Source organism: Phocoena phocoena, chromosome 17, assembly GCF_963924675.1.
Source record: "Phocoena phocoena chromosome 17, mPhoPho1.1, whole genome shotgun sequence".
Taxonomy (NCBI): domain Eukaryota; kingdom Metazoa; phylum Chordata; class Mammalia; order Artiodactyla; family Phocoenidae; genus Phocoena; species Phocoena phocoena.
The window spans coordinates 61366887-61438975 of NC_089235.1; the positions used below are offsets into that span (position 1 = coordinate 61366887).

At 40.9% G+C, this 72089-nt stretch overlaps 1 protein-coding gene across 1 annotated transcript; it reads right to left on the reverse strand.

Moving 5' to 3' along the window:
• Positions 1-20208: 20208 nt before the first annotated feature.
• Positions 20209-49149, reverse strand: TNFRSF11B (TNF receptor superfamily member 11b). Its single transcript, XM_065895524.1, has 5 exons — positions 48923-49149; positions 30004-30373; positions 25191-25382; positions 23278-23502; positions 20209-21424 (listed from the first exon to the last, which is right to left on the reverse strand). The coding sequence occupies exons 1-5, from the start codon at positions 48950-48952 to the stop codon at positions 21036-21038; spliced, it is 1206 nt and encodes a 401-aa protein (XP_065751596.1). The 5' UTR covers positions 48953-49149; the 3' UTR covers positions 20209-21035.
• Between the last annotated feature and the right edge of the window lie 22940 nt (positions 49150-72089).

Sequence of the window (72089 nt, forward strand, 5' to 3'; positions counted from 1 at the left end):
TTGCTGCCTTGGTGTCGCTCATTACTATGAACAGGTGCTTGGCCTTCATTTTTAAGGCCCCTGACCTTTCTACTGGCTCTCAGAGAAGGCCCAGGCCTCCTCCCCACTCATCCCCAGTGTTTATGTGGGTTGTTGCCTGCACTTCCATCACTCAGCAATGGACCCCAATGGCTGCTCCATCTCAGAGAGCTCCCCACGCCGCCGCCAGTCTCCTTCTGGTCCACTCCATGCTGGATGTGGCCATTGCACGCTTGGACTGAAGCCTCCGCTCCCCTTGTGAGCCTCAGCTTGGAGGTATCCAGGGTAGCAGCAAAGACAGTGTCTCTGGAGACAGAACCCCACATCTCAGATGTGTAATTTGGGCAAGTTATTTGACCACACTAAACCTCAGATTTCTTACCTGTAAAATGAGAATAACTAGAGTTCTGTAATCTCAAGATTGTTGAGAAAATAAGGTAATCCACTTAAGCTCCTAACACTTCATTCTTGGCACATAGAAAATTCTCAATACATGTTAACCATTATTCTCGCTGCTTCTCTCTTTATCATTATAATCCCTGCCTGGACAAGCTTCATTTTTATTTCACCACAGCACAGCTGAGTTGATAAGGTTTCTGTGACATGGCTGATGTCTCAGGGATAACAGAAGGGGATTAAGATTAGGGGAAGTACAACTGCTATTTAATACAAAGACTCAGACATAATACATCTTCTTCTGGGCGTATTATGCATACTTCTTCTAGGGTCCCTTCCAGGGGCTTCCTTGCATCCCTACTGGTGACAGAAGACATCCTCCCTGCACATCAAAAGAGTGTCATTGATCTTATCTAGACTCCTTTGAGTCCAGACTCAGAGATAAATTTTGCCATTCTGCGGTTCATTTTCTTTTCCACTCCCTTGAAAGGGAGCCTTTATCCTACTCAGTGTGTCACCTTACCTCTGGATGAAGACCAGTGTCTCTTTCCCTTCCCAGTCTTGCTCCAGGATTCACTCCCTTTCCTTTGTGCAGAGGATAACTGAACTCTGGACCCAATCATTACTCAGTCTCTCTCTCAGGTTCATGTGGAGATAACCTCTTATAATAATAACAACAACAACAATTAATTTTTCTCATGTTTTCCTTGCCCTTCTGCCTCTAAAAGGCTGTTTTTAAAAGATGTTTCTTATTTCACTCTGCTTCAAACTAGCTGTTGACCCCCACTCCTGGCGCTTAGGAAGCCAAATTCATATTAGCATATAAGGCTCTTTATAGGCATGGGTCCTCTTCTGAAATGCCCTCTGCTCTTTTGTTTTCTCAGAAAATGTCCATTCAGCCTTCATGGCCCAGCTTAAATCTGACTTCCTCTCTGGATTCTTTCTAGAACCTCTGACACCCCATGTCCCCAGACATCAGCCAGTCTCCCTCCTCCAGGCCCCCATGACAGTGTACATTCCTTCACCACGTTACACCATATAATACTTCACTTCCAGTTCTGCCTCCCCCTTTTTAAAGGGAGCTCTGTGAAAGCACAGTCTCTAGTCATATGAGTGGCCAGTGAATTTACCCTTACTTTATCGAGTTATTTTCCATCTACTCTTTTCTCTGATCCTTACTAAAGGTCTGTGAGATAAGTAGAGCAAGTATTACGTGATCTCTATTTTATATATGAGAAAAGGAGGTTCCCACAACTAGGTGGCTAGTCCATAGTCATCCCATCCATGTGATGGAAAAGGGAAGTAAACATAGCCTGAGTTCTTTGGACTTTAATTCCATGGCCCCTTTTCACTACTCTTTATTGCTTCCTTTTAACAGAAACTAACCCTGGTAGGAAAAGGATAAGCTCTCAAGGAAGACAAGACCTGGGCCCAGGAAGACTGAGGGGAGATGGCAACACACAGAGAAACCACAGCTGCAGAATTACGAGGACTCGAAGGTAAAGTTGTTGAGTGTGATGAGAACCCTGGGGTGGACTGTTTGTTGACTGACTTTCGGACTTGAGGGAAGATGCTCTTTGACTAAAACAAGGTGGACGGGAGTGGGAGTGGGGAGACATCACAGCCGATTACGCTTAAAATCTGGTCTCAAGCACCACCTTGCAGAGTGTCCATCATTCCTTTTCAGCCACCCTCAGGACTGCTCTAAGTGAGAAGTAATTTTATAAGAGCCTTGAACTGCTGCTGAGAGTCCTTTTTAGAGCTGAAAGCAAAACAAACAAACATGAAGCCCTACAGAGCTGAGAATAAGCTCCGGAGAGAGTGAGAGCAGTGGAAATAGTTACTGGGATGAGGAAGGAGATCGCAGTGTACCTTGTCTCAAACCCCATGAGCTTGTCTCCTCAGCCACTTGCAAGTCCTGCGGGCAGTCTGAGCTCGGTGGCAGTCAGGGCGGGGGAGCGGGTGCAGGAGAGATGCCAGGACAGGAGGGCTCAGAGCTATTTCAGACTCAAGGCCAACAGCCACAGAGACTTCGAGTTACATCACCACTACTGTCTGGACTTTAGGCCCCTTAAGCCAAATGCGGTTTCCAGAAAAAGGATCTGCCGCACATTTGGAAGCCCATCAACCAAATGTTGTCTCATCACGTTCGTGCATGAGATCTTTTCATTTGTGAAGAGCATATTATTTTGCTTAATTATGGGCTTTGAGGAGATGGCATAGAGCAGTGGAAAAAGCATGAGCTCGGAGTCAGAGACCTGGGTCTGAATCATGGCTCCGCCATCCACCAGCTGTGGGGCACTGCCTGGGGGCACCTCAGTCTCCTCATATGTGAACTGAGAACAGTCTTGTAATAATTACCCATCCTGTAGGGCAGTCGTTAGGATTAGGTGGTTAATGTGTGTCAAGAATCTTGTATTGTGCTGCTATTCAGGTATTTAATGATCAGCAGCTATGATGAAACAAGTGTCTGACTTCTAACACAATGACCTTTGGCAAATGAGATTTCATTTTCACTCCAATGTGTATGGTGGTAGGTTTTCCATATATATATATATATATATATATATATATATATATATATATATGACTTTCTTCTGCTTACTTTCTTCTGTTTATTGAAATTCTTCTGTTTATTGAAATTCCATTTCCCAGTGGAAATTGCTGTTATTCGGTGTCAAAATACCTCTCCAAATTCACATTTCCTAGGAAGTTTTCTTAAATGGAGTCTTACTGGTGCCCTCCTAATGCTTATTTTTTAGCACCTTGATAATTCATTTTTAAATACTTATAGTTTATTTTGTAATCATCTATGCCATGACTAATTATCCTTTTCTTTAAAAAAAAGGGTGCCTCCAGGGCTTCCCTGGTGGCGCAGTGGTTGAGAGTCCGCCCGCCGACGCAGGGGACACGGGTTTGTGCCCCGGTCCGGGAAGATCCCACATGCCGCGGAGCGGCTGGGCCAGTGAGCCATGGCCGCTGAGCCTGTGCATCCGGAGCCTGTGCTCCACAATGGGAGAGGCCACAGCAGTGAGAGGCCCGCATACCGCAAAAAATAAAAAAAACAGGGTGCATCCAGAAAGCAAATAAGATCAGAAGCCTTTACCTCTATCATTCAATCACTTAACTGCCTCAGACTGGGCTCTTTATCTCAAGTATGGGGATAATATTTGACCTATGTATCTTACAAAGGTTTTTTTTTCTTCCTGAAAAAAAATAACAAGTGAACTCATAAATGGGAAAGAATTTTATAAGTTATAAAAGATATGAAAATTTAATTTATGATGTGATTTTTGCTACAGACCCCTTTGCAGCAGATAGGAAACTTCTTTGTGCTGGGACCACCTGCTTGATGCGGTTGATGTTCCATGCCTGGAAGTCACCTTGAGGTTACTTAGAGCCTCTCTCTGCCACCAGATGTTAGGAGATAGAGCACCTTTTTTGAGTAATTGTCTCCTCTGACTCACATTCCTTGCAGGCCCCTTAGTGATCTGTAAGCCACCCAGGGTGAGCAAGGAATTTCCTCTCTAGAGTTGTTTAAGGACTAGCCCCAAACTTTCAACTTAGTCTGTTTTCACACCTCTTCCAATACTACCTACCTGAGTTGCCACAGAAGAAATCTGTGCAGTGGCTGGATTCAGGCTTGCTGATATGAGTACATGCTCTGGGAAGGACACAGAAACTCCAGTCCTCTAATGAGATCCTCCTTAAAGAGAGATCCTCATGTCTCCTTAAGGACCTAATTGGGACGGAAGAGCACAGTTAATAACTGGCATAAGTGTCAATAAATGATCAGGAGGTACCTTCTAGGTGTACTTCACAGTCTCCTTTTCCTTACTTTCTCTCCTTCTGGTTTTTCCTGTTTTTAAATCCCTTCTCTTATTTTCCCTTTACTAAACTCTCTCCCAATCAATAGACTCACCATGGCATTCTCAGGCATACATCGCTAGCTTCATTAGAAGTACAGTCAGCCTCGGTATAGAGGTTCTACATCCACTGATTCAACCAGCTGCGATTTCAGTCCATGGTTGGCTGAATCCACTGTTGGTTGAATCCATGGATGCAGAACCCGCAGATACGGAGGGCAGAATGAACTATGCCATCTTATATAAGGGACTCGAGTATCCTCGGACTTTGATATCTGTGGGGGTCCTGGAATCCATCCCCCGTGGATACTGAGGGACGACTGTACCCAGAGCGCAGCAGTTGTAGAAATTTAGTCCAGGTCAGAGAGTCTCATACCTTGCTGTGTATTGCAGTTACCTGGAGACCTAAAAAACACTGATGCCTGGGGCCCACCTGAATTAATATCTCTGCGGGGATAATCTCTGGGCCTAATATTTTTAAAAAGCTTCCAAAATGATTCTAACGTGCATCCAGATTACACTGGTTAAACATACTTGGAAAGCAAAGATACGACAAAGCTATACTAAAACTAAAATAAGATTTATGGCTCAAAGAGCTGCAATCATGTGGTTTGGCTACACTTGCTTGTTTCCTATCCATCAAATAACAAGTGTTTTTTGAGAACCACAGAAAGAGGGGCTGATTATGCCCAGGCAAAGCTTGTAGGTGAGTTTCAAAGATAAAGTGAATGGCCGTGAAACATTCTTAGAGCTAGTATTGGTTGGGAGCACATTCTGAGCTTGTGCTACACTGGACACTTTTCGTGCATTATATCATTCAGTGTTCTTCACAACTCTGTGGGGCATTATTCTTCTTCCCAGTTTACAAATAAAGAAACATAGATACCAAGTGATTGCTTAAATAGCTCAAGATCTGACCACTAGTTAGTAGTGGAGCCAAAAAATGTGACTACAGGTAATTTGACTGCAGTCTTGTTTTTAATCAGCCTGTAATACCTCCTCTGTACATTGACAGATAAGATGAAAATACAAAAATTCCCCAAAATTCAGTGTCTCCCAATTTTGGCTGCATATTGGAATCATTGGGGGAGTTTTGTAAAAAAAAAAAAAAAAAAAAATCCTTTGCTCAGGTAACACCTTGGACCAATTTAATCCACATTTCTCAAGAATGGGACCCAATCGTTTTTGAAGTGCCACAGGTGATGCCCGTGTGCAGACAAGATTGAACACTACTGGGTTAGAGGAAAGAGACCAATGCAGGTGAGAACCCTCAGGGAAAGCTTCATAGGGAATGGGTTACCTGAACTCAGCATGAGACAGAATAATGCCCTCCCCTGGCCAAAGATGCCTATATCCTAATCTCTGGGACATCCGAATATGTTACTTTATATGACAAAGCGGAAGTAAGGATGCAGGTGGAATTAAGGTTGTTAATCAGATGACTTTAAACTGGAGAATCAGCTTGGATTATCCAGTTGGACCCAGTGTAGTCACATGGGCCCTTAACTGTGGAAGAAGGAGGCAAAAGAAGGAGAACCAGAGAGACGACACCATAAGGACTCAGCCTACAGTTGCTAGCTTTGGAGGTGGAGAAAGGACTCAAGGAAGGCAGATGGCCTTCAGAAGCTGGGAAAGACAAGGAAACAGGTTCTGTACCAGGCATCCAGAATGAACACAGCCTTGCCAACACCTTCATTTTATCCCAGTGGAATTCTGACCTCCAGAACTGAAAGAAAATTAATTGGTACCACTGTTCACGTAATTTGTTTCAGCAGCGATACAAAGTTAATACAGTACCTTAAAAAGGAAGGGTTTAGAGAAATGAGAGTGAAAAACACCCACTTAACTGCAGATTAGATTTTCTGTGTTAAATAACCTAGGTACTGAGCACCTTACATCTCTCCCCTATACAGTGCCTCTACAATGTAGGCATCTGTACCTTGCAGTTGAGTCAGGATTCAAACCTAATCCTTCTGGACTCTGGATCAGTGCTCATTCCAGTTACCATCCTGTGTGCTTTTCCTTAAGACCATTTAGAACTCTGGTTGCTTTTCTGATCTTTCTTGAGCAAAAAGCAAGGAAGGGTGACATCACAGGGGACCTTATGGTACAGAGAAAAGGATTCTCATACAGGTTGCTCAGAGGAACAAATTACTGCTAATTACTGGGATGTTTAATGAAGATTGATCTGATAGTTTTGTGCAAGAAGGATTGAAGTAGATGAAGCTGGGGCCAGGCAGATCAGTCAGGAAATTGGACAACAACTTAGGCTCCTATGGGTTTGAATTCTGAATGGCAGTGGTAATCGTGGTAGTAGAAGTGGAGAGGAGAGGATGAACCCAGGAAACCTGGAGAAGAAAATCAACCCAAGGGAAATTAACCTACCTAAGAAGAGCAGAGAAAAGGTGAAGACAACTTCTGGTTTTTAGTGTGGCAGGCCTAAAGGGTGGTTGATGGTGCCCATGACAGAACTGAGATGCTAGGAAAGAGAACAAGTTTGGAGAGTGGGATGGGGTAGGGTGGTGGTATATAATAAAGAATTTTACTGGCCTTTGTTCCTGCGAGACTCTAAATCCTTAAACTATCCCAACTGATGAAGAGTGTCTTTTTTACGCTTATATAATTATGAATGGTAGACTCCTAGATAGTTTTAGTGTAGGGTGTGGTCATAAGATAAACCAACCATGTTGTCTAGTGTTGCAACTTTGAGTTATTTTGACTTCTGGGGTGTGGGTGTAGAAGAGGGCTAGAAATTGAGTTCAATCAATCATGCTCATGTAATAACACCCCAATAAAAACTCTGGACAGTGGACCTGCCTTGTTGGTAAACACATTATTCATGTGCTGGCAGGGTGATGCATCTGATTCCAAAGGGGAAAGCCATGGATCCTCCCAGGACCCTCCCAGATCTTGTCACTAGGAGTATCCTTTATAGTAAACTACAGTCATAAGTATAGCGCTTCCCTGGGTTCTGTGAGTTATTCTGGCAAATTATCAAACCTGAGGGGGTTGTAGGAACCCCTTCTTTGTAGCCAGTCAGAAGTATGGGTGGCCTGGGGACCCCCTGAAGCTTGTGGCTGGTGGCTGGGCAGGCTTGTGGAGGACTTTTCCCCTTAATCTATGAGGTCTGTGCTAACTCTGGCTAGTTAGTATCAGAATAGAATTTCTGCTCACCCACTCGGGGTGAAAACAGAATAGGTGGACACTAACGCGACGTTAACTATCTGTGGGCAAAAGTCAGAGTTGTGTGAAATCAGTTACCCCTCCACACTAGGACAAATGCACAGAAAGAAAATGCGGAGAACATTAAATACCACTTTTAAATGCCCACTTCTTGATGCTTAATTTACTGCTGTCTGACTTCCCCACTGCCTTTGGACCAGTGTGTTACAATGAAATATCAAGAGTTTTAAAGATAAAATGGAGTTCAAAATCTATCTCTGTTACTTCCTTGCTATGAAATAGTGGGCACATAATTTATTCTCTTTGGGCCATAGCCCTTTATCTTTAAAATGGTAATATCAAGGCCTAATGTGTAAAGCTGTTAAGAGAACGAACATAAGAAGATCTTGGCACATGACGGATACTCACTGATTGCTATTTTCTCCTGTCCTTTAAGGTGATTTCCAATTGGAATGGTTCTTTGAGAGAGATTTTGTTTTATCCAGATTCATCAAAAGGAAGTCAAAGTGATTGATGTGGCTTCACTGAACACTCAAAGAACTGTCCAACTTTGGGGGGATAGATTAACTCAGCTTCTCAGATGTCAGTGACTGTTAGACTTTTGTCTTAAAGAGGGTCTTCCCTTAATTGAAAACTTCACCGTCTCTGCTAAGAACGCGAACAGAGAACATCTCTGCAAGGTCTGCATCTGCTCCCTTCGTGGTGCCTGCGATTGCTTTCGGTGATGCATTTGTACAAACCATCTGAGCTGCGGGCGCACTGCGTCCACACTCCGCATAGCACCATTGTCATAGGCACTCCAAAGCTTCAGTGGGGCCCAGAATGAAAGCCAGGCCTGTGGAAACCTCCTTGTCTCCTTAAGTGCCTTCTCTTGACTTGCCTCTCTTCCCATTTTGGGGTGAAGTGGTTCCAACTCTGAACCAAATAACGAGCATAGTTTTCTGGAGGAATGCCCCGTTCTTTTTTCCCTTAAAATGACCACACAGGATAGCTGGGAACCATCCTTTTTATGAAGTTTTAAAAAGCACTTGTTTATATGCCATGTAATGTGTTAGAAACTTACATGGGATGTCCAGATAAGCTTCTGAGATTTTAGTCTGTGGATTATGCGGACAGAGAGGCTGAGCCCCAAAGGAATCGTGTTGTTTAGGGGAAGAGACAGGATTTTAAAATCAGGTGTGTCTCACTTTAAAGCCCTTTCCTTTACTAAAGGTTTATTAACTCACGAGGACCTGCTCCTGAGAAAGATAGCTACTTATTTCTAAGTGGAATCTGCCCTTATTTTTTAATTCCCACACCCCATCTAATTTTATTTTTTCTAGAAACTTTACTGTGAAATTCTCTATTCTTTAAATGTGGCTTAATCAACAGAGGCTATTTTCAAATAATCGGGAAAAGGTATAGTGCCAGTTATACCCAGGTGTGAGTCTGCAGGCTTTACGTTTTTTTAATACCCAGTTTCAACTTCACGGTTTGGGTTTAAACAGAAATTTATTCTGGAGACTCTAGCAAAGCCGCTTCTTTTGCCATCTCCTCTTAGTAAGCAAATCCTGGATGTGTTCCTTGCCACGAGTGCTTAATGGCAGAATGCATCACGCCACCATCCAAGGCAGATTTTTTTGAGTGGCATATTCTCCTGGCTGGAGGGGAAAATCTGATCCAGGTGCCACAAAAAGCAGATGGAACTTTCCATACAAAGCCATGACTCTTGGGTTCCTGGCTAGTGGATTTTGTTTTTCAAAAATGTGACTTTTTCCTCTCTTGCCTCTTACTGTCATCCTATTTCAGGAGTGATGTTTGTCATCTTGAGCTAAAATCCAAAGGATAGATCATTGGTAGGAAGTATAAGATTTGGGATAGCTGTGACTAGTTTGGGCAAATATTGTACCCAGTCCACGCAGCAGATAATAATAGAGGTCTAATTAAAAAAAAAAAAAATAGTGGATGTCAGGAGAAATCAGCTGGTAGGGCTGTAAGGATTTAGTGAAATAATGACATAACAAGTGGGTTAGGGAGAGTTAACGAATTGGGTTGTTGAGATTTAATGAGATGATGTCTATTAATGGGCTGAAGTGCAGGATTATGTTCCTAGCACGTTTCTAAAGGGCATTTACTGTGAGTTCCGAGGTCAGTGTAGAAGCAATGGCGAGTTGGAAGATGAATCAGGGACTTCCTGGCTTTTGTCTTTATAGAACACTGTGTTCTTATTTTATTTTATTTTTATTTTTAATTAATTTTTATTGGAGTATGGTTGCTTTACAGTGTTGCAATAGTTTCTGCTGTACAGCAAGTGAATCAGTTATATGTATACATATATCCACTCTTTTTAAAATTTTCTTCCCATTTAGGTCACCGCAGAGCACTGAGTAGAGTTCCTTGTGCTATACAGTAGGTTCGCAATAGTTATCTATTTTATACACAGTGTATATATGTCATATATATATACATATATGTATATATATGTAGTGTATATATGTCAATCCCAATCTCCCAGTTCATGCCATGCCTCCTTCCCCTCTTGATAACCATAAGTTTGTTCTCTACATCTGTGACTCTATTTCTGCTTTGCAAATAAGTTCAGCTGTACCATTTGTCTAGATTCCACATATGGCAACATGATACGATATTTGTTTTTCTCTTCCTGACTTACTTCAGTTACAAAACACTGTTTTCTAAGAACCTAAATGGACCCAAATCTGGGGATAACAGGAAAGCATGTAATAAAGGATAGCAATTATTATTATTGCTGTTGTTATTATTACCATTAGCATCAGTATCAAGAGACAGTTAGACTGTCAGTTGATAAGTGCAATGGTATTGAATAGATACATCCACAGTGTGATTAAGTGCACCCAAGGAGGGAAAGCTAGTTGTTTCCCATCTTCATTGAGAGAAGCACAAAGTTAAACAAGAGTCTTAGTAGAGTTCTGAGTCTTAGGAGCTCTGAGTTCTTCCAGGTCTGCAATTTAATGTCTCACAGCCTCATTTGGATCCTTAAGGATTAGATACAATTATTTCCAAAATTGCCCAGCAAGAATTCTAGCATCCTGCTCCTAACCCATGGAATCAAAGTCATTCTGGAAGGGTACTGGGAATGTGCATTTTGATAAATATGCTTATGATTAGGTTATGTCTGATAAACACTGGGTTAGAACAATCTAGAAAGGCCCACCTGCTCTAAAATTCCAAGTAAGAATTTCTATTAAAGAAACCATTTTTCCCGGTTTCAATTTCAGAGTGAGAGCAATTAAGTCCTGGAATTCAGTTCCATTGGCTGTGTGTGTCCATGGGTGTATGTCGTGGGGGAATCACTAAGCAAAAAGATACTTTTAAAATTATTAAATCTGAGGTCATCCCTCTCCAGGATGGTTTAGGAATGGTTGGACCAGGGCATGAGAGATGAACGGGTGACCTCACGTGGTCTCTTAGAAACCTGTGATTCCATCAGGATGACACGGGTTTTATGCATGATCTGCCCTGTTTACCTCCTCTTTTCTGAAATCAGTGAGTCATAAAAAACCAAAATTGCTATAGAAATGTCAGTTTGGAAGACGTCTTTGTTTTAGTTAGAAGGATTTTTGTGGAAAGATGACTTAAGCTTTTATGTCTCAAAAGATGAGGTGGATTTCCCTGGGAAAAGACTCAAGAAACCCAAGGAAATGGGAGATTTATTTGTATTAAATACTTGGAAAAAGACGGAATCCCAATCCATTAGTCATAACCAAATGTCCAGTGACGGTGCTCCTCCTTTGATGACTCTTTTGGAAAGATTAAGGATTCTTTAAAGTGATCTTTCTCTTCCGCTCTGGGCTCCCACCCCCAGTCTGAGTTGTCTATTTACTTCATGGCTGAACTGTTCTCATAGTCAACTCTTCTGCTTTAACTGTCTCTAGGCTATTTCTGCTCCAGTCCATTCTATACACTCCTGCCAGGACAAGCTTCTTGAAGTGCTGCCTTGCAAACTTCAATACCTTTCTTAAGACCTCCATGGCTCCTATTGTGTTTAGCTGTAAATGTTATAAAACTAAAGATTCTCAGGTGGATAGGACCTCACAGTCATCACAGTTAGCTCCTCAAACCCAAACATCTTTGGCATTTAGGGACTTCTTATTTACTCCACATGTTAGTCAGGACTCTTGTTTATGAATGACAGAAACTGGCTTGAGTGAGAAGGAAAAGTCAGTGGTTCACAAAAAGAAATAACAGGAAGAAAAAGTATGGCTGGAACCAGAGGCTTGAACATCATTAAGATCCTTTGCCTCTCTCCCCTTCTTAGTTCTCTCTGTTAGCTCCCTTTCTCTGTGGGCTCTAATGGCTTTAGGTTCACATTTTTATAGTTTTTCATTGAACAAAAAAAGAAAATTCAAGTAATTCCAAATGCACAAATCCTAAAGAAGGTATCTCATTGAATACCTTGGAATAGCAATGGGGAAGGGTTGAGGCTGGCAGAAAGAGAGGCTATTAGTATCAGCTCCCATTGGAACTACGTGTTGAGTTTGGGGTGGAATGGGAGAGAGTAGTTCCTTAAAAGGAGGAGGTGCTTACCAGACTAAAAGGAAGAGTTTTGGGTAAATCAAGCAATTTTATCTATAACTATGTGGGTTGAAATAAACTTCTACAAGCTTAGTTAATAGTACTCTTTGAATTTTTATATAAACTGCATGAGTCTAGACAATGTTTCTTCAACATGTTACGTACATTTTTAGCCTCTGTGACTTTTCCAATACAATTTCTTTTTTTTTTTTAACATCTTTATTGGGGTATAATTGCTTTACAATGCTGTGTTAGTTTCTGCTTTATAACAAAGTGAATCAGTTATACATATACATATGTTCCCATATCTCTTCCCTCTTGCGTCTCCCTCCCTCCCACACTCTCTATCCCACCCCTCCAGGCGGTCACAAAGCACCGAGCTGATCTCCCTGTGCTATGCGGCTGCTTCCCACTAGCTATCTACCTTACGTTTGGTAGTGTATATATGTCCATACCTCTCTCTCGCTTTGTCACAGCTCACCCTTCCCCCTCCCCATATCCTCAAGTCCGTCCTCTAGTAGGTCTGTGTCTTTATTCCTGTCTTACCCCTAGGTTCTTCATGACATTTTTTTTTTCTTAAATTCCATATATATGTGTCAGCATATGGTATTTGTCTTTCTTTTTCTGACTTACTTCACTCTGTATGACAGACTCTAGGTCTATCCACCTCATTACAAATAGCTCAATTTCGTTTCTTTTTATGGCTGAGTAATATTCCATTGTATCTATGTGCCACATCTTCTTTATCCATTCATCCGATGATGGGCACTTAGGTTGTTTCCACCTCCGGGCTCCAATACAATTTCTTATGTCTAAAATATCCTACATGTTCTCTCTGCCTAGGTGTGTCTACAAGACCTAATTGAACTTACTGCTTCTTGGCCTTTCCTGAGCTTAAAAGATGACATTTGATGACTGTGCCATGTTTATACAAATCAATTGGCACTAAGTATATCCTGTTTGATGTTAGCAATTGCTCTTTCACATGTATATCCTGTCTTCCCAAATGGAGTATAACCATCCTCAGAATAGATGTATTTAAACTCAGTTACAGAGATGATTGCTGCTGGCTATTATTATTGTTAAATCCCTATTTTATGGTTTACTAGATTTGAAGAGAGAGAGAAATTTGGCAAACAACAACAAGAAAGTCAAAGAATTAGAATATAGTTGTATTCGATATCAACAGTCATAAATATAATAATTGAAGTGATAACAGCCACTGTTGTGAACTTTGATCAAGGGAAAAAGAATAGTAAAAGTTTATCAGAGAGTTTGGCTATCAATTTAGGAAAATCTTCAGAGGTGCTAAGTATTTTGAAAAGAGCTACTTCCAGAGCTATCTCTGCATTGGTAAAGGAGTATAGAGTTCTCTGTTTTTCAAGTCCTTTCTTTCACACTCATCTCTACACCTGAGCATAAATACCTTTGTGTTTGACAGGGATGGTTTCACAATTAGCAAATTAAAATAACCTAAGACTACACTCTTGAGAGCAATGATGGTTTGCCACTGTGTCTCTTGTTTAAAACTGGGTATAAAGTACATTGTATTGAATACTCTAATTTGGCACTCAAATATTTTTTCAATAAATTAACAAATTAGATTTTCATCATATGAATAAAATACTGAAGATAGTCTATTGAATAAGATGCTTAGTAAAATAGGTAGAATAAGAAAGCATGGATATATAAATTAAAACTTCATAGAATATTTTTCATCACAGGTCTAGAATAAGGATTTCAAAATTGTTTCTTGGTCTGAATCCTTTTTTTCCATAATACTAATTCATTAAAAATACTTAACAACTTGTGTAGGTCTCTGGACGGACCAGAAGAGATAGTGGGTCTGAACTCATGTGGATAGTTTTAACTCCCATCCAATCTTTCACATCAAGTCTTTAAACAACAAAATTGACTAAGTTTTGGCTTCCTCCTGGGAAGAACGTGCAGAGCTGGAGGATGTAGAGAGCTGGAATGAGTGATGTTCTCAAACTTCTGACAAAAAAGAACAGAACTAAATTCAAATCCATGACTTTTAAAAAACCCATTAGATGTACACCACCAATAGTGAACTCCAAGGTAAATGATGGACTTTAGGTGATACTGATGTGTCAGTGTAGGTTCAATTGTAACAAACCTACTACTCTGTTCTGCTCTGGTGGGGGGACGTTGATAATGAGGGAGGCCATGCATGTGTGTGGGCAGGGAATAAATGGGAAATCTCTGCACCTTCCTCAATTTTCTGTGAACCTAAAACTGTTCTTATACAATAATCTTAATTTAAAACAGGCAAACACTCATTGGAGACCTGAGGTCACACAACAAATAACAGACCCGAAATCTAAGAAGAGCTAGTGATTCCAGGGAGAGAGGACATACAAATATGTGTTTACCTGGAGTAGATGTAACTGGACACTAGTAAGAAGAGCTCTTAGTAGTTGGAGAATTGATGAAGGCTGTGTGTGGGCTGGTGGAACAGTGTGAGACTCCTGGGTGCTGCAGAAACTGGGGGAGTCTGCACCATTTTGTTGGTTTGCAACCTCAGGAGTTTCCTGGGTGAAATCTGAAATTGGCCCCCATACATGGAAGGCAAGGAGAGACCAAAGAAAGAGGAAGAAAGATCACTCCAAATTGGTAGGTGGCAGGTTTAAGAAGCAAGGGAACTCATATACAAGTCTTGTCTTGGGTGACTGCAAGATGAGTAGAGCTCTGGTCCCACCCACAAGAATCTTAAAAGCTTATGCAGAGGACTTAACAGGATTTAGTCACATATTCAGTCCAGATGGTCTCAATGACACGTTGCCTTTTTAAGCCTGAGTCCTTGAAAACAGTCCCACTCTGAGAATGGTGGGCAGAGCGTATGTTCCAAGGACAGGCTGAGTGAGAAGCCTCTGATTGCCCAGGTCCAGCTCTTAGGTCAACTGGGGGTCACATCCTTTGGGCCATGTCCTCTAACACTTTTGCAGGCTCTTTCTCCATGAACCCCACTGAGCATTCTCAGAATAGATCAGAAAGAACTGTAAGATCTTGGAGGGAGGGGCAGTAGCCCTACAGGGAGAACAAGACACCTCACCCAAAAGAACAAAAGCATTAATCTGGGGAAAGGGTAGAACTGCTGGCTTTAGGATATCAGGAAGCACTCCTTGCAGCTGAGGAAAGGGAACAGGAGGGGGGATAAATCTATTCTGGGGAGAAAGCGCAGAATTAAGTGCTGAACCCAGAACTGCAGCCAGGGGAGGGGCAGGAAAACTGAGAACGCCACACACCCCAGGGACACAGGCGTGCTCAAGGGCATTAATCAGAACGGCGGTGACTGCACTTCTCACCCCCCGACCATGAAGCTGAGAAACTCCAAATGACAACAGCAAAATACCGCTGGGTGAGGGTTGGGAGAGGAATGAGACTGTGCAAAGAGAACCAGTGTGAGGCACAACTCAACATCAACCACCTGAGAAACAAGCATCTGTAGGGATTGGAAACCTGTGATGCACTGCGTATAGCCGTAGCAGCAACGGCAGCAACAAGTCACAAAACTAGTCCAGTCGCTAACTGGATTAATGGAAAGGCTTCCTTTACAATTCTAGCAGAAGGAAAGGCATGCCCATATCCAGGTATAAAAACTATTTACCTCAGCTCCAATGACCTACCCAATATATTTGGCTGTAACAAAAAATCATGAGACAGACAAACAAGCAAGAAAAATATTAGCACATTCTCAAGTGACAGAGTAATCATCAGAAAAGACAAAGTCAGTGGTTAAGACAGTATGAAACAGGATAGTACTGGCACAGAAACAGACACGCAAACCAAAGGAGCAAAGCAGAGAGCCCAGAAATGAATTAACACTTACGTGGTCAATAAATTCAGAGGCAAGAATATACAGTGGGGAAAAGACAGCCACTTCAATGCATGGTGTTGGGAAAACTTGACAACTGCATGCAAAAGGATGAAACTGGACTATTTTCTCACACCATAGACAAAAATAAACTCAAAATGGGTTAAAGACTTAAATGTGAGACCTGAAACCACAACACTCCTAGAAGAAAACATAGGCAGTATGACCTTTGACATCAGTCTTAGCAATATTTGGGGGGATATGTATCCTCAGGCAAGGGAAACAAAAGCAAGAATAAACAAATGGGACTATGTCAAACTACAAAGTTTTTTTGCACAGCAAAAGAAACTATCAACAAAGGAAAAGGTCACCTACTGAATGGGAGAAGATGTTTGCAAATGATGTATCCGTTAGGGGGTAAATATCCCAAATATGCAAAGGACTCACACAACTCAAAGTAAAGAAAAACAAACAATCCAATTAAAAAATGGACAGAGGACCTGAATAGACATTTTCCCAAATAAGACATACAGATGCCCAACAGACACATGAAAAGATGCTCAACATCAATAATCATCAGGGAGCGCTTCCCTGGTGGCGCAGTGGTTGAGAGTCTGCCTGCCGATGCAGGGGACGCGAGTTCGTGCCCCGGTCCGGGAAGATCCCACATGCCGTGGAGCGGCTGGGCCCGTGAGCCATGGCCGCTGAGCCTGCGCATCCGGAGCCTGTGCTCCGCAATGGGAGAGGCCACAACAGTGAGAGGCCCGTGTTCCGCAAAAAATAAAAATAAAAAATAATCATCAGGGAAATGCAAATCAAAACCTCAATGAGGTATCACTTCACAGCAGTCTAGCATCAACATATATACACTACTGAATGTAAAATAGTTGGCTGGTGGGAAGCAGCAACATAGCACGGGGAGATCAGCTCCGTGCTTTGCAATGACCTAGCGGGGTGGGATAGGGAGGGTGGGAGGGAGGCTTAAGAGGGAGGGGATATGGGAATATATGTATGCATATGGCTGATTCACTTTGTTGTACAACAGAAACTAACACAGTATTGTGAAGCAATTATACTCCAATAAAGATCTATTAAAATAAAAAAATAGTTGATCTAAGGAAAAAAAACCAAAAAACAACAAGTGTTGAGGATGTGGAGAAAAGGGAATCCTTGTGCACTGCTGGTGGGAATGCAAGTTGGTGCAGCCATTATGCAAAGAAGTTTGCCGGTGCCTCAAAAAATTAAAAGTAGGACTACCGTACAATTCAGCAATCCCACTTCTGGATATTTTTCTGAAGAAAACAAAAACACTAAGTTGAAAAGGTACATGTACCCATATGTTTATTGCAGCAGTGTTTACAATAGCCAAGATATGGAAGCAACCTAACTGCTATCAGTAGATGAATGGATCAAGGGGATGCGGTATATATACAGTTGAATATTATTCAGCTATAAAGAAGAATGAAATCATACCATTTGTGACAACATGGGTGGACCTAGAGGATAATATTCTAAGTGAAATAAGACAGAGAAAGACAAATGGCATATGATTTCACTTATATATGTTATCTAAAAAACAAAACAAATGAGCAAACATAAAAAAACAAAAGCAGAGTCAGTCAGATACAGGGAACAAACGGGTGGTTGCCAGAGGGAGGAGGATTTGGGGAAGTATGGGGATGAATGGAATAGGTGAGGGGGATTAAGGGGTACAAATTTCCAGTTACAAAATGAATGAGTCACAGGGATGAAATGTACAGCATGGGGGATATAATCACTAATAATGTAATATCTTTGTATGGTGATAGGTGGTAACTAGACTTATCGTGGTGGTCATTTTGTAATGTATAGAAATATCAACTCATTATGTTGTACACCTGGAGCTAATATCATGTTGTAGGTCAACTATACTTCAAAACAAACTCAGAAATTCATAGGAAATGAGTTGTGGCTACCAGACACCAGGGTGGGGGTGGGTAGAGGGAGGGGGAATTGGACGAATGTGGTCAAAAGGTGCAAACTTGCAGTTATAAAATAAATAAGTACTAGGGATGTCATGTACAACATGATTAACATAATTAACACTGCCATATATTACACATGAAAGTTGTTAAGAGTAACTCCTAAGAGTTCTCATCGCAAGAAAAACTATCTTTTTCCTTTATTTTGTATCTATATGAGATGATGCATGTTCACTAAAGGTATTGTGATAATCATTTCATGATGTATAAGTCAAATCATTATGCTTTGCACCCTAAACTTATACAGTGCTGTGTGTTGATTGTATCTCAAGAAAACTAGAAGCAAAAAAAGACTGTGTGGTACTGGTGAAAAGATAGACTTACAGATAAATGGAACAGAATAGAGAGTCCAGAAATATACCCACAGAAATATAATCAACTGATTTTTGACAAAGACGCAAAGGCAATTAAAGAAGCAATGCTCGTCTTTTCAACCAATCCTATGGGAACAAGTGGATGACCATATGTAAAAAAAATAAAAAACCAAAAGAGGACTTCAATACATATCTCACATCTTATGTAAAAATTCACTCAGTTATCAAGGTTAATATCAACAGTACTTAGTCATGCTGATGTCATCTGCACCTGGTATGATGTGAGAAGGGCCATTACCTATGTGATATTCTCTCTCCAAATCCATAACATCATCTGTTCACGAGAAAACAGACAGACTGAAATTGAGGCATATTTTACAAAATAGCTCACTAGGGATGTTATATATTGGCTTTTCAATGATTCTGTTAAGTCTAAAACTATTTCACAATTAAAAGTTTTGAAAAAGAGAAACTGACATGAATTTACATATTCTATTTCCCTTGGAGGGGAAGCTTGAGGCAGACTGAACCCAAAGGAGCAGCAGGTAAGCCAATCAAACTAACATTTGAAGGATTTATATCTGATACCGTTAACTACCAAACTTTTCTTAAACTTAGCTGATATATGAGGCCATTTCATTTTCTGTGCACAAGAACTTTGGTGGAAGACCTGGAACTTCTGAAGGGAACATGATGGCTGTTAGTTAACCCCTGTCCTCCGACTTAACGACTTCAGCACTTAATTTCCACAGTATTTTCCACTCCCCGTATTGCAGCCTTGGGACTGATTCTCCAGGTTTGTGCCTCTTGACTTTACCTCTGCGTTTTATTTCCCCAGATTTATGAGTTCGTGTGACATTTACCTGGATCTACCCTTCTGTCAAAGCGGCCATAATGATCTGGTTTCACAAAGGTAAGGTTGATCTGTGTTACATTCTAAATCACAGAAAAGTGAGAGAAAAGAGAAACACACACTGTGAAAGGATGGGGTGTAATGGACCCTGTTCCCAGTCATATCCTGTTCTCGGGAACTGCAGCTGATGAAGAGAGACCCTCACTAGCCATGTATTGAATATTTACACCAGTCCTCACCTAGGACAACCAGAGCCTCTCTGCTAGGAATTTGACATTTTGAACTAAAAGATACAGAAATATAAGACTAGGAGAAAGTGTAGGAACTTCTGCCATCAAGGAGCCCAGCGTTATCTTAATTCTACCGTTTCTGAGGCTTGGATACAACCTGTATTATTACCTGTAGCTGTTCTGGCAAATTACCACAAACTGGGTGGTTTAAAAGAACGGATATTAATTCTCTCATAGTCCTGGAGGGCAGGTCCAAAATCAAGATATCAGTAGGGCTGCACTCCCTACAGAGGCTCTAGGGGAGAATCTCTCTGTTCCTTTCTTCCCTAGCTTGTGGCTTATTGGCTTGTAACCACATCACTCCCATCTGTGCCTCTGTCTGCACATCGTCTTCTCTTCTGTCTTTCCCCTCTATGTGTCTCTTATAAACACACTTGCCACTGGATTTAGGGCCCACCTGGATAATCCAGGATGATTTTATCGTCTCAAGAGTCTTAATTACACATGCGAAGAAAGAGCCTTTTTCTAAATTAAGTAACGTTCACAGGTTCTGGAGATTATGACATAAACATATTTTGGGCAGGGGCACCACTCAACCAAATACACATGCTTCCAATTAACTTTTCCTTAAGTAGTGCCAGTTTCTATTACTTGAAACCCAAAGAACTTAGGTAGTTTGGTCTCTTGATGCTAGTGGCAGTAATTATAAGTTGTTTGTGCCATCTCTACACTAAGCTTGACTTCAGAAGTTCTCCAACTTTAGTGTAGTAAAAATTACTTTGGAACTTGTTAAAAATGCAGGTTTCTGCCCTCCGTTCCAGAGTTTCTCAATAAATTGGTCCAGGAATCTTCATTTTTAACAATTCCCAGATGGTCCTGATGATAAAAGAAAGGGAAAATTGTGAAAGCTCAGACCCATTCATGTCCCATTCACATACAAGCAAGAGGAAAAGCGATGAAAAATAATTTGAAAACTTTAATGATATTGTTTATATAGTAAAAACATAAAATCTTTTAAATAAGGTACATTCAGTTTCTCAGAGCATCTAATATTCAGATAATTTATATTTCATACACTTTCCAACATTAAACAATTGACTAAATAATGCATTTTCTATAAAATGATAATTCAGTTTACACAGGTAAAAGTATATTACAAAAATACTCTACACAGGAAGAATGGCAGTACCTATTAGGAAATGTTACAAATATTCTGTTAAAAAATATATTTTATCTCTTTCATTTGTCATAATAATAAACAGAATATATATTTTTTTCTTTCTAAAATTAAGTCTTACACAGTTTCCCTTCAGGATGGTAATATGTACAAACCTTATATCTGAATGGATATAAATAGCAAATACTATAATAGTGTTACAGATATATTAGTAACTTTTACAGAAAAAAATGGCTTTCTAATAAAAGCCTCTAGTACAGCTGAATTCTCAAAGCTATTTAAGTTAGACATTCTCATGTTTAGTAAGGCACAATGGAGTCTAGTTTCTTATTTCCAGTTGAATTACTGCAAGCAGTAACAAGAAAAAATATAGTCAGTAGATATTGGACCAAATCTGTTAGTTGGATAAATTATTTGGGATTGATTAAACTTTGGGGGGAGATGTGAGTTCTTTCTCCACACCATAGTTTCTTTTCAGGCCCTGTGGCCAAATCTAGTCCTTGGTGATGAGAAAGAAATCATTGTACCCTCCTCAAGCGCCTGAGAAACAGTTTACTCATTTATTGGGTCTGGTCCATGGTGAGGAAACAGCTCAATGACCATTTCCGGTTATAAGCAGCTTATCTTTAATGATTGGACCTGGTTCCCTATCATTTCTAAAAATAGCTTCTGATATAATCTGTACATGGTGAAGCTGTGAAGGAACCTGATGGTCTTCTTCAGACTCTGAGTGACAGTTTTGGGGAAGTGGTATGTCTTCAAGTGCTTTAGGGCATGCATCAGGCCCTTGCGGGTGTCTTGGTCATCATTTTTTATTCGCCAGAGGCTGAGAAGCTTCAGGATTTGATCACTTGATTTGCACGTCTTCATTGTTTTCTCAATGTCTTCTGTCGTCACTTTCTTCCCCGGCAAGCTTTCCATCAGCCTTAGAAGCTGCTCGAAGGTGAGGTTCATGTGCCCTACGTGCCTCTGCACGCTCTTTTCACAGAGTTCGATATCTGCATAAAGCAAAAGGCCAGAGACGTTCACGTAATCCACCCAAAGCCGCCGTAAAACTTCCCTGAGGCAAAAGGAGGTTCCCCAGAATTTCATAACTTTAAGGATAACCTCCTCCTTTCCTTTTGGGAGGGCTTAAGTAATGCTGGTTATTTCTGAGAATTGAGTTAAATAGTATCTTGTGTTACACTAGGATAATATGCTTCCTATATTCTAGGCATCCAACACAGCTTTGTGAAAAGCCCAAATTTGGAAAATAACAGTGGGAAACTACAGACACACCGTTTTCTAAGAAAATTTGGAGAAATTAAAAGTGTAACCTTTTAGGAAAAACACAAAGTTAGCTATTTTATAATACAAACTTTCATTAACTGATACCCAATATATGTGCTATTTGAAGAATTAGGTCCTTCAAACGGTCTTTAATAAATAGCACCAGGAGATCGTCAGCACAAAGGAGGAGCCGTGAAAACCCAATAATATGAGGCCAAAGAACAGTAGGATACACATGGCCTGGAGAATATTTCAGTAATGAGCTAGGACATAAACATAAGAGGCAATAAATAATGTTTCTATTGATGACATGAGTCATTTATTATCTGTGGGCCCGAAGGCAAGTCTGTTCATCTTTCTGGGCTGAAATGTCCTCATTTATAAAATAGGAAATTGGGTCCCTTCCAATTCTAACAGTCTCTGATTCTCTCCTTCCCTCTCTTTTTGCTTCAGGGCTAATTATACTTTCAAAGAATACATTTTGTTTGCCAAAAACAGGAGACAAGTTTACTCTTTGCACAAGTGAAACCATTCAACTATTAAAGCTGTTAGTCGCCTAAAATCTGTTGCCTCAGTTTCAGATGTTTGAGGCTTTAAGGTTGTGTAGGACTCCTCAGTCATTTAACTACATGTGAAGAGCAGAATGGATTTCTCCTTGACACTGTCTGCATTATGAAAACGCTCCCTCATTTTTTCTGCCATGTCCTCCCAATGCTAATTAAAGTCAGAACTTTTTCTACTGTGTATCCTAAAGCTTATAGTCCACACTGGATGAAACTTACTTCCTTTTCCCCTCCGATTGTGTCCCATCATAACACACAAACACACACACACACACACACACACACACAGTTTCTAAAGGAGATTCTCCAAGAAACTCAAACACTTTACAGACCTTATCTCATTAATCCTCACAACACATGCTATTAAAATGGTAATCTTAAAATAGGCTGTGTTCAGATGCAGAGAACAAACGTATGGACACCAAGGGGGGAAAGTGGCAGGTGGTGGTGGTGGGATGAATTGGGAGATTGGCATTGACATGTATACACTAATATGTATAAAATAGATCAATAAGTAAATAAATTTTTTAAAATAAAAGTAAAATAAAATAGGCTGTGTTGTGAGGATTAATGAGAGGATACCTGTAAGACGCTTAGAGGCTCTCTGGAGAGAATTACCACGTAAATCCAACATAGTTTCCTGGTAGAAATGCAAAGTAAGATCTAAAGTGGTTAAAGAACTTCTAGATAGGCCAGAAGGGATGCTCCTAAAACTGCTAAGGGGATCCAGAGTCAGATTTCCTGAGGTCTAGTCCCACATTTGAAATGTATTATCTCTCCCTTTAGAGAGACACTTGAAAAAGAAATTGGGGAGTAGAGGAGGTGAGAACCAAACCTCACATGACTGCTCTAGGAATAGCATATCCACTATCACTTGATGAATACGTTTTCAGTCCAACAGTAATTCCCAAAGGGAAACATCATCCACACAACTAAACAGGTACATAGTCCTGTTTCTGTTGTAGGACCGACAGGCGTTCTGATTTCTGATCGAGTTGTTTAATTTCAGGTTCCCATACCTTGGATGATCTTCTTGACCATATCTTGGTCTTTGTTTTGATGCTTCCATAACTTCAGCAGCTGGAAAGTCTGTTCTCGTGAGCTGTGTCGTCGTTTTATCCGATCTATGCTCTCTGCGTTCACTTTGGTGCCAGGCAAATTGTCTACCAGGACACTGAGCCAGTTCGGGGTAAGCTTTGTAGGAACAGCAAACCTAAAGAATGACTCCTCACACAGGGTCATGTCTAAAGGAAGGTGGGAGAACCAAGAAGATTTACTCAATAATTGGATTCTTGGATGTCTAAGGGACAAAAATAATAATAATAATAGTAATAATAAAAACCAACACAGTTGAGTTTTCCAGGATATTGCATGCTAAAATGAGAAGTTTGAATAAAATCAATCTTCTGTTGCCTGGTCTTAGTGGCAGATCACCAATCCAACTGGGTTCATGTCCTTTCTAATGTTCTTTTAGAGCATTTTGTGGGGGGAGAGTTTAACAAACGTCTAATAAGAATGTATTACTGCTATAAATAACTTACAGCAAAAATTCTATATATATAGATAGCATAATGTGTACATATATGTTAATATATACATGAACATATTTTAATGTAACTGTGAAATATTTTGTTAAAGCTTTAGCTGGTGTCTACAGGTTACTTCAAGATCAGTGTCAAATCACTGTCTTTAAGGGAGCTTGAAAAGTAATCTGAAATAGTGTATTATTTTCTGCACAGACACATAGTTTACCTTTGGGAACAAGGATGGATACAGATGTATAAGCGTACATTAAGTGGGAAAATAATCAAACACAAAAACATGTCATTTAGAAAAGAAGTGCAATGGCCTGAGTGTCTGGGTAGGGTTGGTATATCCCAGGGATTAATAGTTTGTTTTTGGATTCATTAGGTCTGGGTTTGAATCCTGACTCTGCCATTCAAGTTCATACATTAACTTGAACAAACTTTACAGTATTTTTATAAAGATTGAAGCCCATATAGCAAAAGTGTCTGGCATATAGTAAGTGCTCAAAGAATGATAGAAATAAAAGTATAAATGAATTAAAGAGGATGTTAGAGGTCACTCTTCTTCTATCCCTTCCCTCGTTCCATTATTTAATAAGAAAGCAGAAAAGCTGAATGACTTATCTAAGATTTTTACAACACAGTGAAAGAATGTTGGAACTGGGTTTGAATCTTCAATCTCCCAACCCACATTCCTATGTTTTATATACTTCTATGTCACACAAAAAGATGTTTGGGGAGAGTCAAGCTGATTAAATGCTAAAAGGTCAATCCTCCTTGGTGTGACGAGTCCTTGGTAGAAGGTCTGAGGTTAGTGTGGTGGTAGGAGTGACAAGGTGAGGACAGTAACCTAATTAGTACCATTACCAACATGAGGTACATTCAGGTAACTTGAGCTTGGAGCTACTGACCTTTCCTGAATAAAGAGTTTAAGACAAGTACAGGAACTTAGAACTTCCATGCAACAGATGCAGTAATACCATAGGTAACAAAGCCAATATTGCATTTCTAATTTGTCATCTATGTATGTCACTATGCTTCTTTGTTGCCAATTTATACTTTGGCTAATAATACAGATATTCTTAAAAGTGATAAAAATGCATAGCTTAAAAAATTCTGCAATTTGGACTCTGATCATCGAACCTTAAACAAAATCTTTACACCACCCCGTTCTCCGTGGGTAACATTTGATTCAAGTGTGAAAGTCAGGGTTTGGAGCATGATTGTGAGAAGATGGGGACTTTTTGAAAGATTTTGAGTTGTGGCTTTAGCGATGAGGCACAGGGAATAGTCTTAGTTGGTTAAAATTCAAGAAGGGGAAAATACAAGTTTGACTAAGAAGGGCTGGAGGGTCTTGTATTCAACTCAGAGGTGGTACAAAGACTGATATTTTGAAACATAATTACCTATTCCACACTTGTGAGTCGGTTCACCGTTTCCAGAACATACATTGTCATGTGTTGCATTTCCTTTCTTAGTTAGAAGGAGCCCAAGTGCACTGCAGTTTGTGTGCTTTCTACAGGGTGCTTTAGATGACGTCTCATTGGAGAAGAACCCATCTGGACAACTTTCGCAAACTGTATTTCGCTCCGGGGTTCCTACAGAAAATACCAAGCCATTTAGCACATTCTTCTCAAATACTTTCGCAGCAGATACCATCTTTTTTTTTTTTTACATCTTTATTGGAGTATAATTGCTTTACAGTGGTGTGTTAGTTTCTGCTTTATAACAAAGTGAATCAGTTATACATATGCATATGTTCCCATATCTCTTCCCTCTTGCCTCTCCCTCCCTCCCACCCTCCCTATCCCACCCCTTCAGGCGGTCACAAAGCACCGAGCTGATCTCCCTGTGCTATGCGGCTGCTTCCCACTAGCTATCTATTTTACGTTTGGTAGTGTATATATGTCCATGCCTCTCTCTCACTTTGTCACAGCTTACCCTTCCCCCTCCCCATATCCTCAAGTCCATTCTCTAGTAGGTCTGTGTCTTTATTCCTGTCTTACCCCTAGGTTCTTCAATGACATTTTTTTTTTCTTAAATTCCATATGTTTGGATAAGCCTTTTCACTTGGTTTTTACTGCTACTATTATATTGCACAAAACTTGAGGCATTTTCATTTTTCACTTCATTAGACAGAACAAAACTTCTAGAGTTAGCCCCTTAGGCAGTCTCCCCTACTTGTAATACAAACACAAATGTGTTTTGTTGTTACCTACAAGCACAAAATTGGGGAGGAAAGAAAAGAAGGGTATGATGTTCAATTAGTCCTGCCTGTGCTAAACTGTCAGTAAGATCTTTTTGTCAACCATAATCTCCACACAATTATTCCTGGGAAATCATGAAGGTAACTGCTGTGTAACTGCTGTAATATCATTCTTTGAAATCAGTACCCATGGAATGCTGCATCGTTAAATTCCAATCAGTTCCTACTGAAGTTCCTTCTTTGCTGAATCCTAATCGTGAAGCAACTCATAAGTATGCTAACCTTGAGAAGTAAAACTTTACAACATTATAATAAACTTTTGAAGGTGGCAATAAAGTTGACCATAGACTCAAAAGCGTAAACCTACAATTACATAGTAAATGGAAGATGATATACCATTTGCTTAAACTGTTGAGTCTGAAAAGAGCACAGTCGTTAAAATTCAGGGAAGGGTGACTGTAAGGGCATTTTATTTCATGGTGGAGAGACACTTGACAAATTTGGGTAAATCATTGGCAGGAAAACTTGAACCAGTCAACAACTAAAGATGCTATTAAAAATAAATATCTTCAAACCCTTGACTCTATGCCTGGGTAGATCATACATTACAGTGTACTTGCATATGAAAATACCTCCATCTAGTGTAAGCTAGTTGAACAGATTTAGACTTTAATATTCAAATGTAGCTTTTACAGGCCAATTCTGGCTGACACAAGATACCAAATACTAAAGGGACAAAGGAAAGCTACAGAAAGTTAATAAATTTCATTTATTAAAATTTTCAACCTCCCATCTCATTGTATCCTTTTCCAAAACCAGAAAAAAAGAGTACAATGGATCGGTTTTAGTTTCAACTCTGGCTTCTTTCTTTTCTAAAGGGATTGATGATGCATTGGCCAATAAAAATGACAGACGGTTGGCAGAAAAAAAAGAGAAGGGGGAACCATGCATGAAACCTTCACATGTTAAATGCCATTTGCAGGGTTGCAGTGACATCATCTTAGGAACCACTTTACAAAGAGGTCTATTTTTTTAAGTACTTTCTTGCTACACTCCTCTCCTTAAATGGGATCCAACTTGATACCAAATTATCCAATATCGTAAGCAGAGGTATTTGGACAGAGATTCCATGGTATTATTTCATTGCTACTATTCTGGGGATAAATGGTCTTGGACATCTGGATCCAAGTCTCCCTTTGCCAACTGCACAAAGAAGAATCTTGTCATTCTTCACATACATGTTGATGGCTTGGATGTTCTCATGTGTCCCAATGAGAAAATCATAGGTACAAGACATTCTTTCAGGTAATTTAGCCTTTAAAGTTCTCTACCAAGAGGAATCCAAGAGTTATAGAAGGAAAGTTTTTTTAATGTATTTGGAGGCTTTATGTAATGACCTTTCTGAAAACGACTCGCCTCTTTTATGACTGATAGAACTTCTTATAAAAAGATGTATCCATCTAAGTAAATGATTTTGCCTTATTAATATCAACAGAAACATACAAAGTACACTCTGGCAGGCAAAATGTGAAATAGAATGGCGAGAGGAGTTGTGCTTTTCAGTGGAGAATTCACCATGCTAGCCATAAGCAATTACATAAGAATTACAGGACTAACAGGATGAAGTACAGTTGATCCTTGAACAGTGGTGGGTTAGGGGCACCAACAGTCGGCACAGTCGAAAATCCCATTATAACTTTATAGTCAGCCCTCTGTAGCGGGGTTCTGCATTCACAGATTCAAGCAACTGTGATCATGTCGTACTGTAGTATTTACTATTGAAAGAAAATGTGCATACAAGTCGACCTGCGTAGTTCAAACCCATGTTTTCAAGGGTCAGTGTAAAATATGGAGAGGAGAAGACAATCTGGCTTCAAAACAACAACCACGGGCTTCCCTGGTGGCGCAGTGGTTGGGAGTCCGCCTGCCGATGCAGGGGACACGGGTTCGTGCCCCAGTCCAGGAAGATCCCACATGCCACGGAGCGGCTGGGCCCGTGAGCCTTGGCCGCTGAGCCTGCGCGTCCGGAGCCTGTGCTCCACAACGGGAGAGGCCACAACAGTGAGAGGCCCGCGTACCGCAAAAAAAAAAAAAACGAAGAATGATTATTAAATACGTTTTAGAATAATACTACAGAATCTTGTCTTTGGACTGGAAACCTCATATCTTCCATGAGGAACTCCTTTGTAGGTTTCTAGGGAGGGAGCAGTAAGTAAATGAATAAACGCAGTCTTCTGGCTGCCTGCTTACTTCGTTCTACAAACAAATTTTCATGCTTATGTGAGAAAAATCCTTACTACTTCCATTATTTTTCAAAACTTTCTAGTTTCCAAGCTGCATAGCCCCTGCTTAATTAATTTCCCTACATATATAAATTACTGAATTGAATTCAATGGATCTGTTTCTGTTGGATGGGCTTCCCCCTCTACATCTTGGCTTAGCTTTTGAGTCCCAAAGTATCATCCAATAAAAGCTAAGAAGTGTCACCAATTTCTTCCTCAGATACTCATACTAGAGGCATTTTAAGGAACTGTCATGCAATTTGCACCTTCTGTGATTAATTTTATAAAATTCACAACTTAGGCAACTTAGTAGTTCAATTTTTTTTTTTTTTTTGTGGTACGCAGGCCTCTCACTGTTGTGGCCTCTCCCATTGCGGAGCACAGGCTCCGGACGCGCAGGCTCAGCCGCCACGTCTTACGGGCCCAGCTGCTCCGCAGCATGTGGGATCTTCCCAGACCAGGGCACGAACCCGTGTCCCCTGCATCGGCAGGCGGGCCCTCAACCACTGCGCCACCAGGGAAGCCCAGTAGTTCAATATTTGAATATGTTTCCTTTGTAGGCCTTTAAACCTAAAATGTTTATAATCATTTAGAATCTATATTACAACTTCTTAAAGTCAAAATAGTTACAAATAATTAGCATCCTCAAAACCAATGACTGTCAACCAGGGGTGATTTTGCCATCCAGGGGACATTTGGCAATGTCTGGGACATTTTTGGTTGTCACAACTGGGGGAGGAGTGCTATTAGCATCTAGTGGCTAAAGACCAGGGATACTGCTAAACATTCTACAATGTACCAGACAGCTGCCCACAAAAAGAATTATCCAGCCCCCAAACGTTAGTAGAGCTGAGGTTGAGAAACACTGCTTCAGACTGTGTCATTGGAATCTATACGGATTACTGCTTCCTCCAGAAAAGTAGGTGAATACTCTTACTTTTCCCAGGCCAGGAGAGCATGCAGACTATACCGAAGCTTCGTGAATGTAGCAAAAAAACAAAAAAAAGTGGGTTACAACTTTAGAAAGTTCAGTGTACACTGGCCTTAACCTATGCTATTCAAAATGCAAAAAGAGAAAGTACTTTGTTTGTAGACAAGTACTTACTCTTGGCTTGACAGTCTGCTTTGTCTAAGGCAAAGGATAAGCTCATTGAAGAGATGCTGCTACCATCTTTATCCTCCCAGACACTCAACTGCCATGCCAAAGGAAGAACTAGCTTCATTTTTAATAATGAACTGCATTTCCCCTAGCCATTCTCATTTCTTACATAATTAATTATAACTACTCATTGTTAGCACGCCAGAGCCTCATTAATATCAGCATAATTACTCTCTTGGTATCAGTTAACATTTTTAATATTTGTCAGGAAGCACTGCAGTTTGAAGCTCTCCATGCTGAAGTGAAACACAGAGGCATAGCTCAGCTATAAACAGTGCAACTCGGAGTGTGTCCCTTTAAGAAACAGCAGTCAATCATGCATCTCATTAGGGAGTGATTTGCTGCATTTGAGATTTGTAACTAAATTGCCCCTTAGTGGCAAAGTGTTCCTCTGAGGAATGGTTCTTTGGCAGCCATCCAGACACATAGTACATACCTAGCAGGTTCCATTACCTTTGCAATTTGCTGTCCTGTAATGTCACCAGGACAAACATGTCCCCTTAACCTTTCCCTACTGCCTGACTTTGTGTGATGCTAATGAATTCCGCGGCACGTTGGAAGCGGATGCATACCAGCGTGTAGCACTCCAAATCCAGAGGGACAGCTCTTATGTTTCAAGCAGAACTCCAGCTCCAGGTAGCGCCCCTCCTCGCATTGGCACACGCGGTTATGGGTGCGATTGCACTCCTGCTTGACGTACTGCAGTTCCTTGCACACTGGGCTGCAGTACAGACACTCGTCGCTGGTGTGCCAGCTGTCTGTGTAGTAGTGGTCAGGACAAGGGGCACACAGGGTCTTCCGCCTCGCTGTGCAGTGCTGTTTTAGGGAGGTGCCCGGAGGACATTTATCACACATCAGCTGACGAGAGGTTTCAGGGTCATAATGAAGGTACTTTGGAGGAAAGGTTTCCTGGGTGGTCCATTTAATGGAGATGTCCAGGAACTAGAAGAAGAAAGGGAAATCGTGGCATGTTAGCATGGAAATGGGGTGGTTCTTCTGTGCAAAAGCATCATTAACCTCAAAGAGTCCTTTAATACCTGAAGCCTCATGCCCTTCCTGCCTACTGAGCTACAACCACAGAAAGTGAGTTCAGAAGCATAATTCTTGCCTCTAAGTAGCTTAATCTCAAAGACCAAGATGGCAATAGCAGCAAAACATATTAAGTAAATGTAGCTCATAGATGGCTGGAGTGGAAAGCTCATCAGAATAGAAATGATTACACTTAGATGCACCGCTAAATAACCCATGTGCCCTGAGTGACACTTTACCTCCCTGGGCTTCAGGGTTATCACTAGATTAGTGAGTTGGGTGAACTAGTGGTTCTCAGAACAGCTATACCAGAATCACCTAGACACCTTGATAACATGTAGATTCCTGACATTTATATCCCTAAACATTCTGATTCCACAGATGTGAAGTTGTGGCTGGGGACTGAAAAATCTACTGCTGTGATTCCCATGTGTGGAGCCCATACTCAATAAATATAATTTATTCACTTGACGATAGTTGTATCCCAGGCTCTGTTCTGGGCAATTGGGATACAGTAGTGAATAAAATAGTCAATAAACTCTGTCTATGGAGTTTACCATCCAACTGGGGGAGTAAGAAAATAAATAACAAATTACACATAAATTATACAATAGAAAATAAGTGTTGTAAAAAATGATCAAGTAAAAAAATTGGAAATATGGAGGGGAAGGTAGAGAGATAACAGACTTTAAATGTGGTGGTCACAGTAGCATATTTAGGACGAGATGATATTTTTCTTTTAGTTTCCCGTTCTAAGATGTAATGATTCCAAACATATGGTAAAGTAAGCAGTTGGTGATTACAGTCACTCTGATCATTCATTCACTCATGCAACAGATATGTACTGCACGCCTACCAGAAATATACCAGAAATACGCTGGTGAGTGAGATGTGATCTTGGGACTTCCCTGGAGGCGCAGTGGTTAAGAATCCGCCTGCCAAAGCAGGAGACATGGGTTTGATCCCTGGTCCGGGAAGATCCCACGTGCCACAGAGAAATTAAGCCCGTGAGCCACAACTACTGAGCCCACACGCCCCAACTACTGAAGCCCGTGGGCCTAGAGCCCGTGCTCCACAACAAGAGAAGCCACTGCGATGAGAAGCCCGCACACCGCAACGAAGATCCAATGCAGCCAAAAAGAAAAAATAAATGATAAAAGATATGATCTTTGTCTCTGTGCAGCTGGTAATCTACTGGAAGATTCCTAGAATTTTAAGACATATTTCCTCCATAACATCATATGGTGCAGTCTTGAATCTCACAGGTGAATGATGTCTAGAAAATGAAATGACCACCTCTCTTAAGGTTAATTGGGAAAAACTTCAGGGAGTAGGCAGGGTTTCAGAAGTTTCCGTCCATAATGGCCGAAGAGCTGTGTGCGTAGGAGAAAGAAGATTTTGCAGGCAAGAGTACTGCTTGGGAAGGCAGCGCCACATGGGCATTCTGTCTTGTAGTCTAGATCTCAGAAGGTCTTCAAGGGAACACTGAAGTAGTTCTTCACACTAATTAGAAGAAAAAGTGTTGTTTGTGTGTAGGGGTGGTTTGTTTGGGTTTTATTGTTTGTTTCTGGTACAGGGATCAACACCGACTGTTCTCGGGCTTTGGGAAGGTGGCAGGCCAAACAATAATTTTTTCCAAACTCTCTTCTTTGCAGAACTCAGGAAATCTCACAAAAACCCATTGACCTGGAAAAAGTGTGCCAAGCTAGGGAAACAGGACTCCCTTTTGAAAGAGGAATAACAAAGGTAAAGAAAGGCCTTTTTCATACGCATTTGGGCATTTTAATAAGTAATTCTATTCACTTCTTATTGGGACATGACAAGGGTCAGGGATGTCTGGACCTAATATGAGCTGATAAACCAGATTGAAAGAATAAAAGATCTCACCTAGGGCCATGGACTTTTTAACTGAGAGCAATTTTCAGAGTGCTGTGATGTAAGGGACTCCTAACCAACAATAAGTAAAATAGAGTGCAAAACCAGGGCTGCTTCGGTAGTATTTTCAGGACGCTCTCATGACCCGAGGGTTTTGGGGTAAAGTATGTTCTTGAATTTCCCTGGGGTTTTCTATTGGCTCAGATAAACTGGGTCAACATTAGGAGAAAGAAGTGGACCGATAACGAGTGAAAGCTCTGTGGTTTGGTCTGGATTTGTCAGAAATAGATGGAATCTGTTCGTTCAACACATATCTATTGAACATCTACCGTGTACCAGGCATTGTAGAAGATCTTAGCATATGGTGGCACACGAAACAAAGATGCTCTTCAAACTGCCCACAGTCTAGTGAGGAGGCAGAGAACATAGAAGGAAAGAATAAATAACTACAAATAACGATCAATGTTTGGAAGGAAATGAAGCAAGATGAACTGACTTTGTTGCTTCTGGGTCATTCGAATCATATTGTGCTATATTTTTCAGGGCCCCTGTGTGGGCTTGGCTCAAATATTTCTAAAATATTCAACGCTAGGGAATGAAGTTTTCCTGATGCAACTCACAAAGCCACAGGAAAGCAATGAAAAATGTTTTTTTTCTCTTGATGTTCACTTCAATTTCCTGAAAAGCCGCTTTTGAGGGTTCTCTTCTTTCAAGAAGCTCAGCTCAGAGGTCCATAGGGATGTGCCTTTGTCCTGCTTGCTGCTGCTGGTAGGGCTAGCAGTCCTGAGACTTCCCCCCACCTGACTTCCCATCACGCCCCCTTCCTCACACCAACATGGCTCATTTACTCATCAGCGGACCCTTTCCTCTCTTACCAAGAAGTGACAAGGATGAGATGGGAAAACCCCACAGATGGTGCTCACTACAAGCAGCCCCACAAATACAAGACCTGACCAAGAATACTGATGCAATTTGTATTTTTCTAGGCAATTGGACATGACATGGTTGGTTTCCTGAAACCATGCTTAGGAAATTAGTTGCCATCTCTTCAAAATACAGGGAAGCTTAGGTGAAACGAATCCACAGAGAAAAAATAAATAAATCAGGTTGACTTAAGGATTAGAGAGCAGTTATAATGGTGAAGGTCATTTCTCCTCGGCTACCGCATGGAATGATCGTATATATTTTTTTAAAAATCAGAAAGCCGTTAGGAACTGCAGACTTGTTTTCAGCAAGTTCCATTGGGCCTCTGTGTTTTATTTGAAAATTTTCCACTTTGGTAAAATGACAGAACTCTGTGTGGCCCATATTGGATACTGAGTCTCCCTATCTGGTTAGCCCCAATTCCTGCACCGAATTTCTGGAACCAGTTACTGGTCAGAGGATGGGCAAAGTTAATAAAGCTCTTCATCTCAGTCCTCTCTCTCACTTTCTTCTGCCTTTCCTAGAAAAGCAATGAGGAAGAAGCCAAAGGAGGACAGACCATCTTAACACTGGCTCTATCTCCTTTGCCAGCTGATAATATTTAAAGTCTAAGAAGAGTTCAAAAATAAATGTTTCTGTGCAGTGCATGACATAACCACTGATGAATATCTGCAGAGGCTGGGACACGTACATAGGTGTCTATGCAGAAGCATAAAGTGCTGCCTGTAAAAGAGGCCAGTCTGCTTTGGGTTGTGCTTGATTTTTAAAGAAAAATTAAATGGAATTTTCTCTCCATTTTTTCTTTCTTCCTCTCCCCATTCCCTACCCATCCGTCCTCTGGTGTAGACCCCTAATCCTTGAAGGGAATCCAGAAGTCCTCTAATCTAGTGCCTCCCACCAGTCCAGGAATCCTTCCTGAAGTCCCCCATGTCTCTTTTCTTGAAAGGACAGTTCAGGCTCCATCTACAGTAGCTTTGTCCCTCTCTTCACCTTCCATTTTTCTTTCATGTTGGACTGTGTTAAAGAATGTTCTCTTTCAAACCCAACCATCTTTCCTCATCTGTCAAATACTAGCAGGTGATGGTAGTGGGTGAAGGTGATGGGTGGGCTGAATTAGTTGTTCTCTGAAGCATTTTCTGGCTCTACCATTTTTCTTTCTATCACTGTAATACTGACAGAGTTTAAGTAGCCAAGGAACTTGGAAACAAATGTTGTGCTCTAACCCCCCTCCTACTTCTTGTTCCACTCTTTTATTTGTAAAACCCCTTTTGACAATACTTTGCTCTACTGTGCTTTGATTTTTTTGTGCTTCACAGCACAATATATGTGTTTTTTACAACTGAACATTTGTGGCAACCCTGTGTTGAGCATCCATTGGTGCCATTTTTCCAGCAGCACTTGCTCACTTTGTGTCTCTGTGTCACATTTTGGTAATGCTTGCAATGTTTCAAACTTTTTCATGACCATTCTATTTGCTGTGGTAACGTGTGATCAGTGATCTTTTTCTTTTTCCCCTGGCCGTGCCACGTGGCATGTGAGATTGTAGTTCCCCAACCAGGGATGGAACTCGTGCCCCTGCAGTGCAAGCACAGAGTCTTAACTACTGGACTGCCAGGGACTTCCCTGTGATCAGTGATCTTTCATGTTATTATTGCAAAAAGATTATGACCTACCGAAGGCTCAGATGACAGCATTGTTTGACGATAAAGTACTTTTTAATTAGGGTATATACATTGTTTTGTAGACATAATGCCATTGCACACTTAACAGGCTACAGTATAGTGTAAACATAACTTTTATATGCACTGGGAAACCAAAAGATTCATGTGATGTGCTTTATTGTGATATTCCTTTGATTGTGGTGGTCTGGAATCGAATCCACGATATCTCCAAGCTATGCCTATACTGCAGAACTCTCTTATCAACCTCCAGTTTTCAGATTCACCCATGCCTTCCATTCCCTCTGTAAAACCAAGGGCTGCCCCAGCTCGCCGGATTCTTAGCCATGCCTTCTCCTTGAGCATTCCAACTCCCATTTGCTCTCTTAAAAAAGTCAGCGGTATGTTTGCTGCTGACTCTGTTGATGCTCGTTGTATGTATGTGTCTATATATGCTGTAGTTGTAACTATAGTTGGGAGACTCAAATATTATGTAAACCAGTAAACATGGGTGTGAAAAAATTATTTTTCTATGAAAAGTAAATTGAACGCTTGGGGGATGACTTGATAAAGTTGAGGCATGGAAAAACAAAACAACAACAACAAAGCCCTGCCACAGAATCTGAGGTAGCTGAGACAACTGCAGAAACAAAATGGGGAAGACATCCAGAAGGATTATATAATCAATTTATTTCAAAAATGTCTTTAAGTTCCAAAACTGAAATGGATGGGCAATACATTTTAGATAAGGGTTTTGTAAGAAAGACAGCATGGGACTCCAGGTAGCCAACACAGATTCTAAGAAAGGCCTTGACTATATCTCAAAATACAGGTGAATGAATGTTTATTTAAATGTTTTAAGTCAAAATAAAATATTTAAGATATAGGTATGTAATTTTTATTATTAAATGCTTTAACTGATCTTTCAATTAATCACATAACTCTTAGTCCCAAACATAAAATTTCTAACAAAATTCCCCATATTTAGGAGTTATATGGTAGTGGAAAGAAAAATGGGCAATATGAAGGTAGAATTCTGTTTTGTCTATTCCATTCCAACAAACACACATTAAATCTCTGTGCCAGGTGGTGAACTAAAAAGTAATCTTTATAACACATTGGTTGGTACCTACTTTATGATGTTTTACCATTATCGTCATTAAGTCTCTACAAGCTACAAAATGAGTCTTAGAATGACCAACCATCCCAGGTCACAGTGATTGGTAGAGGCAGAATTAAAACCCAGAGCATGTGCCATAGAATACTATTGTTTGGCCATATCCCTTAACATTTACTAAATGCTCTAACTTATGCTGTAGCCTTCATGCATAGTCCAAAAGTAAGCCCTAAAATGCTAACTTTCCATTCAGATTCGAGAGCATAGCATTAGGAGATCACGAAAGTGAGGAGATCAACCAAAGCCTTTCCAAAGTCTAGATGAACTGATGATTTTTCTTTCTTTGTGCTAAGACTAGCTCTTGTCCAAAGTTACTGAGATGGAAATTTCTTAGATGACAAGTGATTTCACTACAGCAGGCTACCAGTATGTGCTTCTCCTTAAAGGATACAAGAATACACTTCCTCCAGCAAATTTATTTTTGCATGATGCAATGCAGCCAGTCGCATACCACTGGGCTTGCTCTCTCTGGTATACAGAACCATGAGTGACCCGGTGGGTTTCCGTTTATGGAAAATTCATTAAAAGGAGCCCACACAAAGCTTGAAATAACTACTTGGTTTGGGAGTTCCTTTTGTGATCCCTCGTCATGATCTTTGCCACAGAAAACTATTTGAGGACTCTCCAGAGTTAGCTAAACTTCTGGTCAGTTTGGAAACCATAGTATTTTACAGTTCATCTTAGCCAAGAAAGGAAACATTCAGGATATATATCATGGTGAGTTTCCTAAAGATCTCTTGTAGTATAAACTATAAAGCTTATTTTTTAAAAAAAAAAAACACCTCTTTTCCTATGAAGGTTAGTTTACTTGACTTTCTATAGTCTTATAGTGTAGTAACTTCTCTCCTATTTCCTGCATTCCTTAAATAATTTATTTATTCATTCATTCAGTGAACACTTATTGAAACAATTACTATGCTCTGGAAATATTGCTAAACAATGGGGTTGAATAAGTTAATGTTCCTGTTTGCTAGAACATTCATCCAAAAGCCTAGGCTGATGTAAAATACTCATAAATCACTGCAAAACAATTGGAGGTAAAACAGGCGAAAAAGAGGATCAAGAAAAGGCTCAATAGAGAAACAGGTCAGAAATGAGGAGAAGCTGAAGTTAGACAGTGGTAAGGAGGAGAGGAAGGGATAGGTATGATATATTAGCTGATTGCATGGGGAGGGAGGTACTAGAAATAGCAAATAGAGAACATGCCCATGAATTCTGACTACTAGCTATGTGGTGTTGCCATTAATTACCAACAGCAGGAGGAGGAAACAGTTATGGAGGAAGACAATGAATTTAGTTTTGGATCTTCCAACTGTGAGACTCAAGTGATGATGTCGAGTAGACACTTAACTACGTGTATTGGGTATTCAGGATAGAAACGCAGCTAAAGACACAGATTTCAGGGTTATGAACACGTAAATGGCTCTAGAAACAGAGAATAGGATGGCATTACCCAAGGATATTGTACAGAAGCAAAAAAAGATTAAAATGTTTACCTTTGGAATCTATAGACATTTGCAAGATGGGATGAAAAAGAGGGAAAAAAAAGTAGGGATATCACAGAAAGTTTCAAGAAGAATGCTAAATGGGTAATGTATAAGAATATCTAAAAAGCGTACAGCTTTTAGATCCATTAGATTGATGTGAATTTACAGGAGCACTTTTAGCTGGAAACCTGCATGCCAGGGTTCCAAGCTCAGTTCGACCACCAGCTTAATAACCCTTGGCCATTATCTTACCTCTAAAATGAAAATAATCCTTATTTTATCTATCCCTATACAATTGTTTTAAAATTAGTAAAGGGACACAAATAAACTTGGTAAAGAATAAGATTCCAGACAAGAATGAGTCATTATTACATATGCTAATTACATAGGAGGTGGGAAATGGGGGACATTTTGAATCAGTCTCATTTTTGAAGTTTCTTGTTCAGTAGGGAGTAACGCATCTAAAATATGCCGTAAGTCGATTATCTATCCTATTCTTAATCATCTCCAGAAAAAGCATCTCTGACTTGTTTTTAAAATCAGTTTCAGTATCTTCCCAACTTGTATCACTCGCTTGGTCTAAGTAAAATATTTCCAGGCAGTTCCACAGATTTGCTTAGAGGGCTCAGATAGAAAAGGATTTGTTTCCCTACACCTTAAATGATTAGCATGGTGTCTTATACATAGCACGTATTCAATATATCTATTTTAATTTTATTCAATTCAATAGATATTGAGTACCTACTGTGTGTAATTAGGATTACTGGTGATTCTACAGACACAGATAAATAGCCTCCATGTAAAGGATAAATTTTCAAGGACAAGGACAAAATCTGCAGCTTTCTCATCTGTAAAATGATAGTGATGACAGAATTTGCTTAAAGGAAGATTTTTTTTAAGCATCTTTCATTTCGCTTGGCATTTTGCATGTACTGTTCCATTTGTATTTAGCTTCTATTTGAAAGGTAAGTGTGTAAAAAAGCAGGTAGCTCATTTGAGAGGTTTATCTCCTGCTGCCAGTTCCCCACCTGAGGGTCTACCACTGCTTAATAATTTCCACAATAGCCAGGATTAGGTCTCTCGGTCAGGATGTAGAGCAAATGCATTAAAATCTGTTCATCTACTAGGAACTGATTTGCTGCCAACAGCTTTTGCTAGGTAAACAGGAGAAAGAAAACACAAGCAATTATGATTTATTAGATGAATCACTGGGCCAAATTTTACACTCTTTTGCTTCCCTTGGGGCTGAAGAACTGTCTCCAGGTAAAACAACTTTAAATGAGTTTTTTTCGGTTCCCTTCAAGAAGTTTCCTCTAGTTGTTTGGAGGCTTTTTCAATTAATTAGCAGTACCTTGTTTATGTTTGGAATCAACCAGAATTGTCAGAACAGAGTTGCTTATGAGGCTTGTGCTGCTTCAGAGGAGTTTATAGATAATTAACATTTGATAGACTAACAAATAAATGAGAGAATCTCTAAGACAAAAGAACTTGTAATGCAGGTAAACACTTCAGACTTCCCGAGGGAGATGTGTAGAAATCTCCCACATTTTGGATCTCAGATCTTAATATCTCTTCTCTTGGACTTCTATTAATCACCAGATTTGAGATATAACATCAATTCTGAAAATTTCAACTCAACAACAGGGCTGGTTGCAATTTTCCTTATAATTATGTCCATTCAGGCCCACTTGACAAGCACAAGGGTGATATCACTAGTTCAGTTTTCCAGCTACAGTCCCTGGCATTTTGAGCTCAGAATGGGCAATACGTTTTAGTATGTTGATTTTTTTCTTTTTTTTTGCGGTACGCGGCCCTCTCACTGCCGTGGCCTCTCCTGTTGTGGAGCACAGGCTCCGGACGCACAGGCTCAGCGGCCATGGCTCACGGGCCCAGCCGCTCCACGGCATGTGGGATCTTCCTGGACTGGGGCACGAACCCGTGTCCCCTGCATCGGCAGACGGATTCTCAACCACTGTGCCACCAGGGAAGCCCTAGTATGTTGATATTTTTGAACATCAATTTTTAAATTCCATTTTATATCTACCTTTCCTCAAAGATAATACATTGCTCACATCATCCTATGAGTCAATCTGGTTGCTAATGATCTAGATTGAAGCCCAATCAATATATGGTCAAGGGTAGCTGGTGAGAGAAAGTTAGAAAAAAACAGCCATGGTGGTTATGAAATGGAATAGAAACTAGAAATGGAAATGGAATAAAACAGGATGTGATTTAAACATGTAGACGTTTATCTTGTGCCTACAACATGCAAAACATCACACTGGCAGCCCTGGGTGATATGCTGAATAATAATAACATAGTATATTATAACATCATTACATAATAGGCTCTATACTGAGCCCTTTCTTCACATGCTATTGTCATCCATCCCCTCCAACCTCTGAGGTGATAGTATTAACCCCATTTTATAGATGAAGAAACAGTCTCAGAGAAGTTGAGTGACTTGTCAAAAGTCACAGAGCTAGTACACATCTGAGCTGGGATTCAAATCCAATCTTGTCTGAACCTAAGCCTTTAACAATTGACTATTCCCCCTGGCAACCTGCAGTATTACTAACGAGATAGGCATATAAATGATCACCTATGACACAATGTAAAATTCAGTAAGATCTATATTTTGTCTATCCGTCCATACATCCATCCATGCCATCCCATCCCCTATCTATCTGTCTATCTATCTATCATCACTTATCCCTATGAATAAATTCTTCTCTGTCTTCTGTCCTGGAATGCAGTAGTTCACACAGCCTCTCTGGAAGATGGTCTTGTGAGACTGAGCAGTTAGTTGCACTTTATACTAAGCAGCGGCTTCTCAGTGATGCACCCCCTTGAAGTTGCCTTCCTTTTTTGCTTACTCTTCTTTCACCCGCTCTTGCTTCCCTGGGATTGCACTTTTCTAATAAGGAGCTAAAATATAAAGCGTTTGCCTCATGCTCTATACCCTAATGGGTCTGGACTTAGAATTCAAGTCCAGAAAGGAGGCCAGGACATTTAATTTCAACAGAACAAACAAAGACAAAAACATGGTGACCCCCTCCAGCTGAAGGAGGAGCTGAAAAAAGGATGAAAAGATACATTGCAATCACTTTGACCAAGGATATGACTCTGAGCCGCATCCCAGGACATTCTTAACCCCGGCAGAGAAGAGAACTCTGGTTGAAGGAACCCAGAAGCTTTGCTCTGCCTTATGGGTATTTTTCACTGGACTCAGCAGCTAGATGTAAGCTCCTACAGGACAGAAAATACTTCTCAGCCAGGTCACCTTAGGGAAAATTACTTAACTTCTCTGAACCTCAGTTTCCTGGCCTGTAAAATAGATACCAGTCTCCACATTCGAGGATTTTTGTGAAAATAAAGGTTGTTAGCATTGCCGTCTGTCCAGGACCTAGGATGATATAGAAATTAATACCTGGAACATGGTTGGTTTGCAGTGAAAGAGGGAAAGAGAAAAAAATGTTGGGGGTCATATATAGACAATTAAGTGCTCTAATGTGGAAGTGACTTCTATCATTTACACTCACAAGTCATTGCCAGAACTATTCACACCCCTACCCCCTTCCTCCCCAGAGAAAACTAAGAACTGCCATCTTACCATGTTTCTGAAAGGGAGGAGAATGGAAAATGTTTACAAACGGCACTAACGGCTACATCACTGTGCAGCGACCATCACTCACACTTCCTCGTTGACCTTTATTTTAGCACAATCTAGTTGATTTTTTCCCTTTTACTGGATGTTAGGAGAGACAGGAAGCAGTGTGGGAGCAGAGGGATGTGTCTAACAGCCCATGTAGAGTTCCAGTGCAGTATTTAATGGTCATGCCAACCCACCCATTATCATGCTTATTTCACCTGAACGTTTGACACTTATTCCAAAGAGCAGTATGCAGTTGTCAGGTACTTCCTTGTGAATACAAACTGAAAACTCTGCTCAAAAGGTGTCTAAGGAGATTGCTGGTGACCATAATTATACCGCTTTAGTAAGTCCTGAGGGAATGTCTTGGACCTGGCTTCTAGCTATATGGGATATGAAAATACACACATTAATGGCTTCTGTGCTAGCTGAAGACAAAAAAGGACTTGTTTCAGAATGAAAAAATAGTTTTTAGTTTAAAAGAATAATCTGTGATCCTAAAGCCCAGATCTAGTCTTGCTACTTAAAAGCAGGCGACATTTCAAAAGCTGCTTCCTCTCGTGATCTCATTGATTTAAACAGAATTTCTTATAAATGAAACCAGTTGGGCAGAAGAAACTTTGACAATTGCAACAAAATAGATTTTTTTAAAAAATTTCTTTGGTATACTTTTTGCATAGATAACTAAGTCCATTTGATCTTCGTATGTCTGGAATATTAGCAGGTATATAGTAAAAAATTTTGATTCATTTTTTAATGACAAAGACTTAAAACCAAAGCAGACCTTCCACACATCACCTGGTCCAACACCCCTATTTTAGAGATGAACAAAGTAAGACTCAGAGAAGTGAAGTCACTGACTGGACCTCAGAATCTAAGGCAAAACTGAGAAATAAGATCCCTTGCTTCTTGTCTGCTGTTGTAGAGCTCTTACTGTCATTACACCCCACAAATGAATTCCTAAATTACTTTTGTTGGTGTTGGTGTTGGTGGTGATGCCAACTGATGGTGGAGGGGGGCTTTCTAAAGAATAAGGTCTTGATATCCATATTTTCTAAGAATAAGATAGTTTTTTTGAACAAGAAAGTACCATTACCTGGCAAGGGAGGTTTGGGGATCAAAGACCAGAGAAGAAAACTGAATTTACTGAAGGTGGTCACAAAGCTTAGATGAATTACTGTCTTGTTTTAAATCTAAATTCATCTTGACACAGATTTTCCTACTTTAAAGTTGATTATTTAAGAGGCTCTTACAGAAAATGCTTCCAAGTTGCAGACTAAATTGTAGTGAAAATCCTAAGGCTCCTCTTTTTAGTTTTAAAGAAGATGCTTCAAGGAAATTAAACAATGTTTTCACAGTATTAAAACTATAATACTAAAGAGATTGATTTTCTTAAAATCCCAATAAGAAAGTAATAAATCAGGGCTTTTTGGAGCACACTACTTTTTTAGAAGTATGACCTTCAGAAATGACCTTTCATTTCCTCCTGCATCCTCTATCCATTTATGGTGTGGCTGATTCAGGTGCTTCTGAGAAATTAGGGTGAAAAAAAAAAACCTACCCAAGCACCTGGAAAGTTATGTCACCTTGTAGTTGAGAGAAACCATTTTACTGTGTCTGCAGACTGTTCTGGCCTTTGGAACATTCATTTAGCAAGGCCAGGTAAATGTGAGAGGGAGTGGGTACCACACAGCTTCTTACCTAATGTGTTGTAACACTATTCTTATCCCTACAACTGTCTAAAAGAATTCTTTTTTTAGACTTTCTATGCTAGCTACCCCAAAATAAATATTCTGTGGTAGTGAGTTCCAAAAACTAATTACATGTCACATAAAAATACCGTGTGTATTTCAAGTTGGCTATACCTCACTCTTTCTTCTTGCATAGATAGTTTACAGATGTCGCTAGGATTTCTGATTGACTAGTTCCTGCTCTTGTGGGTTGCTAAGTTTTATTTTGATTTTTGTTTTCTTTTCTAAACATGGCTGCTATTACTGTTCATATTTGCATTTTGTTTACCTGACTGTCAATATCAGAAATGTACTCTGGAGCTGCTTCCTCCTTTCCTCTCTTGCCCTGTGAAATATCCTTCCCTATGGCTTAAAAACAAACAAACAGAAAAAACACACAAACAAAAAACCCATTCTATGCTCGTGACCCAGATTTTCTTATCTCAAGTCCAGGCTTCCCCTGTGCTCTGAACTTTTTTGAATCCAAATGCCTATTTGACATCTCCATTGGGATATTTTACGAATGTATCAAATTGATCAAACCAAGAATGAACACTTGATGGGAAGGTCAAAAAGGGGATTCAGCTGAGGTTAGGTAGCACCTGCAAGGGTATACATATAAATCTGGTTCATTTTTGTTGCTCTCTTAAGAATGGACCTCCACGACAGTATTGGTATGTATCTTCATAGTAGAAATGGACAAAAGAATATTTAAAATACTGGTCAGGTGGGTAGGGTGTTATATTTATATTTTGAAAGAGATCAAAGCTAACATTAAAATGTTAGATCTCCGACAGTAAGCTACATTCTGTTGGGATCTCCATGGAAATTGCTGGTAGGTTATACACACACCCCAGCAAATCTCACCGTAGCTCCTTTGACTCAGCAAACACACATTTAGCATCAGGCACTGTGCAGACCTGGGGGCTATAAATATGAATCAGATGAAAATTTACGTTTGCAAAGGGCTCATATTTTGTTTACCACAGGTGTAGTACTATCCCCTAGAAGTTCTGGAAATTCGTGGGTGATTTCTGTTGTCACAGTTTCTATGTGCTGCTAAATGTCCCCAATGATCAAGAATAATCCCATGTCCCACATACTTTCAAATGTCCTATTGACTGATATAAGTGATCTAAGTTAAAAAAAAAAAACAAAAACCCATTTATCATTATATGAGCCTGGATTTGAACTCCATTTTATATATTTATATACACACACACACATATATATACACATATGTAAAATATATAAATATATATACACAAACACATATACATATGTATATACATATAAAGTGGTTTTCGCATGATTTTTTATACATATTGAATTTTCTAGGAATTTAACAACATAAAATTTGATAGAGGGCTGTACTTTGTTTTGTTTAAAACTTTAGCGAGATTTGTTCTCCATTCAAAAAATCACAGCACCAAAGCCAGGACTGATCATGGTTTTGAACCCCAATGTGACACATGTGCTCCCGTCTTTGTTCCTCCTAGTCTGTTCATGGCAATTCTATGTAAAGATGCTAATATAACATTACTTCACTAAGTCTTCTAGTGAAGCTTATTTTATTATAAATTACTTTCTTTTTATTTCTCCTTTATAGTATAATTATGCCAGTATATTGATTTTTTAGAATTCTGTATGTAGGTAAAATATAGGCGCTCTAAATTTCATTTCAGGAGAGCAAGGGAGTTGTTACAAAGGGTTTGTTTTTTTCTTTGCGGTACGCGGGCCTCTCACTGCTGTGGCCTCTCCCGTTGCGGAGCACAGGCTCCGGACTCGCAGGCTCAGTGGCCATGGCTCACGAGCCCAGCCGCTCCGCGGCATGTGGGATCCTCCCGGACCGGGGCACGAACCCGTGTCCCCTGCATCGGCAGGCGGACTCTCAACCACTGTGCCACCAGGGAAGCCCACAAAGGGTTTCTTTAATAAGTGCATGGAAAAAGTCTGATCTGATGGAGAGCTACTGCTCTACAGGGTAAGACACTCAAATACACAGATAATGTTGGCATCTCTGCTCCATGGTAACAACATCAGGGGTAGCCAAGCATCATTAGGTAAGGCGTTGTATAATGCAAACATAATTTTTTACAAAATTACTCTTTCTCTGAAATATACTTTCCAGTCCTCTTTTTGGGGGCCACAAAGGAGAAACTCAGGCTAAAGGAAATACTGCTGGTCAACGAGATGCAAAAGGAAATAATGCTTTTCACAGAAAGCTTTCACAAAAAGGGAACATGCAGGCAGGGGGGCTGAGAGTTGCTTAGAGCAAAACCCAGCTGGCAAGTTAGTGGATAGTAGAGCAAGAATATTTGAGTGTGTGCTTAGCGCCCCTTTGATAGACACCGCCATAGCTCTCCTTCTAGAACTAAGTGGATAAAACATCTGGCACAGAAAGCCTTCTTCCCTGACCAGTGGAATTTGACAACTGTGGTTTTAACCTAAGAAGTAAAATTAAAGACCAGATTGAAATTAGGAATTGTGCTGACGGTTCATGGGTGATCGAGGCCAGAAAGGTTGCTAGGGACAGAGGTTCAGGACTGTTGTGGACTGAGTATATGTTAGATTATCCCCAAAACTTCAGAGTTATCATTCTCTTAAACAAACAAACAAAAAGGCTAGACAGATATACTCAACCACTGGAGGAAGGGAAGGAAACCAAAACAAACAACAGCAAAAGGAGGACGGACACATCAGGCAGTTGTCCAGAGAAAAAACATTTACTACCCCCCAGTGCTTCACCCCGCCCCCCAACCCCAAGCCCTAGTGTCTCACATTAATTCAGAGCTTAGCTTTGAGAAGGCCAGTGGATGGTTCTAGAGCTCCATGTTGGGACGTTTCAGCCACCAGTTAAAATCTAGCCCTAGACCAGGACGTTCCTGGTCTAGGGAGGCTCCTTGAGCAACCATGAAAGAAATGACTTGGTGATGTGACCACCTCATCTCGCAGAGTAGGTCTCTAATTAGCTACATCAGTGAGCATTCCAGAAAGCCCATGACTATGGCATTAGTCCTAATGACCACACCCCCTCAGTGCTTGCTTACAGGCATATCCTCCGCTCTCACAAAAAGAATCTAGAATTGGGGGCTTCCCTGGTGGCGCAGTGGTTGAGAGTCCGCCTGCCGATGCAGGCGACACGGGTTCGTGCCCCGGTCCGGGAAGATCCCACATGCCACGGAGCTGCTGGGCCCGTGAGCCATGGCCGCTGAGCCTGCGCGTCCGGAGCCTGTGCTCCGCAGCGGGAGAGGCCACAACAGTGAAAGGCCCGTGTACCGAAAAAAAAAAAAGAATCTAGAATTGTACTTTGCCTCACGATTTTACCTTCTTCCACTTCTTAGATTCAGGATGCCTTGATTTTATCTCCAACAGTGAAACATTCTATTGCTCCTTCAAGGTTATAGTTGGTGGCCATCTCTCCCTCCCATGAGCTTCGTCAGCACTTTGTGTACGTAACTCACTTGGGTCTAGAGCGCCCTACAGTTATCTGTGGGCATAAGGCTAGAAGCTAGTGTTAATATGGAACAGGAACTTTATGGGGTTATCTTGCATGTGTGCATATTATTATCTCTATTTTATAGAAAACTAAAACTCAAGAGACATCTAAATTGCCACACGATCTTTCATCAAGTAAGCAGTGGTCCTGGTATTTGAATTTTGATCCAAAATAACCAAGTTCGTAACCACTGCACAGCAACTTTCTTTATGAGGTCCTGGAAGGCAGGATCTTTTATGTTCCCAAGTCACCTAGTGCTTCTCCTTTTGTTATTCTTCTTATGCATCCAATATCTGCTTTTCCCATTAGGCTGTGTGGTCCATGAGGACAGAAATCGTGTCCATGTTTTCCATTCTGTCCCTAGTGCCTAGTGGCACGCCTGGTACAAAGGACTAAATAGCTGTAATGCTTCCAGTTCTTAGAACTACATCTTGGTGTTTACAGAAGGGCATTTGGACTCTTCATGTGTAAGTACAAAGTATCTTTTTTCAATTATTTATAAAATAAAGTCAATCTCAGAAACTACAGAAAGGGAAAAGGAAATCATTCCTATTTAAAGTATTTACTGTGTTCAAGACAATAAAAGGTTTCTCTTTTGATAATGCTGTATCATTGACCATTAGTAGCTGTATTATCTAAATATATATCTTCAACCATATACAGACCAGATATCAAAACATTTGTCTACTTATTATTTTGAAACACTTATTATTAAGTATATATATTATTTAATGGAAATTCTAAAATTTAAGTTACTGATAATATGTTTATTATGAATTAAATCTTTGAGAGCATATAAAAAGCTAGGAAGAATAAAAGGGTACCCATTTTAATAGCAGAATTATTTATACTAGCCAAAAACTAGAATGATTAAGTCAATTGTGGTGTAGCCACGCAATGGAATACTACACAGCAGTGAAAACGGATGCGCTTTTGTACATCCAACACTGGAGACGATCTCACAGTAGAACCTTAACTGAAAGCAAACAGATACAAAAAAGTACATAAAGTTCATTTATATAAAGTTCAAATATAAGCAAAACTCATCTCTGGCATTAGAAGTCAGAATATTGATTCCTCTAGCCACAGCCATAGTGGTGACAGGGAGAAAGCCCAGGAAGCTTCTAGGGTGCTGGTAATGTGGTGTTCTTTGATCTGGGTGCTGGCTCACAAGTGTTCACTTTGAGAAATTCAGACACTTAAGATTTGTGCAATTCTCTATGTGTGTCCTGTTTTAATAAAGCTTCACTTTTTAAAAAGTTCTCCATACTATCCATATTGGTGGAGTTATTTTATATAATATACATATATACATACACACATACACATATAGGTATTATCTGTAGTGGTACATAAGATTAGCATACTTAAGTGTGGACTCCTGTTAATCTACCTTTTCTTTAGTGACTTTGCTATTTATTTACTTATTTATGGTTGTGTGTCCCAGGAAGCAATTGGAAGACTTCCTAGCCTTCCATTCACTCTTTGTGGGTTGGACATTGATATTCATGCAGTTACTGCAACAACTTCCAAAACACATATGTGGCTTAAATATGGATTTTCCTATCCTTTCATGAATGTCTGATTCATGTCTCACTGCATTCCACACTCTAGTGACATAAAGGAAATAAGCCATTGGTCATAGAATAATCTACATACAAATCTTATTAATTTGATTGGTCAAAATCCAAATTAAAAACAAAAAAAGAAGCTAAAAGTTACAGAGATTCCTTCTTTTCCAAATTGTATGTGTAAAATAACTTTTAGCTCTATTTAGTGCTGAACTTCAATTATTTACTATATTTTAGAGACTAATTAACATTATCTCACATTACATTGAAATTGAGAACTGAAATATCCCATTTTGATAATAAATAGTTAGTAAAATGTTAAACTGCTCAGTAAAGAATGTGTGTGCATGTGTGATCTTTTCTCTGGTGCCACTTATTCAAAATTTCCTATAGCATTTGCTTAAGTGGGGAATGAGCCTAATGATGTATCATATATTCACTGCATCCAAACTTTATTCTAATTGCGATAGTTTTAAGAAAATTGACATCTCCCAACTTATCTTGATTCTAAGAGACCACTTTATTGCTAATGATAATAATAATGATGATGATGCCCAAGTTAACTAAGCAAAGATGGTATGAACCATCTGAGATGAAGAGAGACAATAAATAGAATGGATAAAAAATCATTCAAATAAAAACGGTCCAGAGCTCGTCTCTTCTCCATAAACCCAGCAGGAACTTCCCAGTGTAAAGGGACACCCTAGGAGAAGCACAAGCAGCTTGAAAGAGGTCTCCTGTTCCAACCTGACCCCAAATCTCTCCTGGGAGAGGAAGCAAGTCGAGCTTTTTCCCCATCAATCCTCGGGGAGGTCGAGAGACCGGGAGGCGAGAAGCCTCCCCAGGCGCCCGGGACACCGGTGCCCGCGTCCCCGGACCAGGGACTTACCACGAGCGCGCAGCACAGCAACTTGTTCATTGTGGTCCCCGGGAAACCTCAGGCGCTCAGAGGCGGCGGCTGCGGGGTGAGCGCTCCGGTGCGTCTCTGCAGCCCGTGCACTCATCAAGTTATATATAGTGTCCCGGCAACAGGAAGTATCGGCTTCGCTTTGATCATTCGTTCCCTATCTGGACCAAAGTTTGCACCTTTCTTTTTTAGGAACCTTGGGCGGGAGTGGGGCTGGGGTCCGGGATTAACGCTTTCAGAGCCAGGGCGGAAAGAAACGGCACGGTGGGGGGTGGGGGGGCGGTGGGCGGTACTGGGACGGGGATGTCTGGCCCCTGGGAGGCGGAAAAAAAAAAAAAAAAAAAAAAAGCCACCGGGCTGCGGAACAAGGCGGCTGCTGTCTACGCGCGGCTCTGAGGTTTCCTGACCCCTTCCCGCCAGCGGCCGGCCTCCTGGCAGCCGCGGCCGGCGGTGGGAGGGCTGGGCGCACGCTGGGTAGCTGCTGTGCTGGGCTTCTCCACCCCGAGCGTCAGATTCAGCCAAGATCCGGGCGCAGCCTGCAGTGCGTCCCAGACACCGTATTCCACTCTTGTCTGATCCCCTTCTCAGCGGTTTCTGAGCCCTCCAATAACAAGCCTTCTTATTCACGCACCGCACTGTCTCAGAGCACTGCTTTGGGAGTTTGCAGTCATTAATCTCCAAGGTTGCATAGACATGTAGAAGAAACTCCTCTAACTTGTCTGGTCCTAAAGCCCATGCTTTTTCCTCTTCACCGTTTGTCGCCTGGGGAAGTTAGAGCCAGAGATAATCAGCCCAGGAAAACTTCCTGCCTAGGGCAGGAAACACCTTGCAAGCTGTGGGATACGTTCGCAGCTGTTTTCTTCATCAACACCATCATCATCAAAGGGTCATTGGTACCTTCTTGTCCTACCTACTGAACTTCTGGAGTTGCCTCTTCGAGGTCTTTCCACCGCCCCCAAGCTGTTGGCGGAAGTCTGGTGCTTTTCCTGAAGTGTTCTTGTCTCCCCCATCCACTCCCACCAGCAGCTTATCTGAAAGTTGGACCTGATGACGTCTAAAGTGTAGACCCATTTTGAGGGCTTGCAGTTTACTGATTTGCTCTCAGGTTGCTACCAGAACTCTTTGCTTGCGGATGCTGAAAAACCATTGCAGAGCCAGTCTCCCCAGCAGGGCCAAGTGTTCAGTTCTGTCTCCTGAGAAGGTCAGTTTCTGCTTTTCACCAGAGTTCGAGGAGAGGAAGGTGAAGAGAATCAGAAGAGTGGCCCCAGGGGCAAGTGTTACCAGCAGGGGTCAGAGTATCTGCCCTTTCAAACCCACATCTTTCCACCAGGAGGTCCAAGTGGATCCATACACAAGAGTGGAAAATATTTAGAGGGAAAGAATTCAGCTCTTCTGCTCTGACTGTGAATTCCAGAAGACAGAAGGTCCTCTTCAGCTTTCTCTCTCCAGAGCATGGTGGTTTCTTAAGTGAACTAGTGAAAGAATGAAGTGAAAGAATGAAGGTCAGGGAGTGGGGACAAAGTGGTATGACTCTAGACCTGCCCCTCAGCTTTTTTTTTTTTTTAAAGATAGATTTTATTCATTTTCTAAAATTTTATTTATTTTTATTTTTGGTTGCGTTGGGTCTTTGTTGCTGCACAGGGACTTTCTCTAGTTGCGGCGAACGGGGGCTACTCTTCATTGCGGTGCGCAGGCTTCTCATTGCGGTGGCTTCTCTTGTGGAGCACGGGCTCTAGGCGTGTGGGCTCAGCAGTTGTGACTTGCAGACTCTAGAGCGCAGGCTCGGTAGTTGTGACGCACAGGCTTAGTTGCTCCAAGGCATCTGGGATCTTCCCGGACCAGGCCTCGAACCTGTGTCCCCTGCATTGGCAGGCAGAGTCTTAACCAGTGTGCCACCAGGGAAGCCCTGCCCCTCAGCTTTTGAACTTCAGTTTGACACCTACAATCTGAGCTACTAGCACCTAGACTGACCATGGGACTCAAGTAAATTTGAGTGTTAGTAGTTAAGCGCTATATAAATGGCAGTATTACTGTCTTTCTCAGGATAATGTTTGTCTGGGATACTGTCTGAAGGCATTTTCCTTGAACTGTCATATAACGTTAATGTGCAGGAGTCAAGCCTTGGGGAAAACTGATCAAGGATTGAATCCCGCAGTGTTAACCCTGGGAAAGTTTTATGACTGCCTAAGCCTCAGTTTGCTCATCTGTAAGATAAAAATAGTACTGCTATTACAGAAATGTGGGAAGGAGCAAATGAAAGCATCTTAAAAAGTATTCCATAAATGAGATTAATCACTAATTGTGAGCGCTAAATAAAGGAATGCATGTGAGATAACTCAGCACGGTGCCTGGGCCATAGGAAATATTTACTAAATTACAGCGTTGATTATTCTCGGGGAGTAAGTAAGATACCAGGCTTTACAGCCAGACTGACTCCTATACTTGAACCCCAGACCTACTACATCCTGCTTCTATGACCCCGGGCAAGTTTTAACTAACTCATTTGTGTTTCTGTTTGGTGTCTTAATCAGTATAGTGAGGATAAAAATCATAGCGCCCCCCGAGGATTCTGAGGGTTATTGTGAGGATTAAATTGGATAAAACATGTAAATCAGTCAACATAGCGTTTAGCACGTAGTAAGTGCTCACTAACTCTAGCTATGGTTATCATTCTTATCCGAGGTGCTCGTAGAGACATTTATAGAAGTACAAGGTAAGTCGGGACTACGAGCTCTTGAGGGCAGGAATCATATGTTTTCCTATGATATTCCTTGAAGCTTTTAGCTCAGCGTCTGGCCTCCCTGTAACTATTTGATAAATAATAGTAATAGTGGTGGTGGTGGTGTGTGTATGTGTGTGTGTGTGTGTGTGTGTGTGAGAGAGAGAGAGAGAGAGTGGGAGGGAGTGTAATTCACTGTCATCTTGAGAAAAGCCGGGGCACCATTTGTCTAGAGTCACAAAATAGTCTGTGTATTGACTGTGCATGTCGGGGCCTGACCGTGGGCTGTTTATTAATCACCCACTGCCAGGAAACAGACACTCTGAGTTATCCGTCACGTCGTTTGTTATATTCTTGGAGCAATCTGGCCAGTCCCCCTGGCTCTTCCCATGTGACCCACTACAGTGAGTAGCAGGCCCTGAACACTCAGAAGCTGGAGTTCACCTTAAGCCTGGATTGGAAGGGACCCGGGCATTCGGGACTGAATCCAAGTGGAAATGTCTGAACATTCACTTGGCAGACAGACTACACCCATCTTCCTGTGACAGATCCTTCACTGGCAGGGGCCATTGAACAGAGTGGCCCGTAAATTTAACCTTCTGTTTCTGGGCACCAGAGACGTGTGATGTTGACTTTCTAGGTCATCTAATCAGATGACCCTCATCTTCTCTTCCTTGAACTCTTGAGTTTGACCCCATGTTGAACACATTTTCACTGCACATGTTTCTGATGGCCCTTGCTTCGATTTCAGCCATTTGTATGGCTTAAAGAAATCGTGCCTGAATATTGGGAAGCCCAGGAGGAAAACACTCCCACTCTTCAGCACAGCAGCAAAGCACCTGATACAGGAGGCCATTTATAATCATCATTATAACAGAAATGCCTGAAACGCAGGACAGGGATTGATTTAGGTCCTTTGGGAGACCAGGCACACAGTGGGCTCTGAAGTGACTGATTGAATGTCTAGAACATATTACACCTGAGCTCCCACACCTGAAAACTAGAAATACAAGTTCTGAGGTTACGTAGAGGAAAGATTATTAACTAGAAGAACAAGAACATATTCCTTGTTATTTAATTGTTAGTAAATCTTTTTCTGATCTTGTAGGAGAAGGAACAGAAAGAAAAGAGGAGAAATATGCAGTTAGCCTATTGATTTTCTTTTATTAATGTTTGCCCGTTTCTTCATTAGCAAACACAATTTTAACTATTAATATTCTACACAAAGCTATTTGACTTTCAAGGTGTTATAGACTCTGTACAAAAATGGACATGTACTTGCTTTAAAAATAACGTGCAGAAACGCAAGCACTTTCTGCTTGAGTAAGTCACCCATTGTTTAAGGATCTGGAAGTGTTGCCAGGGGTCAGTAAGGGCTAGTTATGGTTTCCCACTCAAGCGTAGTGTGACTTCAACATTGTCAGTCATTCGTTAAAATAACGCTTTCGTTGAAAGCTGGTATTAATCAAACAATCACACAAATATAAATACATGGAAAGAAATAAGTTACAGTTGGAGCAACTGAGCCAGTATGATTTTAAGCCACATCTCGTGTATATTAACCAGTAGTGAGAAGATAGCCCTTGGGCAGGAAGGACAGGGTGTCAGCAGACCTCGAGGTGAGAGGAAGAGAGTTGTAATTTCCAGCAACTAGGAGAAGCCCAGTAAGGCTGGTACACGGAGAGTAAGGTGCTGCCTGGGCTGGAAGAGGCTGCAGAGACGAGTGGACAGTGGTGAGGCTGCAAAGTGTAATTGATTCTAGTCTTTCTCCAAAAAACCATAGCAAGCGCTGGAGGGTTTAAGCACAGGAGTGACATGATCATTATAGCTTCTGTGGGATAGAAATTCTCTGACCTTCATCCTGTCAGCCTCAGGGTCATAGGTCCAAACGTAGTCATACAAGAGAAAGCCCTCTTAAACTAAAAATCACAGCATAAATCGAAAAGTATTTTTATTAGCTTAACTAAGTTTAAGCTTTTTTAAATGCCTGCATATGGTAAAAATTCAAATAGTATTAACACATATACAGTGGAGGGTAAATTTCCATTTCGCTTCAGACCTCCACTGCCCATTTACAGAAGCTTCTACTATTAATGATCTTTGTATGATTGTTCAGATCATATACAAATACATGTTTATGGATAGATATCCTGTTGTTTCGTGCAGAAAGGAGCATCCACTACAGTGTTCCAAAGGTTGCTTCTCCCCTTGACCCTGTTTCTGTTCCATACCAGCACTGTGTCTGAGGGCTTCAAAAGAGTGAACTTAATACATGATGGAACTGGTTACACAGGTTATAGAATCGCTGAGAAGTCAAACAGAGGATGATGAGGCAACCAAGACGTGAGCAACAGCGTGAAGCTATTACCTCCCTACCGTGGTGGGTCAAAGGGAAGAGTTGGGGGCTTGTCTCACCAGAAGGAAGCCGGAGCCGCAGTGGCTCTGTCCAGTGGGATCTGAGCTCTATGGAGACAGAGTTGCAGTCGAAATACTGCCCCTCAAATATCCTTCAAGAGCTTTCCATTGGCCAAGCACAGGCAGGTACCTGCAGACATGGGATGCAGCATGAGCTGGTGGGCTCTCCCGTGATACAGAGAAGAACAGGGGGATGATTTGTGAGGGTAAACTGACCAAGGATGGGCACAGACATATATACAAATGTCCCATTCTTTTTCACTGTAGTACAATACTCTAGCGTATGACTATATCGTAATTTACTTAACTAGTGCTCTACTGATGGACAATTCAGCTGCTTCCAGTATTTTTCTATTACAAACCACGCAGCAGTGAGTATTATTGTGTGTCCATCTTTGCACATTTCGGTGAGTGGACTTTTTAAGGATAAACTCTTTGAAATGTAATCGGGACCTTTGTCCCAATTTTTTGGTATACGTATTTTACATTTTGTGTATGAATTTTACATTTTGATAGGTATTGGCAGACTGTCTCCCAAATACCTTACTATTCTTAGTATTAATCTTACCACTTTGTGTGTGTGTGCGGGAGGGATAACTTTACAATAAGTGAATACTACTCCCTGTAACGCATGTCACATAGCATTGGAAGGAGCACTTCATTCTTTAAGCGGGAAGGCTGGTCTTTCAAGCTCTATAAAGAAAGCTGCCTCATTTATGATTCAGGGCTTAGCAACTTCTGTCAGCCCACCAGGAGAAGTGGAGGGTGGGAAATTTGTCTTAGCTTGTCTTAGTATATCAAAATACCATAGATTGGCTGGCTTAAAGTCCAATGGTCCCCGAACTTTTTGGCAACAGGGACCAGTTTCGTGGAAGACAATTTTTCCATGGACGGGATGGGGCAGGTGGTGCAGGCGGGAACACGAGCAGTGGGGAGCGATGGGGAGTGGTGGGGAGCGATGGGGAGCGGTGGGGAGCGATGGGGAGCGGTGGGGAGCTGTGGGGAGCGGATGGGAGCAATGGGGAGCGATGGGGAGTGGCAGATGAAGCTTCGCTCACTCGCCCACCGCTCACCTCCTGCTGTGCGGCCCGGTTCCTAACGGGCCGCAGACTGGTTGGTACCCGCCTGCAGCCCGGGGGTTGGGGACCCCTGGCTTAAACAGCAGACATGTATTTTCTCAGAGTTTTGGAGGCCAGAAGTTTGATATTGGGGTATCAGCTTCTGATGAGTCCTCTTTTTCTGGCTTGTAGGTGGCCAGTATCTCGCCGTGTGCTAGCATGACCTCTTCTTTGTGTGTGTTCAGAGAGAGAGACCTCTCTCTTCCTCTTCTTAGCAGTTCTATAGAACACCACCGTTATGACCTCATTTAACCTTATTTACCTCCTAAGTGCCCTATCTCCAAATATAGTTTGCATCGGGGGTTAGGACTTCAACAAAGGAATTTGGGGGAACACAATTCAATCCATAGCAGCATAGTTCTGTTCCCCTCTGTTAGGATTTATAGTCCCATGATTAATTTTCAAGGGAATTTAGACTTTCGCAATACTTGCTAGAGTACACACTAAATATTGTGAATACAGAACTGTAAAGTCACACTTTTTCTCTCCCTCAAATTTCTTTTTTCCTCCTTTTCTGGATTCTCTTTTCCCCCTTCAGTCTAAGAAAATAACCTCCACAGTTCAGATAGTTTCACTTTATGATTATATTTCCTTCCAAAATGCATCACCCATTCTCAGATTCTGGTTTCTCTGACTGTCTGAGGTTGGCAAGCTACTAGCAGGGGGAAAGTCTTGTACATTCTTTGATAAAGGTTCTTAATAGTAGAGCTCAATTACGATACCCTGCCTGCTTGAACAGAGGAGAACATATATCAAGCCTTTCCACGCATGCAAAACCCATCACAATTTTCTGTTTGAAATTTCTGTCAGGACAGTGCCAAATTCATGTTAATTCTGGGTGGGGAAGTTTGGAAAAGGAAAAAAAAAAAATCTCAATAGACCGAAACATGGTGTCTGTCATTCCTCTGCAGCCAGAAGAAGAAACTTAACTCCTTGCTTATAAACACTTTGACCTTGTCTGCCAATAGCTCCAGTCACTTCAGCCGGGGTTTTCTGAAACTTAGATACCCATCTAGTGTCTACTCAGTCCCAGGAAATGGGTTCCTTAATTAAACAGGGATGCATATCCCAAACAACCTCTCACCTGAAGGCTTCTGAACAAATATATCTGATATCTGCGTATCAGAAGAGTGTTAGAAAATACTGCCTGCCTACTCAGAGTTTCCTCTTCAAAAGTCCTTCAGAAAATTTGGTCATCTCTAGTGTCAATTCAAAGATTCTCCCCCTCCCCCCAACCCTTGTGCAATTTGTCTGCACCTGGCTAATGAAAATATGATAGATAAGAATTCTTAGAACCATTTTCTTAGTGGTCATTAGGTGCTTCTACCTGGGAAAGTCCCCTCCTTTAACTGAAACAAACCTTTAGAAAAAAAAGTTTTGATGTGATAATTTTCAGAAAAACTAGCCTGCGAGAGAGAATTGCTTCCTGAAACAAGAGTTTGCCTAGAAAAGACTTAGCCTAAAGGAGCATCTGTAGGTGAATATTAAGCTTCAGAGGGAGATGAGGTTATTTAATATTCACCTGAAGGGGCACTATTAACATAACCAGTTTCAGTACACAAAAAGTACTTTATCAACAAATAAATGATAAAGTACTTAGTACCTAGTAGGTGCCAGACACTGCACCCCCGATATAGACAGAAATAGTTACCACACTTCAGAAGCTTTCAGTCAGGTTGAGGAGAGAGAGTAATGAAATAAATCAGGAAATAAACACTTTGGTTGGTGATAAGCCAGTTTCAGAGAGTGATAAGAGGGTTGAAGTCCATAATTCAAGTTAGTGTAATGGTGCGTGCCTAGAAAGGGGCTACTTTAGCTGTTTCTTTTTTTATAGATTTTTAAAAATATTTATTTATTTGGTTGTGCCGGGTCTTAGTTGCGGCTCGCAGGCTCCTCAGTTGCGGCATGTGGGCTCCTTGGTTATGGCATGCAAACTCTTAGTTGTGGCATGCAAGTGGGATCTAGTTCCCTGACCAGGGATCGAACCCGGGCCCCCTGTGTCAGGGGAACAGAGTCTTATCCACTGCGCCACCAAGGAAGTTCCTAGCTGAGTTTCTTAGGGAAAGGCTCTCTAAAGAAGCAACTTCTGATCAGACAATGGAATGATGAGGGCATTGCATATTCTGGGAGGTGGAACCAAAGCCCTCCAGGTAGAGCAAAGAGCAAGTGTGGTAACGCGGGTGAGAAATGTCAGTGGGCTAAAGCTAAGGGAATGAGAGGGAGATTTAAACCATATGATGTGCTCAGAGAGGTGGGCAGGGCAGTGTCCAGTGGCGTAGCAACAATGCCTCCATCAGGCAAACAAGTATTCCTAGAATCAGAGGTAGAATACAGGACAGTTCAGGGATCAAATCTAGGGCATTGATACTAAAAATATTTTATTTCTAAATATTTTGTTGTTTTTGATGTTATTGTAAAGGGGATTTCTTTCTTAGTTTCTCTTTCAGATAGTTCATTGTTAGTATATAGAAATGCACCTGATTTTGTGAGCTGATTTTATATCCTGAAACTTTACTGAATTTATTAGTTCTAACAGCTATTTGCTGGCGTCTTTAGGGTTTTCTGTATATAAGATCATGCCATCTGCAAACGGATCGTTTTACTTCTTCCTTTCCAATTTGAATGCCTTTTATGTGTTTATTTATTTACTTTGGGCTAACTGTTGTGTCTAGGACTTCCAGTACTATGTTAAATAGAAGTGGTGAGAGTGGACATCCTTGTCTTGTTTCTGATCTTAGAGAAAATGCTTTTAACCTTTCACTATTAAGCATAACAACGGATATCAAAGAAATACAAATGATCGTAAGAGGCTACTATGAACAATTGTATGCTAACACACTGAAAAACCTTGAAGAAATGGAAAACTTCTTAGAAACATACAACCCATCAAGACTAAAATCAGGAAGAAATAGAAAATCTGAACATACCAATTACCAGTAAGGAGATTAAATCAGTAATCAAAAATCTCCCAACAAATAAAAGCCCAGGACTAGACGGCTTCACAGGTTAATTCTACAAAATATTTAAAGAAAAATGTTACCAGTCCTTCTCAAACACTTCCAAAAAATTGAAGAGAAGGGAACACTTTGAAACTCATTTTATGAGGCTAGCATTACCCTGCTATCAAAGCCAGGCAACATTACAAGAAAAGAAAATTACAGGTCAATATCCCTGATGCGTACAGATGCAAAAATCCTCAACAAAATGCTAGCGAACCAAATTCAATGGCACATTAAAAGGACTCAACATGACTAAGTGGGATTTATCCCTGGGATGGAAGGATTGTTCAACATATGCAAATCAATAAATGTGACACAGGGCATGAACAGAATGAGAGATAAAAATTATATGATCACTTCAATAGAGGCAGAAAAAACGTTTGACAAAAATTCAACATCCTTTCATAATAAGAGCTCTCAGCATATTAGGTATAGAAAGAATGTACCTCAACATGACAAACGTCACATACGACAAGCCTAGAGCTAACATACTCGCTGATCCTAAAAATAAAGGACAGAGAATTGGCTATATTCTGTATTCCTACAGGGCGTAGAGGATGTTAAAATATTTTAGCCAGATGTTCCTCCACGTATTTTTTCATTACTACACCCAAAGGAGAAATTTTTAAGTCAATTTAACTTGAGAGAAATTAAATACTAAGGCATAAGATGTTTTCAGGTAGGGCTGTGCTTTGGAAGAACGTGAAACCCTCGCAATATTTCAAGCTTTTTTTATCCCTCCCCAACCAAACAAATTTTGCCCGCTTGCGGAATATATGTCTCCCACTGAGAATGCATGCTTTAGCCAATCCCGTGACTTAAACACCTATGATTTCACCCATGGGAGCCCATCTTACCACGATTATGCTAAGGAAGGAAGTCTTTGGTATTGCTGGAAGATGGACAGCGCTGAATTCCTGGCATGTGGACCTTCTGTTGAAATGCTAATTCACCCTCTGGAAAGTGGGAATCCTGGTTAAATCAACTGTCTACATGTATAGGGTAGATTAACATGACTACTGTGTATATAACATCACACTGCGCCAAAACATTGGAAAGTAAATTTCAGACATACTAACAGGCACTCAGAGCAAGGGAGTGGCTGAGAAAAGAGTTGTGTACAGGGAATAGTTTAGACTGTGATGGAAGAGAAAGGACGGGATCTGGCTCTGGAGGAATGTAAACAATGTGTAAATGAAAAGCAGTTTCATTTACAAATTCTGTCACTACAGTTCCTCCTCTAGTACGTGAAATGGCCTTTGAAGGTTCGTATTTCTGTAGGTACCACGTGGCAGTCAATAAGAATTATGTAGTCGATAGAACCTGAGAACAGTCAAGGTCACCTTTTGGGTCCTGGTAGGAAGGACATTATCTGTGTTATGATTTTTTCTCTTAACAGACATGTCGCTTCTGCTGGGGGGAGTTCCAGTAGAGGCACAGACATACTTACACTTCTAAACCAGACCATCTGAAAGGATTTTGCACAGTGGGACCAAAAGCTGGTCCTAGGCATCATGACTTAGTGGTCCTAACCCCAGTCACTGTGCAGTAGGACAAAGCCTCTTTGCAGGAGAAAGCCTCATGACTGGGGCTTTCAGGTTCATAAGATCTGTGGGTCTTCTGGCCAAAAAAAAAACATATGTAAGTTCACATAAATTTTGTATTCACTTTCAGAAGGTTCATGACCTATGACTCCAGTAGGGAAACTGATTTGGAATATGATGAAACATTTTGTGGCACCATTTTAAAGAGATGTTTGTACCTTGGTTAGTAATAATATTGTTGTATCATCATTTGTCATGTTTCAATATTTATATTTCCTGGGTTCTCGTCTAGGTTACCCATCCTGAATTTTCAGTGTTACATAAATGAGGGTTGTTTTCTCCTCACTAGTACATCATTGTACCGAGTCTATAAACGGGCTCACCCTTTGACACTGTGTACTCCCAGCACAGCTCAGATCTCAGGGCAGCAGGTGTGGGATGTGTGATTGAGTCATTCAAGGATCTCAAAGAAATATTTGTTAGAGGGAGCAGCAAACAGTGACTGATTCAGTAGCTCCTTGGGTTCCAAACATCCTGGTACTTACCACAGTTTACATTTGAAGGAAGCTCTGCTGCTTCTTTAGTGGTTGTTAGATGTTGGGGAGATGAATAGAACACAAAAGCAGAAGTCCCAAGGGGCAGGCACAGTGGGAAGTGTGGAAGAGGGGGTTTTTGTGGCCTTCCTTTCAAACTCAAGTAAGGTAAGGTTTAGGTAGCTTCGAATAAAGATCAGTTTAGTAGCAAAAGTAGTCAAGACATTTGGGGCGCTTTTACATGAAACGCAATAGAGCGGAGTGTAGCTCCGGTTCTGAGGCTGGACTCTGCATCTGAATCTTTGCTGCCTTGCTCTGTGTCCTTACATTTCTCTGGGTCTTAGTTTCTCCATCTATACGGTGGAGAAGCTAATAACAGTATTCATTTCTTAAGATTGTTCTGAGTATTAAACGGGAATATACATGTGAGACACCTAGAACAATGCCTGGCAGGCAGTAAGCTGTCCGCAAACATCAGCACTTCTCTGTAATCAAATTCACCAAGGTATAACTTTAGAATGATTGTACCTGTGCTGTGCGGACACGGCTGTCTAGGCCATCGTAAGGAGAGATTTTATAGTTTCAAAGACTGTTCATGCTACAGTTACTACCTATTTAAAAGTATAATCTAGATTTTTTTTTTTTTTTCGGTACGCGGGCCTCTCACTGTTGTGGCCTCTCCCGTTGTGGAGCACAGGCTCCGGACGCGCAGGCTCAGCGGCCATGGCTCACGGGCCCAGCCGCTCCGCTGCCTGTGGGATCTTCCCGGACCGGGGCACGAACCCGTGTCCGCTGCATCGGCAGGCGGACTCTCAACCACTGCGCCACCAGGGAAGCCCTAAACTAGATATTTAAAGCAGAAAATCTCCCCCAGCAACCATGGCAGTCAAATCAGCTGAGGCATACGCATCCAGGAGTGCCTGCGAAGTGTTCAATCCTGTGCAAGCACTGAGGAAACCTATGGAAAGTGGATGTCCAGGTGTCTTCCTTGCCTTCTGGGAGTTTATCACCTGGTCTCTTAATCAGAGCTTGGCTTACACTACTACACACGCTTTAAAAAATTACAGCAAAGAAGTGGTACGGGAGGTCAGAAGGCATAATGATACGAATATGGTATGAAGTCTTTAGGAGTTGAGGGGGTAGGAAGGATACATTTGAAATGGGATTGATGGTGTGTGTGGGGATGGGGCGGGAGGCTACCTGAAAAGGCTTCCTGAAAGAAAAGAGCTTTGAAAAATAAGCAGGCTTTTTAAAAATTATGATTTATTTATTTATTTATTTAGGCTGCGCTGGGCCTTAGTTGTGGCATGCGGGCTTAGTTGCGGCATGCATGCGGGATCTAGTTCCCCAACGAGGGATCAAATCTGGGGCCCCTGCATTGGGAGCGTGGAGTCCCACCCACTGGGCCACCAGGGAGGTCCTGAAAAATGAGCAAGCTTTTAAGAGGCAGATATGAGAAAGAAATGGATTCCAGGCAGGAAAAACTAGGCTCCTGGAGGCCCAGACGTGGGCAGGGGTGGGGTGTGTTGGTGGTGGTGATGGAAGAATGGGTAGTGCAGGGTGCATGGTCCCAGCAGAGGGAAGGTGAGAGGCGCAGGTGCGAGAGGACCTTGTCTTTGCGCTAAAGCAGCAGAGAAGGAAGGGGCTGAGGAAGTGTGGATGACTTTGAGTGCCAGGTGCTACTGTTGTTTTATGGGCAATGGAGGCTCACAGGGTTTTTGAGCATGATCAAAACTGTGCTTAAGAGATCATTTGTAAACCCCTTTATTCTTTTTTTTTTCCCCTCTTTTTTTTTTCACTTTATTCTTTTTGAAGTGCTTTTTCCATACCTTATTTCACTGAGTCCTTAAAGCAAGGCAGTGCAAAATGTGAAGGAGCCATTCTTTGCCTCATTTTTGCCTCGTATTTTTCTAGCCACACCATATACATTGCCAATAAAGCAGAAAGATCAAAAGATTATCCTGTTTGCTCCCAGAGAAGGATTAGGAGGAAGGGGATGGGAAAATATGCACCCCCTGTGAACCACTCTGCAAAGCTACCTGTCTGGAAACAAAATCTGCTTTCCATTCCAAACTGCATCAGAAGTTTAAATAAGAATGATATTCTTATTCCTAAAGTATATCTATATTGTCATGCTAACTTTAAATATACCCTCTTATTTTATCATTTAAGCCATAAGACACAATCCAACATTTGTACAGTTCTGTTTTAAATTTTTGTTTGTTTATTTATTTATTTATGGCCCCGAGACTTGTGGGATCTTCAATCCCCGACCAGGGATTGAACCTAGCCCTCGGCAGTGAGAGCAAGGAGTCCTAACCACTGGACCGCCAGGGAACTCCCTGTACAGTTCTTTTAAATCAACAGGATATCATGAGATCATTTAATCATTTAATCTTTGACCAATAACGGACAGGTAGATAAGTTAAATATTTCTATTAGAAAATTAGAAAAATTAGGAAAGTAGCACTCAGAGAGAACCAGAGACCAGTCCCAGGTGGCAAAGTTAGCAAGAAATAGACTTGAAATTAAAGCAAGAGCTTGAACTCTGGATTCGCAACTTCCATGCTCCATTATATTTTGCTAACTGTTTCTGCTTAACTGAATTCAAGCTATTATCCATCATTTGACGGTAAGCTTCTATAAGTTAAAGGGTATTTTCAGCTCTCATCAGAACTGTTCCTTGTCTGATTATTTGAGGCCTGTGGGCAGGTACCAAGATGGAAGATTATAAGTGGCTCGTCTGATACGGGAGCTGGCTCTGTCTGCACGATGCAAAAACTGGTGAACAGCATTATAAGACCCTGCCATGGCTGACTTGACTATGAGACATGTTGCACTGTGTTGATTTTTTTGGTCTGCATTCCTCTCCTCCCTTCTTCCACTCCCTTCACTCCCGGGCTGGAGGAGCAGAGAGAGCCTAACACGGGCGCTCTACCTTTTCTGGCTGGCTCTCCATCTGCGTCAACGTGGTGTTGGCTTTGGCGCCTCGGCGGTTGGACTCGAGACCATTTTTGGGCAGCTGGGATGATTCCTTTCTAATGGTTTCTTGACCTGCGAAACCAGGAAAAGATTATTTTTGCATAGAAAGACCTCAAAATTTCAATGGGGAGTTTGGTTTTGGACATTTTTTAATGCCCTGCTTAGTTCTCAAGTAATGAAAAAAGCTAAAGCATTTTCAGAGAAGTGACTTTGCAGGTTGGCATGTCAGTTCATGGGCCTACAGCTGATCTCATGCTCTCCGAGGCACACCTGTCTGAAGGAAGCAGGCAGATCAATCCCCCCCCCCCTGCTGTTTTGCATTACCTAAAGGCAGCCCTCCCGCAGAGCAGTGGTGGATGTAAATTCTGGCACCCATGAAAAAGTGTTGAGAAACATCTGCAGTCTCTTTAAAACCTTATAAAGTTAACAGCTTTCCATGGAGAGGGACTGCTGGAACAGCACATGCAAATCAAACTGGATGAGTAACCACCTATGGTAGAGATTAACTAGTGTGATGGAGAAAGCCCAAGATGAGGACTAACCTGCTTATTCCATGGGATGTTCCCTGTGCTCCAAGGAGCGGTAATCGTCTCTGAATCTATTGCCAGTTAACACTTGAAAGAAGTTTTGTTGAGTGAATAGATGGATGCCTAATGTATCTATCACCAGGGCTTTTTTTTTTTTTTTTTTTTGCGGTACGTGGACCTCTCACTGTTGTGGCCTCTCCCGTTGCGGAGCACAGGCTCCATACGCGCAGGCTCAGCGGCCATGGCTTACGGGCCCAGCTGCTCCGCGGCATGTGGGATCTTCCCGGACCCGGGCACGAACCCGTGTCCCCTGCATCGGCAGACAGACTCTCAACCACTGCGCCACTAGGGAAGCCCCACCAGGGCTTTTATAAAAACTTTTCCTTTACCTGGAAGGCCCTTTCCCCAACAAAAATATATTTGGTCTCACATTCAGTCAACAAGTATTATAAGAACCTTCTAGGTTCCAAGCATTGTATTATGGATATGATGGATATAAATAAGTCAGGGTTCACATGTTCAAGGAATTTGTAATTTAGTAGGGAAGACAGACAAGTGACAAGTTGAAACAGAAGGTGCACGAGATGAGCACAGAGTCTATGGGAGGTCATGGGGGCGGGAGGGGTGGGAGGTGGGGAAGCCTAGAACTGGCAAATCAAGACAAGGGTCCAACAGTTAAAATAAACAAACAGGATATCAACTAGAATTCACCTGAGGCGTTGCTGAGTAAAATGATAAAGGTAATAAAAACTACCATTATTTATTGAGTCTCCATTAAGTTCAGGGTCTTTTTACATACATTATCTGAAATGTCATATTTTATAGTACCCATTTTCCAAATTAGGAAACTGAGACTCAAGAACTTGCTCAAGCCCACACAACAAATGATTGCCAGGGCTGGGGTCAGGATATATCTGCCACCAAAGTTACTACATACCTTGTAAATACAAGGTTAGTTCTTGATTAATATATCAGTTCTTTATGACTACCCACTTCTCTGATATTCCACTATCCCTCCAGACCTAATTCCAACCTAATTCATTCATCAATTCAAGGAACTCTCTGAGGTTATGATGCATCGAAAAATACCAATGGCATGGCAAAGTTCGTGACGTCTTTTTCTTTGTTCACACATAGAAGTAACAATACATCTTCAAGTTGGTGGCATCTGAAATTCCTTAAATATGCAGTATTGTGCTTATGTTATATTGCTTAATTTCTGTCTTCCCCAAATAGACTATAAGTTCCAAGAGGGCAGGGCTTTTGCCTTTCTTCTTCATTTTTGTACCCCCATCATCTGGAATGTTGCTGAATAAGTTAATGACTGATTAGATACTGAGTGTCTACTAATTATCAGTGACTCTGTGAAGTGCTGGATGTAGAGTCAGGAACAAAATAGACCTGGCCTTTGCTCTTCTGGAGAAGATGCCAATTAAACAAACAAGTGAACACATAAGCACATAAATAAATGTGCAGTGTTATGTGGTAAATTGAGAGAAGTGAAAATGTCGCAGGTGCTGTGGAGAAAATAAATGGGATGTTCTCCAAATTTAGACTGGAAAGTCAGGGATGCCCACTACAAGCTGATATCAAAAGGTGAAGGCAACAAGTCCAAGAATCCATAGTACTGTGCTACCTGACATGTGTAATAGCTAATGTTCACCATCCATCCGGGTCCAAAACATTGTCTCCCCTCTTGCAACAAAATGTGATGCTTATTGTATCTGCATGCGTTTTTAGTTATGTTTTTGAAGATATCCTTTCTGTCCACCTAGATTACAAATGCATTCATACCTCTGGTGGAATAGAAAGAACACTGGATTAGGAGATTTTGGTAGTAGTTCTAGCTTTGCCCCTATTTTACAAATTGGGAAGATTATTTAAACTTTCCAGTCCTCAATATCCTTAGCTATAAAATTAGGAGGTTATAGTAAATAATCTCTAAGGTGTCATTGAGCTTTAACATTGAAATTCTATAATTATCAGCTTATTTTAACAAGCAGTTATTGAGGATCTACTATGTGCTAAACTTTGTGCAGAAAGACACAATCCCTTCATTCAAAGTGCTTATGATCTTGAAGAGGAGACGGAAACGTTGATGGCTTCAACATAGAGCAACAAAGAATTTCCTCTGCTTCTGAACTTTCAGCTACTGTCCTTGTCCTTCCTAGGTTGTGAGCAGAGATTCTCCCTCTTAGTAAAGACATTTAACTCTGCCTGCCGCCAACAGATGGGGCAAGTGATCACATCAACTAGACCCTGTTGCATTGGACTTGAGAGCTAGTGAATGAGAGGGAGCTTTGAGGATCTAAGTTTTGTAAGAAAATAAGCATCTGTATGTCAGGGTAACATGGGAATTGAAAGTAAGGGTCATTTTGTTCCACCTGGATGGGGATGGGGATGAGGTTGCTATGGGGTGGGCCAAAGATGCTATTGAGGGAAATTTCATAGGGCATTGATGTCTCAGTTGAATTTTGAAGGAAGAAGAATTAAGCAGATATATTAGTTGGGATACCTTCAACTGCAAAATACAGACTAGCCATTTGAAGATGGATTTGATAAGAAATGCAATCATTATTCCGCGTAATATAAATTGCAGGGGCAGGAAAATTCCAAGTTTGGTGCCATGGCTCAAAATGTCATTGAGAACTCCATCTCTTTCTTGCTTCTTGGCTTGGTCCTCCTCAGAATATTGCTTTCTGGTCTTCAGCTTTTTCCTTCATGATTGCAAGATGGCTGCCTAATCCCTCAGCACTTTTCTTAAACAATTGTATCTTAAAAAGTTGAAAGGGGATAACTTTTCTCAAAATCCTTTTAATCAAAGAGAAGAACCATGTTCTTTTGCCCTGTTTCCCCTGTTTCTTACCCCAGTCTCAGCAGACTTCCCTTCAGGTCACAGTGGCCATGGCTGGTGCTGTAAACACAAGGGAGGCTGGGAAAGCATATACCTGGCATTTTCAGTCTCCATGTTGCATGGCAGATTCTGTCTGCTGGGAGGAAGTGTGCGTGTGAAGGGGGAGTGGGGAAGCGGGAAATGGTGTGGTTGCTGGGTAAGCCTCTAACTATGTCTTCCAAACAGGAAAGGAAGGAGTGGGGAGTTATTAATGGACCTCATACTCAGACCTGGGCACCGCCCTTTGCTTTCTGAATTGTAGGCATTCAATTGATATTTGCTGATGGTGGGATCATTGTCATGGAAATGGAAAATCAGTGTCAAGTCAGGTAACTGAGTAGTAAAATCAGTTATTCTTTCCAGGCCATGACTGGATGAAAAAATTTTTAATTTTGTCACTTGAATGGGTGACTGTTGATATTCCTACTGGGTGGCTGAATTAAATACTAATTCAACATCAGGAGAGGTAGTGGTGGTGTTTTTTTAAAAACCATGTCTAATTTGGCAACAGTTTTATAATCTAAAAGGAAATCAGGGAAAAATATGAGTTCAGTGGAAAAAGACTAGATCCTAGGAAATGAAAATTTACTGAAAACACCATGTGTGGGGCTCTAATGAAAAAAAACAGAGTGCAAGATGGCCCCAGGGCTATGGAAAAAATTTAGTATGTCCTAATGATGTACTTAGTGTCTGTTGATTACACATGGAAACTCACAAGAAAAAGAAGCAGAAGAGGACACCAAAGTAGTGCATTTAAAAAAAAATCAACTATATATACAAGCAGACATTAACATTTTTTTAAAAAAACTTCCTTTGCCTTTCTCACAAGTACAAACAAAACAGAAAGCCAGAAGGTTGTCTTCTGATTTTAACAACAGCAACAAGAATATTAAATAGAGAATGAAAGAAGACGCAAGTCATTGTGTTGGTAGGGTGTGGGTTGTTTTAAATAATTCATATGAAGTAATGCAGGAAGACTGCAAAATTAGTATGAGCGTGTCACAACACACCGATCCTTCGAAATAACTTCTCGCCGTGTCTTTTTAAGACTGCTAAACCCTTTTGCAAAATTGTGAGAGCTTGTCTGGAGAACAGAAAGCATTAGAGGTGAATAAAAGTTATGGGTTTATTTCCCATTGCTCTTTGTTTGAAGAGATTGCTCCATTTTTAAATGACTGGGACTATTTAGCTCCAACCATAATGTATTTCCAGTGGGTTTTTTTTTTCTTTTATCTAGGGTTTTATTCTTTTGCTCCGTTCCACCCTACTTTTCTTCTCATGAATGTGAAGACATGTAATAACTCAGGAAAAGGGGCTACAAAGGACCATGGGTGGTTGATTATTTCCAGTTTCATGGTGAAATGTTTCCAGTTTCATGGTGTTTACTATGAGGTGTCAAGCCAGGTACCACATTTCTGCTGTTAAGTTTTCTTTCCATCTAGACTAGATTCACAAGCTTTTTTTTTTTTTTTTTTTTTTTGCAGTATGCAGGCCTGTCATTGTTGTGGCCTCTCCCGTTGCAGAGCACAGGCTCCGGACGCGCAGGCCCAGCGGCCATGGCTCACGGGCCCAGCCGCTCTGCGGCATGTGGGATCTTCCCAGACCGGGGCACGAATCCATGTCCCCTGCATCGGCAGGCGGACTCTCAACCACAGCGCCACCGGGGAAGCCCCTTTTTTTTTTTTTTTATGTGGATTCACAAGCTTTTTGAAGTTGTTATATGCTTTTGTTGACCAATTTTCTAACACCACTTGGAGTTCGTAGATTCGTCCAGGTCCTCGATTCGTAGATTCGTCCAGGGCGATGCAATTTCTGCCCTCCTTTCAGTATCTAATAAGACCTGATGCAGTGTTCTTCCTCAGGAGTCCATGTTAGAGTTATGCAGGGATCTTTTACCTACACACAGGCATCTACTTGCCTTAGTGCGCCAAATCAGAAGCTCTGCGGTTGGGCCTGGCAAAAACATACCTGAAAACACTTCTTTGAGTTATTCTGATGTACAGGTCTAGTTCAAACCATTAGACTGTTGGAAATAATAGGTTTACTCTCAGAAAAAGAGAGCAAAAAGAAAAGAGATGGAAAGAAAAGAAACAGAGAGAAAACAAAGGCTGCATAGACAGCCCTTGCATCTGACTACTGTGACAGCTAACCTGTATGGGAAAACTGGGAATTAGCAGAGTGTAATGGTTAAGAGACCAACTCCTTGGATTCAAATTTCTGCTCTGTTGTGTGACCTGCATCAAATTATTTAACCACTCTGAGCCTCAGTTTACTCATATTACAATGAGTATAATAATAATGCTTGTAGTAATTTGGGGATTTAATTATGTATTACGTATAAGATTAAAAACATATAAAGTATTTACTGATACACCGACATAAAGTAGTTGTTCAAACAATGTCAACTGTTAGTATCTCAGGCTGCTCAGAGGCTCAGATGTGAAGTCAAATAATATCTTTGATAAAAAAATGAAAACATGAGTGATTGTAAATAAAGGCATGTTGTTTAATAGATACAACATTTTAAAGCCTGAGATCCATAGTGGGATTTTGTTTTAGGTCCTAGGTATTATAAATTTGGGGTCCATATTTAATATAAATAATTATATTAGCATTCAGAATGCCAGAGTCCCTCTTAATTGTATTAGTAAAAGCCTAAGGTATCATAAAATTACATGTAGAAATTACTGGCTTGGTTTATTAAGGATGGTATTATTTCTGGTAGGTCATGAATATTATGGGCTGCACTGTCCAACAAGAGGATTAAGAATGCATTTATGCATCAGCAAGAAGGCAGGAGAAGAAAATGGCAATTCTTAAAATTGTTTGATAGAGATATTTCTGAACAAGCATTCAATAGTCGTCATAGATAAAGTTAGATATTTGTCTTAGTTCTCTATATTTATTCTGTACTTTAGAGGTTTTTTCTTTTTAATTACAAATGGAAGCACTGAAAAGGTTATTATGAGAGAGGCAAAAGGATCAAAGTTGGTAGAAGGAATTGTGACAACATAAGCAGAGATTGGAGTGATGGAGCCATAAGCCAAGTAATGCCAGCAGCATCTAGAGTCTGGTAGAAACAAGGAACTGATTCTCCCCTGGAGTCTCCAAAATAAACCAACCCTGATGATACATTGATTTGATTTTATTTTTTAAAATTTTATTGGATTATCGTTGATTTACAATGTTGTGTTAGTTTCAGGGGTACAGCAAAGTGATTCAGTTATACATATACCTATATTCATTCTTTTTCAGACTATTTTCTCATATAGTTTATCACAGAAATTAAGTAGAGTTCTGTGTGCTATACAGTAGGTCCTTGTTGGTTATCTATCTTATGTATAGTTGTGTGTGTTTGTTAATCCCAAGCTCCTGATTTATCCCTCCCCAACCACATTTCCCCTTGAGTAACCATAATTTTGTATTCGATACCTGAAAATCTGTTTCTGTTTTGTAAATAAGTTCATTTGTATCATTTTTTAAAAATTAGATTCCACATGTGAGTGATATCATATGATATTTGTCTTTCTCTGTCTGACTTACTTCACTTGGTATGATAATCTCTAGGCCCATCCATGTTGGCATTATTTCAATTTTTTTATGACTGAGTAATATTCCATTGTGTATATGTACTGCGTCTTCTTTATCCATTCCTCTGTCAATGGACATTTAGTTTGCTTCCATCAAAAGTCTACAAACAATAGATGCTGGAGAAGGTGTGGAGAAAAGGGAACCCTCCTACACTGTTGTTGGGAATGTAAGTTGGTACAGCCACTATGGAGAACAGTATGGAGGTTCCTTAAAAAACTAAAAATAGGACTCCCATATGATCCAGCAATCCCACTCCTAAGCATATATCCAGAAAAAACCATAATTTAAAAAGACACATGCACCCCAATGTTCATTGCAGCACAGTTCACAATAGCCAAGACATGGACACAACCTGGTGATACATTGATTTTAGCCCTGTAAGACTCATTTTGAACTTGTGACCTCCAAAACCATATGATAATAAATTTGTGGGGTTTTTAAGCTACTAATTTGTGGTAATGTGTTACAGCAATGATAGGCAACTAATACAGACTTCATAGAATCATCAAATTTTATTTTATTTTTTTGATTGAGTGATATGAGGCTCAGAGACCTTGGCCATTCATTTATTCACTCATTCAACAAAAATTTATTGAGCTGCTAACATCTGCCAGGCACGGTGAGCAATAGACATACATGATCCATGCAATGCCTTTCTGAACCCTTCTCCCAGGACCCTGGGCATCAGAATCTGGAGTGGAGAGACCCCCCAGAGGAAAGATGTTTGGAGCTGATGAATACTGATGGCGGTAGGCCTGATCCCCAGAGATGCACTGTTTCCATTCCTTCCAGGGCCTTGGTAGTTTGCTTTTCTTTTGATTTTTTGAACTGCCCAGGACTTAACAAATTCCTTCATTTACACAAGTTGGCTAGAGTGAGTTTCTGTGGCTGTTACGCCAACCCTAATAAATTATCTAAATAAATAGTCAGCTGATAGTGACCTCTGATCATGTCAAAGGTCTGTGACGGTGTTTTAGACCAACAATTTATTTTTAACAAGCTCATTTGATTCCACAGAAATAGTCTTCAGGTCATCAGCCCACTGATGTTTCATCCCCAACAAGCTAAGTCCGCATCTTAATCTCAGCATCTGGGAAACATTTTTCTCTGTCTACGTGGAAAGAAAAATGTGAACCACAGACTGAATTTGCAGTTCTCTGATGTCTGAGCTGCTCCAGTGTGTTATGGAAAGAATAAATATGAATTTCATAATAATTCCATGAATATTATCTACCACCAGCAAATAAGAAAATTGCCATTGCTGGATAACTTCTAAAATACTAGCCATGGAAGGGATGATGGCTGATGTTTAATGTCTTAAATAAGTAGCTATCATCCTCCTCAAGGAACAGCAAGTTCTTCCAATAAAGAGAAAGGATAAGTCAGAGAGCAGAGGTACTGCCTACAGGGACTCAGACTATAAGGTTAAGCTTAATGATTTCAAGCACAGACCCTTGAAGAATCTGGTCCTAGACACCCTGAGAATTAACTGTGTCTCCCCTTACAGAGCTTGCCAGACTCCAGTGATAGCAAGAGTCAACAGATTGGTTAAGTGATCACACTTGAAGCCAGGCTTCACCATTTGATTTTCTTGATCAACTCATTAACCTTGTTAAACCTCAAGATCCTTGTGTAGCACTGAGTCACTTTCTACAGCAGAGATGAGCACAGCATACTAAATCAGCTACACCTCAACAAAAAAAGTGGGACCAATAATAGCATCTTTGTTCTAGATGAATTATAAGGTTTATATGAAATAATATGTGGATGAAAGTCATAGAGATGTTCACAAATAGTCTGGTTCTCTTCTCTTCTGGGTTAAGACTGA

Bases quoted from the DNA above. Each gene is read 5' to 3' on its own strand.
- TNFRSF11B (XM_065895524.1), bottom strand. From the start codon at position 48,952: ATGAACAAGTTGCTGTGCTGCGCGCTCGTG. The intron at 25,383-30,003 runs GTATGCATCCGC...TATTTTCTGTAG, and splicing joins ATTTGGAGTGCTACACGCTG to GAACCCCGGAGCGAAATACA. The intron at 23,503-25,190 runs GTAATTATGTTT...ACCTTCCTTTAG, and splicing joins GACTCACAAGTGTGGAATAG to ACATGACCCTGTGTGAGGAG.